Source organism: Humulus lupulus, chromosome 7 (genome assembly GCF_963169125.1).
Source record: "Humulus lupulus chromosome 7, drHumLupu1.1, whole genome shotgun sequence".
NCBI classification, from domain to species: domain Eukaryota; kingdom Viridiplantae; phylum Streptophyta; class Magnoliopsida; order Rosales; family Cannabaceae; genus Humulus; species Humulus lupulus.
Genome location: NC_084799.1, coordinates 144,321,540 through 144,393,628, shown reverse-complemented (window position 1 = coordinate 144,393,628; position 72,089 = coordinate 144,321,540). Strand labels below are relative to the sequence as shown.

The window sequence follows — 72,089 nt, the reverse complement described above, 5'->3', positions numbered from 1 at the left end:
GAGTCAGTGGGTTGAACACTGGGCTCGGCCTAAGTGAGCCGAAGACAGTGACTTATATAGAGGGTGCGGCCTAAGGGCGTCAACCATAGATATTGTGTGAAATGTTTATTAATGTTAAACTGAATGTTGGCTTGTAAATTGATATCACTATTTACGTGAGCAATATGAACTATTTGTATCTGATTGGCGATTCATGAAATATCTGACTGTTGTTTATCGTTTATGCTATGTATTATAGTTTTCTTGCTGGGCCTTGGCTCACGGGTGCTACGTGGTGCGGGTAAAGGCAAGGGCAAGGTGGACCAGTCCTGAGTTGGAGAGCTTTGAGGCCGAATGTACATAGTTAGCTGATCGGCCGCCACGGCCGAGGACTGGTATAGGACGGGAGAAGCCTAAATATCTGTTTTGCCCTTAGAGTGGCCAATAGTTGTACATATATCATGGAATTTTGTAAACTGTCCTTTAAAATTTATTTCTTTTGGGATCCCATGTGTAAAATGTTTATTTAAATGAAATGCGTCTTTTATGACCAAAATCTTTTAACCCTAGTTCAATTATGGTTTCAGTAACACGTTTCTAACTAAACGACTTGATTAGCAAGTCTTGCACTATTATAAACACACAGTGTAATGGTCTTGGCTACCCAGGGCGTTACACTACATTTATTAACTCAACATCCTTGGTGGTTGCAAGTTTGGCCAGGGCATCAACATTAGAGTTCTTTTCTAGTGGCACTTGTCGAATGGTGAATTTTTTTATGCTGTTGTTGACCCAGATTTTGGCCAACTGACACGGAGTCAAAATACGCTTGACGTGGAAGGATACGTTGAAATAAATGTAATGACAAAAATAATAAGAACACCAGATTTTAGAGTGGTTCGGCCCCAGGATCTGGTAATAACCTACGTCCACTTGGATTTTTATTGATATAAGATCAAAAGGAGTGATCAAAGAACTAGGGTTCAATGAGTTTCACCAACCTCTGAAGAACAAGACAATATCTCAAATAGAATCCCTCTAGTCTCAAATAATTCGAAAGCCAAAAGTCCCTTCCTTGAGCTATCTTTCTCTATTTATAGGCTCAAGGGGGATTACATGAATTTGTTAAAGATATTCTTTCCTAAATAATTGGATACTCAGGAGATTGTGGGAGTCAATTTCGGGATTTACAAAGATCTTTATAGAAACATCATGAAGCATGCGGAACCTGCGACCATATTGGTCGCAGGTAAGTTTCGGCTGCCTACTGCTTATAATTTGTCTTCTAGTCGATATCCTAGCAGAGTTCCTCCAAGTGTCAGCCACGTGTCCGGGAATCACTTGCCACGTCATCCATGCCAGTTTTTTGGATAACAGCTGTGTAGCATTTCTTAGGTCTTCCCCAAGTAAGCGACCATTCTTATCCCCGGGCCTAGTACTCCCCGAGTACCTGATTAACTACGAGCTGCGAGTCACTGAAAATCTTGAGGCTCTCGACCTTGAGCTCAAGTGCCACTCGGAGCCCAGCAATGAGCGCCTTGTACTATGATATTTGTTTGAGGCATCAAACCCAAATCTCATAACACTATGAACTCTATGCCCCTCGGAGGACACCAAAATGAGGCCTACTCTGGCACTATTTTCATTCGATGATCCATCTTTTTGGGGTTTTATGCCCTAATTAAAACTCAATTTCTTTGTAATCTCATTTTATTATTAATAAAAGAATAGAAATCACTTTTGACTTTATCAATCACTTTGCTCACATGTTTTATTTTAATGATTATTTGTTTAATATAAACTTCTATTAAATCCTGAGCATATAGCTAATCATATCTATAGTGACGTAATCACAATGGAATATAAATATGATTATATGTTCAAAAATAAGTTAGTCCTAAGATTAGTCAGTGCACAGGATTTACATTGACTTGCAATCTATGATATAATCTACTTACACATTGTAGTGTTATGTTCTTTCCAGAACATTATCAAAGTAGATAAGATCGAATGTATTTGTTACATCGGAATGGATCGATATTGAAAGTAGATAGGGTAAGTAAACATACAGTCATTATCTATTCTAGTCATATCATATAGTTGATCATAGGTCAATTCAATCTCAATTCTGAGTGGTTAGTATTCTAACTTATTGTATTATTTAAGTTCATTGACTTGTTTGTTACCAGCTTACCCTATGGATTAGCCCATACTTACATCTTGGGAACTTGGTAATATAATTGAGTGGGAGTGTTAATCATAGATATGAACATTTATAGCTTCTGATGTAGAAGTAAAATGATGGTTTCCTTTTAGTTTGGTTTGAGGTGCTAAATGATAGAGATCTCATTTTAGTAATTAATATTAGTTTACTGAAATATCATTTACAAGGAACTAAGTGTTTTAAGGATAAAATACAATGAGGGGTAAAATGGTATTTTATTCCCGTCTCATTGTAGACCGTCTATAGAGGATTGAGTGATAATTATGGTTGTAACAATGGATAATTAATAACATATCTATATTGCTTATAGAGTGTTCTATGAATTCAAGAGTGCAATTCTAACTCTTTAGTGGAGTCACGAAAAATTAATAAGTTAGTAAATTTATTTGTTAAATTTATGATAACTTATTGGAGCTTGATTTCATAGGCTCATGGTCGCCACTGTACTTTGGATAAAATCATCTAGATAGTCTCAATTAATTGATTTAATTATCAATTAGAATTATCAAAGTTGACCAGGTCAATTTTGGATAGTTTCATAGAGTTATTCAATTTAGAGAAAAAAAAAAATTTTAAGGCAGATTTATTTATTAAGATAAATTGGTGTCTAAATTAATAAATAAGTTTAAATCAAGGTTAAAATTATAAATAATTGATTTGATAAAGGATTTAAATAATTATTTAATTAATCAATCAATAGAAAATAATACGGGCCTTGAATTTAAGTCCAACAAGCTTATAATTAAATGGGAAATTTCATGGGCCTAAAGCCCATGATAATTTCGACCTAATGGTTGATATTACCTATCATTTTATTGATTTTTTAAATTAAAATAAGTGACATAATTGAGCCTATAAAAAGAATGCTAGGTGGTAGTTGAAAACAGATGAACAGAAGATCTAGTTTTGATGCTTTAGGGTTTTAGACTCTCTCTACAACAAAAGTCATTTTCTAAGCCTCAATATTCTCTTCTCTTCTTCTTCTCTTTGTATATATCTCATGTGTTGATAATTTCTCACTCTATTCTAGGTGATTCTAAGGATATTGTGGAAGCCTATGAAGAAATTTGAATATCGGTTCAGTTTCTTGGTGATACCCTGCGGCAGAAAGGATACAAGGGTTAGAGAAACTGAAGGAATGACTTATTTATTCCGCTACATATAATGTAAGTTTTCTTATCATTATCTCTATTTAAATTCAATTATAGAAATATGTTTTAGGTTTTCTTATATAAATTTGTTTAATATATGATTTACATGAAAATAAATAAGATACATATCTATGTATAGCTTCCACATGGGCCCAATCACCGAGGCGTCTCCAGGTCTTTCATGGTTTCCTATGCATTCAGCGATGAAATCTGCCAGCGCCTGCATCTTTATGGCAGTCCTCGGGTGATAAGTGAAGTCAAACTAACTAAGTTTGACCAACCACTTGAGGAGTATTCTAGATTACTCCGACTTTTGAAGGACCTGTCTAGGGGATTTTTCGTTAGGACCTTGATGGGATGCGCCTGGAAATATGGCCTTAGCTTATGAGAAGATACCATTAGGAAAAAGGTCAGCTTCTCTATGAGCGGGTATCTGGATTCCACTCCGAGGTCTTTTGCTTACATAGTACACGGGGTGTTGGACGTGACCTTCCTCCCATACTAAGGTAGCACTAATGGCATTCTCTGAGAAAACCATGTAAAGCTGGAGGGGCTCTCTGTCTATGGGCTTTGACAAGAATGGTGGATATTCCATGTGCACCTTTAGTAGTTGGAATGGTTGTTTGCACTCCTCCGTCCATTCAAACCTTTGACCTCCTCAAAGTATGTTGAAGAATGGGATGCACTTGTCAGTGGCCTTAGAAACAAAGCGACTCATAGCAGTGATCCTCCCAGTGAGGCTCTAAACATCCTTATACTTTCGGGGGGATGGCATATCTTCCAGGGCTTTAATCTTCTCGGGGTTTTCCTCTATCCCCCGTGCACTGACAATAAAGCCCAGGAACTCCCCGGAGGCAACCCGAAAAGTGCTTTTCTATGGATTTTGTTTCATCCCAAACCTACGAAGTACTGAAAACACTTCTCCTAGGTCCTTTATGTGGTCGGGGGATGTTCTAGTCTTGACCAGCATGTCGTCTATATAAACCTCCATGTTCTGTCCCAACTATTCCTTGAACATACGGTTCAAGATTCGTTGGTAGGTGACACCAGCATTCTTCAACCCGAAGGGCATCACTTTTTATTAGTAAACTCCTTTATTAGTTCAAAAGCTAGTGTGTTCTTGATCCGCGAAATGCATGGAAATTTGGTTATAGCCCGAGTACGCATCCAGGAAGGACAAGAGCTCGTACTCGGAGGTGGCGTTGACCATCTGATCTATTTTTGGTAGCAGGAAACAATATTTTGGGCAATCCTTGTTGAGCTTAGAGAAGTCTATGCAGGTCCTCCAGGTGCCATTTGGCTTGGGTAGGAGGACCAGATTGGATACCCACTTGGAGTATTGGGCATCCCAAATGAATCTGCAGGGGGAAAGACCAAGTAAAAAGTTGTGCAATCCCACATCGCCTGGGGAAGGTCAAGTGTGATGATTTTAAGACTATGTAGGTATGGGACTACACAGTTGAAGATGGCTTAAATGGATTGATGGGTACTACCTATGCCAACAAGATACATCTTCTTTTTGGTAGCCCATCACTTGAGAACTTAAAAGTTAAGCATGCTTGACCTGGAGTAGTCTCATGATGGGTGACCTCCTAGGAAGTTTTCCCAGGAAGCGTGCGAGTGAGGACAAAGCACGGTGGAAAGACTCGTGTTGGTTTGCAGGACCAGTCGTCATTCCAAGAAACAGTCATAGTGACGTGGGGCATTACAACAATGGAGACCCCGCACGAATGCCGGCCTGTAAGTCCATTAGCTGCTGGTCATCATCAACCCTCTTGGTCCTCGCAGCTTCCACCTTGGAACACTTGATGTAATCTTTGAGGGTCTCGAAGGGTCCTTTCTTTATGTTGGCCAAAGCATTGACCTCAAAGCTCACTTTCCGAGCAGCTATGAATTGTCTTCAGAATGAAGATGACAGCTGGTGCCATGAATGAATGGATCTGGACCTATGCTTCTTGAACCATTCATGTGCTGGTCCTGTCAAGGTTATTGGGAACACATGACACTTGGCGTCTTCGGAGATGCAATGCACCGACATCAACCTATTGAACATCGAAAGGTGGTCTGTGGGATCCATTCTGCCATCATAGGACGTGATGGCATGCATCTTAAAGCCTCGTGGTAATGGGGCTTCTACAATGTGAAGAGTACATGACTCCCTGTCCGAGTCGGAGTCATGGCTCTGATGTCGAGCCATTCTGAGCATTATTCTCTTCAAGCTTTCTAACTCAGCGCAGAGGGGGTCACGGTCTTGGTTGGCACTTTGTTCCGGGTTATCGCTCTTTCGGGTGTTGAGGTTTTCGTGGAGGTCTGACTGGTCCTTCCTCCCGGGTTCACACCCAAAATCCTTGTTACACCTACGAGCGTTCAGCCTTCTTGTAGGTCAATTTGGCCTCGGAATGCACCACTGACCTCAGGGTATGCTACTTCCGTTTCTCCATTGAACTCAATGTGTTCATTGTTAACCGAGATGATGATGTTGCGATCTCAGTTAGCGGAGGTGTTTTGCCTGTTGGCCCCTTGGCCGATATTCCTGTGGTGATGCTGAGGTGCTAGGGGGACAACACCTCCGGGCTTCGCGCGATCTGTGTTGGTGCGCCTGGACAAAATACCCTGGGCTCCACGGGCGCTGATGGCCTAGCGATGTCCTCGGGCACCCAGGCCTTTATCCTTACCAGCTGGCCTCGGGGCCTGGTTGTCTTCGGGGTTCCGACAAGCCTTCTTTTTCTTGGGACTAGGGTTGTCGTCGATCTTACCCTTGTGACGATCTTGTGGCACAGGTGAGGCTCCAACTCCAGCTGGGTGCATGGGGGGAACTCCAGTTGGCAGATCTTGTGCCACATCAGTCAGGTGCTCTAGAGGCACACCAGCTGGGTTGATAGGTGGCACTCTAGCTGGGTGCACAAGTGGCACACCAGCTGGCTGCCTAGATGGTATTTCGCCAGGGGTGTCCACTCATAGCCCTTGGGCCACCAGAGCCCTCATGGTGTTAACCATATCTTGTAGGGTGACAATATTACCCTCTTGGGTGTTAACTTTCTACTGTTGAGTCGCCACCTTGTTGCTGAGCGCCACCACTTTTGGTGTCTGTTGGGAATAGTGCCCTTAAAGCTTGTAGTTGAAAAATATTTTAAATGAAATAAATAATTGAATTGAATTATTATATATATATAACTATGTCTGATATTATATGATAATATTAAGTGAATATCAAAAAATTCCAAACTTTATCTATGTGGTCTTAATCTCATATTGGTATGGGAGGATCGAGATTAAGATAATAAACTTAAATAGTTCGCAGTAAAATAAAGTTAGGGAATCTTTAGATTAATTATTGCACGTATGGTCCGCTAGTATTATGAATACATGTGACCTAGATCCGGATTACTAGTGTAGTAGGAAACTTTAGTGGAGGTACTTTGCATGCTGAGAGTATGTAGAACTGGACCAGTTGTGATTTGTTAATACTTGTTTAAACACTATTTCATAGTATTAATCAAACACATCAAACGATGATCATACACACGATGATCTTAATCCTGAGGTTTCTATGAACTCCTATATATGTCATCTGATCTTTTGATTCATGCGTTAAGGTTTGTCAGAATGATCAGGCTAAGAACAATTATTTTGGGGACTCAATGATATATATGGCTGGGGACATAGTTTGATAGATATGGAATATGTACCTTCTTATAGATTGAATAATGGTTCCTTATTGGGTTGACTTTTAGAACTGAAAAGGATATGAGTGCTCACGTCGCAAACTTGTTGTGACATAACCTTCACTAGTAAAGTCAATGGTACTCTAGGAACAAGATATACCTATAAGGGTAAAACAATAATTTTATTCCCTTTTAATTATGAACCATTAATAGAGGATTAACGTTGTATGAAATGATTATATCAATAAACACTTTATTCTTAATAAAGTACTCAGTAATTATATGTCTATAATTATAAAGAGTTCAATCTCATATTTTTAGTGGAGTAATCACGAGATTAATAAATATGATTATTTAATCAAAGAGCTTTTATTAGTAATATAATATTTATTGGAGCTGGATATTATAGGTCCATAGGTGTAACGTCCTACTTTCTTAGAGTCGTTACTAAGTGAGTTAAAAACGTGCCATTAGCTCGCTAATCGAGATTTTAGGTTAAAAGTGTAGGTAAACTGTAGTAAAATTCGTTTAAAGGCATTTGATATGAAAATGTGGTCATTCATTGAAAACGTAAAGAGTTATACATTTGGGATTCCAAAATACTATTCAGAAAATACTTTACATCTCAAAATACATTTAAGGTCGACATAAGCGATCAACTAAATACATTACATCATCCCAAAATAACTCTGGCTGTGGCGGCCAGGCAGGCCGAACATGTACCCGTCGCTCCATGCTCTCCATACTCATGGTTGGTCAACCTTTCCCTTGCCCTTACCTGCTCCATACAACACCCGTGAGCCGAAGCCCAACAAGAAAACTCAACACAAAATAGCTAACATATGTATATCTATCAGCAACATATAACAAAGCAGCCAATAGGCTAAACGCATACTGGCCATGCCGTCCCAGGTGCTTTACCAGGCGGCCTTCACCGAGAGGATGTCTCCAGCATCCTAGGAGGGTCTCGCCCTAACGGTCTGCACTCTGCGTGCTCAATGCCGATCCCGACCTCTTGCCATACTCGTCTTCCTGCCGTTCTCAGCCTTCGTCGTTCCCGGCCTTTGTCGTTCACTCACAAATATGCATTACATAGCATAATATCAATAGATATTCAAACATATACTAAACATAAACAATAGGGCTATGCCGTGCAATTCTATCAATAGGGCCACACCCTGCAATACAAACAATAGGGCCACGCCCTGCTCTATGGGTACAAAAGTTTTCTTACATATGTCCCAAGCTATCTGAGCACTGCAATCCCTAGCACAGTCCTCTAACCCGAGCCTAGTTGAAAACCTAGTCACAACATATTGATAATAGCCATCCATCAAGTTCTAATCCAATAAATAACTTCAGAATATAATTCTAGCCTCCGGGACCTTAGATTCTACCAAACCGGGTGGTAAAATCCTTCCCGAGCCTTAACATTAGGGTTTCCGAGCTAAAAACCTTCAAACAGCCAATATCTCGCATTTGAGCCGCGACCCAGCCCCTTAAGGGCCACGGTGCACTCAAATTAGAGGCAAAATGCCTCTTTGCTGAGGGATACGGGTCGCAGCGCTCCAAACCCTGAGTCGCGGCACGCCTAAGCTAATAGGGGCTTTCCAGCCTCTTCGACACACACGGGCCGCTGCGACTGAAGAACAGGGCCGCGGCCCGAGCCCCTAAACCCAGAAAATTAAGCTATTTCCTGCATTTTCCTCAAGCCTAAACCCCAATTACATACTTCAAACATCAATTAAACTCATAATTAAGCTTGTATTCCTTATTCACACACCCTAGACAACATAACAAGTCCATAAACAACCCCATATACTCAGCAAACATCCAAGATCATACTTAGAACCCATTTTCATGCAAGCTTATAACTCTAACATAATTCAATAAAATTTAACAGTTTCAATGGCTGAAATTCCTTACCTTGCTGATATCTTTACCCTTGAACTAATTCAAACCACAACCAATTTCCAATTCCTCTGAGAACTAAGCCTAGAATCCTCCAATTGATCCAAACCTTCAAACACCAGGGAAGAGAAAGGAAAAACCGAAGGAGGGCGAGAGAGAGTTGATGTTTATCCTTCACTTAAGTCTGGTGGTTTCTCAAACCATCTGAATGTGTATTCAACCTTAGCAAAAATCTAAAATGCCCCTTAAGTTATCTAAGTCCTCAAGTATCATCAAGGGCAATTTCGTCATTTTCCAAATCCCGCTAATTCCTCAAGTGTTCCTATAAATCCTCATTTAATTCCGACATGTCCAAATAATTACTAAATTACTACTTGTTACTCAATAAATCCCGAACACATATTAGATTCCCAAAATACCCCTAGGCTTCTCCCGAGCCCGGTATTTGACTCCGTTGTGACTTTCTAGCTAAACTGCACCCTAGGATCGTCTCGGATCGTGCATCACAAATATATCACCACTCACTCATGGTATAAATCACAATATACACAAATATTGCATTTATGCCCTCAACGGGCTAAAAATTACAATTATGCCCCTAATAGCCAAATGGGGCCCACATGCATATTTAATTCACCTAAACATGCATTTCTAATCACATAATCATTAAATTCATTTATCAAAATAATTAAATCAATTATTGCCCCCAAGCACGCTAATCAAGGCCATGAGCTTTATTAGCAAATTTGGGATGCTACAACTATCCCCTCTGTACAGAAATTTCATCCTCAAAATTACATAAATAACTCGGGATACCGATCCCGCATATCTGTCTCAAGTTTCCAAGTTGCCTCTTCCACTTTGATGTTCCTCCACAGCAATTTTACTAAGGCGATGGTCTTACTCCGCAAGACTTTATCCTTTCGGACAAGAATCTGAACCGACTTCTCTTCATACTATAAATCTTGATCCAGCTCCAAGTTCTCATAACTCAGCACGTGCGTAGAATCTTATACATACTTCTGGAGCATGGATAAACACATTGTGAACCCCTGATAGAGCTGGAGGCATTGCCAATCTATAGGCTACCTCTCCAACCCGTTTCCAAAATCTCAAAGGGGCCAACAAACCTAGGGCTCAACTTGCCCCATACACCAAACCGTTTCACCCCTCTCAAGGGACAAACTCTGAGAAACACGTGGTCACCGACTTGAAACTCTACGCTCCTGGATATCAAGTCTAAGTAACTCTTCTGCCGACTTTGGGAGGCGAGCATTCAAGCTCTAATCTTTCCAATCGCCTCATTGGTCCTTTGAACGACCTCAGGACCTAGATATCTCATCTCACCCGTCTCATCCTAATGGATGGGTGATCTACACTTCCTCCCATATAAAATCTCATACGGAGCCACTCTGATGGTCGCTTGATAACTGTTATTGTACAAAAACTCAATCAAAGGAAGATACTTACTCCAAGATCCCCCAAAATCCAGCACACAGGCTCGTAACATATCCTCCAGTATCTGAATCGCCCTCTCAGACTGTCCATCTGTCTGATGATGATAAGCGGTACTAAACTGCAATTGTGTGCCCATAGCCTTCTGCAGGCTCTCCCAAAACTTGGAGGTGAAGGTGGGGTCCCTATCGGATACTACCGACCTTGGAGCCCCATGTAGTGATACGATTTCCTTCACATACAATTCAGCATACTGCTCCACAGTACAAGTCATCCTCACAGGCATAAAGTGGGCAGATTTGGTATACCTATCTACAATCACCCACACGGAATCATGTTGTCCCACGGTCTTTGGTAATCCAACCACGAAGTCCATGGTGATATCCTCCCATTTCCACTCTGGAATCCCTAAAGGCTGCAACAACCCTGCTAGCCTCTGAAGTTCAGCCTTTACCTGCTGACAAGTTAAGCATTTTGCTACATAATCCACCACATCCCTCTTCATTCCCGGCCACCAATATAGAGTTCTCAAATCATGGTACATCTTCGTCGTACCCAGATGTAAAGAATAGGGAGTGGTATGATACTCATCCAAATATCTCGCCTAATACCAGAATCCATCAGAACACAAATCAGGCCTTTGTACTTCAGTAATCCCATCTTCGAAATAGAAAAGTCTTTAGCCACTCCGGCTAAGTCGCTCTATTTGTGCTCTCTCAACTGGGGATCCTCCCCCTGTGCCTCCTTAATCCTCTCAAGGAGCGTAGACTGAAGAGTGATGTTGGCTAACCGACCAACCACCAACTGTATACCTGCTCTAGTCATCTCTTAAACTAACTTATCTGATATCTACCTCAACCTGAACAACTGTCTTGGGCCCTTCCGACTCAGCACGTCGGCCACTACATTGGCCTTTCCATGATGATACAGAATGTCACAATCATAATCCTTTCCCAATTCCAGCCAGCATCTCTGACGCATATTCAGATCCTTCTGAGTAAAGAAGTACTTCAAACTCTTATCGTCGGTGTATATTTCACACTTCTCGCCATAAAGATAATGTCTCTAAACCTTAAGTGCAAATACCACCACCGCCAATTCCAAATCATGTGTGGGATATCTCTGCTCATACTCATTTAGCTGTCTCAACACGTAGGCTATTACCTTTCCATCCTGTATCAGAACACACCCTAAACCTTGTATGGAAGCATCACAATAGACTACAAACTTCTCATTATCTGTCGGCAGACTCAATACTCGAGTGGTGATCAATCTCCGCTTTAATTCCTTGAAACTATTCTCACACCTGTCTGTCCACACATTCCTAGTCTTCTTACGCATCAATTCGATCAATGGTGTGGCTATTCTGGAGAATCCCTCGATGAACCGTCGATAGTACCTTGCCAATCCTAAAAAGCTCCTAACTTCTAGTACACTGCTTGACCTAGGCCAATCTGTCACTGCCTCAATCTTACTTGGGTCAACCAGAATCCCCTCCTTACTAACAATATGACCCAGAAATGTTACTTGCGCTAGCCAAAACTCACACTTGCTGAACATAGCATATAACCTATGCTCCCTCAACCACTGTAATACCAAGTGTAAATGTTGCTCGTGCTCTGTCTCTGATTGAGAGTACACCAGTATGTTGTCAATGAATATGATCACATACTTGTCCAAATAGTCCTTGAAGACCATTTTCATGAAATCTATAAATGTTGTTGGGGCATTGGTTAATCCAAAGGACATAAGCAGGAATTCATAATGTCCATACCTCGTGCAGAAAGCGGTCTTTGGTATGTCCTCCTCTTTAATCCTTAACTGGTGGTAGCCTGACCAAAGATCAATCTTAGAAAACAATGTCTTCCCCTGTACCTGATCAAACAAGTCGTCGATCCTAGGTAGTGGGTACTTGTTCTTAATGGTTAACTTGTTTATCTCTCTGTAGTCAATACACATCCTTAAGAATCAATCCTTCTTCTTGACGAACAACACTGGAACACCCCATGGCGAAAAACTCGGTCTGATGAATCCCAAATCTAGTAACTCTTGCAACTGAATCTTCAGTTCCTTCAACTCTTCCGGAGCCATTCTATAAGGTGTCCTAGATACTGGCTCCACCCCTGCGCCAATTCTATGACAAACTCAATCTCCCGGTGTGGTGGAAACCATGGCAAGTCTGCAGAGAACAAATATGGAAACTCACATACCATTTTGGTTTCACTCAGCCCAACCGACACAACTCTAGAGGTATCCACAATGTTTGCTAGGAATCCTATGTAACCCTCCTGCATCAGGTCTCTAGCCTTCAGTGCCAAAATCATAGGTACTCGCGGACCTCTCACTGACCCCACCAATACAGAAGGTACCTTTCCTTCTAGTTCAAAGGTCACATTTCTACGCTTGCAGTCAACTGTCGCCCCATACTTCGATAACCAATCCATCCCTAGGATCGTATCAAAGTCATCCAGTGCTAGATCAATCAGATCCACAGACAACTCCCTACTGTATATCTCTACTGGCAATACTCTAACCCATCTCCTAGAGACTACGAGTTCTCCAGTCGGCAACAAAGTCTGAAATCCCCTAGCATACAAATCACTAAGTCTACATAGCTGATCTATCACTCTAGCATAAATAAATGAATGAGTAGCCCCCGAATCAATCAATGCAGTAAAAGAAGAACCAGCACTAGAAATCTAACCTATCACAACCGAGGGGCTAGCCTCAGCCTCAATCTGGGTCAAGGTAAATACTCTGGCAGGAGTGAGACTATTGCTCTGTTTCAGCTCTTCCTTTCTGGCATGTGGGAAATCCTTCCTCAAGTGACTGATACTCCCACAAGTAAAGCAGGCTCTGATCCTGCACTCTCCCTAATGTCATCGTCTGCATCGAGGACATACTAGGAAACTCTTCTTGTTGTCTCCCCTGCCCTGATGGCCACTGAAAGCACCATGTGCCCTCCTATCAAAGCTAGGAAGAACAAAAGAGTATGGGGCCTTTCTCTTATGCTCACTGGGTCCACTACCTCGACTAGATCTAGTGAAAGAATGAACTGTCCTCTGAGCATCACGCCTAGCAACGCCCTCTCTCCATATCTGATCCTCGGCCCCCTCAGCTATAAGGGCCTTGTCCACTACCTGTGCATAAGTGGTAGTCCCCGGATCCAAAGTTGTCTTAACATCACGGGCGATCATAACATTCAATTCTCTCACAAACCGATCTCTTCGTGCCATGTCAGCCGGCACCAAATCCAGAGCGAACTTCGGTAACCGGTAAAACTTCAGAGCATACTCTGTAAGCGTAATTCTATTTTGAGTCAAGTTGGTAAACTCATCAACCTTCACAGCTCAGCCTGCGACACTGTAATACTTCTCATTAAAAATGTTTCTAAACTCTTCCTAGATCATAACTACAACATTCCTTCTCTGCGCACAACATCCCACCAGATGCGGGCATCTTCTCTCAACATGTAGCTAGCACAGGCTACTCTCTCATTCCCTTCCACCCTCATGAAATCTAGGATGGAAGAAATCATGTTCATCCACTGCTCTGCCTAAACTTGGTCTAGTCCACCCTCGAAGGTGGGAGGATGCTGCTTCCTGAACATCTCATAGAAAGTTTCCCATTTATTCTCCACAGCAGGCTGGGCTGGCACTGGTGCCACAACCTGTGGAACCTACAACCCAATGCCTTGAGGAGGGGTCTGTTGCCTCAATTACCGAAGCTCTTCTTCTATTCGATGAAGTCTATCTTCCATCTAGGCAAATAACTGTTACCAATTTGGTGGGGCAGGTGGAGGGTCCTGACCTTGGTTGTCATCCTCGGCCCTGTTGCCGCAGAGTCTGATTGATCGCCGAGGCATTACAGCAATATGCCTGAAATCAATGACGTCATTCATCAGGTGTACGCCCTGAGTATCAGCAGTGCACCACGTGTTCACCATTCATTCAGGGAAACCTGGAACGATCCCCTAGATGAATAGCTCGAACTGATGGATTTTAGTTGCTTATCACTTGGAACCATTATGTAAACACGACATCAAAAGGCAAGAGCTAGCACTACATTAAGCTCGTCGTACATCAGAGCCCTGACATACCCCATGATCTTTACAAAGTCACCCACGCAATATAAATGTGCATATAACAGACATCACGTGTCTATTTTATTCCCGAATTCCCGGATACGCAATATAAACATGTGTGATCAGACATCCCACACTTGATTTAGGCCATGCGGCCCATCATCCATTTTTACCTACTGATTAGACCACACTTCAATGTAAGATTTAGATATTAATCATCAATGTCACAGAGATGGTGTGAAGGATGAAGAGATCACAGGATGACCCCAAGGCCTACTCAGAGATCATTCTCCTATAAATACCAAAACCCTGGGTAGTGCAAAGGGTTGGATTCTTCTTGTAAGGAAAATACTCTGTAAAAATAGCAAGAGAGAGAAACAGTAATAATATTGACTTGTGGACTAGAGGGATTTTAACCTCCAAACCACATAAAAAAGGAGTGATCATTTTTCTTCTCTTGATAATTGATCGTCGACATCCTTGAGTATTATCATTTTCTTATTACGGTTTACCATTAAGCACTAATCCATCCCAGTCATTCATATAATTCACTGTTGGAAAAAAACTGCGTCAACAGTTTGGTGCTTTCATTGAGAGGATTTAGATTAGTGCTGTCACAAAAACTTGATCATGGTGGTCACTCGTTCGAGGCATGGTAACGAGGCGGATCAACATTATGGGTAGGAGGCCCACCATACTGCCGTATCCGATGAACAAGACCCGAAGATCCAGCATTGATTGGGGAAACAGCCGATGGGCCATGACAACACTGGGAGTTCAACGCCCCTACCTCCAAATCCGAACCCAAGTTACCTAACGGCGGTGGAAATGGAAAACATGCAGTTGAGGAGTCATCTAGGCAAGGAAAATAAGAAAATCGAGGAAGTCTTGGCCCGGCTACCCCCTCTTGCAACCGACGTTAACGTCGGAAAGAGGCAAAGCAGGACTCACAAGTCTCGTCGGTATAGTCAGCCCAGGCCCAGTCGATCGGTTAGAACCTTAACCCCAAGTTCTTCGCCCATGTCGTGCCATCACCAGGAAACTATGTTTGATGATTTTCCCAGGGCCCATCAACGAGTCAACTGGTCAGTCAGAACTTCAACTCCAAGTTCGGCTCCACCATCGAATGCACCCAGGAGAGCTTATGGAAACTCGCGAAGGAGGTCCAAGGAGAGCTCACACTGACAACCTGCTCCACCCAGCCCTCCCGTGCCGCGGTCAGATCGCCCGACGCAGAGAGCTGGAGGTGGTGGGATAGAGCGACCGCGAGCTAGTTTGGTCTGGCCAGACGGGACTAGAATTGCTTCACCAGTTAGGCATCCACCTTCACCGATAAGATATCCATCTCCTCCTCGTCCTGCTCGAGATATTCCTGCATACGGAACAGCAGGAGGAATCCTCCTCCCACCGTTCCTGCTCATCACCCGCGAGCGCACAGAAATGTCCTAGATCCCCTCCCTCAACAGCAGGCTCTGAGCTTTTCCAATGAGAGATATTGGACCAAAAGCAACCGAAGTGGCCGATCTTGTGGAGACCTACGAAATCATCTAAGTTCGGCACAAAGCCCTCGGGCCACCTCGCGAACCGACCTTCAAGATCGCCTCAACTCGCAGAGGGGAGAGCTGGCTAGAAATGAAAGTCGTGCTCGCTGAGAGGATGGTCCTTCCGAAATACGTGACAACGGGAATGTCCCACCAAACCAAGCTCAAGCTTGGAGGGACAATAACCCGCCTAACGCGTACAATGGGATGAGAGTTGTTGAACAACCCTAGAACAACCTAGGGATCAAAGACCAAACCCTCGAAAGGTTAGCTCAGATGGAGGAACTAATGAAGAGGCTCCTGTCAGAGAAGGGAAAAGACGAATACGACTTAGGGGATGAGCTCGAGCTTTTTACGACCAACATCGCAGCAACGGCATACCCGTCGAGTTTCAGGAGGCCCCATCTATCCAAATTCGATGGAGACGGAGATCCGTCAGATCATTTGGGGATGTTCAATACCCTGATGATGGCCCATAATATCGGTCCCGAGCTGAGATGCCTGATATTCCCTTCAACTCTGATCGGGCTAGCTAGGTAGTGGTTCAAGTAATGTAAGAAATAGTCGATCAGCTTGTGGAAGAATTTCTCTGCCGATTTCAATAGGGCATTCCGAGCCTCTCAAGCGGTTCACTTCAAAGCGGATACCCTGGCGAACGTGAAGCAACATCCCTGGGAACCCTTAAAAGCTTATCTGAGCAGGTTCGCAAATGTTGCGGCCCGAGCTAGGGACACGAACGAACGTTTCAGACTCATGGCTATGAGAACTGGAATCCTTGTTGGGGGCAAGCTATGGAAAGAAATCCAGAGGGAAGGTGTCACCACTGTGGATGAATTCTTGAACAAGGCCCAGGAATGGATAAACTTGGAAGAAACGCGAGCATCGGTTGCGTGAACCAGCCAAATCCCTGACCAGCCCATTGGAGCGGAAACAGACATCGTAAATACGACTCAGACCGTTGCCCAGAATAACCAAGGGGGTGGAAGCAAGAGAAAGGGAAATGGCGAGGGCGGCCAGCACGATCCAAAGAAGAACAAGCCCGTGGAAAAGTTCAAACAAGTCTACGCGGTTTATACCGACCTCACAAACACTAGGGAGCACATTTTCCTAGCGAATTCTGCCTACCTTCCCTGGAAAAATCTAGAGCCCTTGAAAAATCAGAAGGCTAAGAGAGATCCTTCCAAATTCTGTCGATTCCACAACGACATCGGTCACAACACCGATAATTGTAGGCATCTGGCGGATGTGATCGAGATACTCATCTGGGCCGGACCCTTGGCTCACTATTCTCGGAATCAGGTCACTCCTAATCAGCCTGCCAGGCAAAACGTTCAATCAGCTCTGGAAGTCCTAGCAAATCCGACCAGAGCCCAGGCGGGTCAGGACCTCCCTCCTCCAATAATAGGAGGAGAGATAACCACCATTTCTGGAGGCCCCCATCTGGCATGCTCGAGCAGAGGTTCTCAGAAAATATACATCAACAAATTGAAGTCTCATAACATAATCGAATTTGTCCCAGAACAGCCCATACCCAAACAACAGCGATTGGAGAGACAGTCGATCAGTTTCACCAAAGAAGATGCTAGTCATGTCCAGTTCCCACATAAAGATCCTCTAGTTATAACTGCCCAGTTCGCCAATCGGAGAGTCGGGAGGATACTATTTGATAATGGGAGTTTGAAGAACTTTTTGTTTTGATACACGCTAGAAAAAATGGGGTTGTTGGTGACCAAACAGAAGGCCACCTCCATCATGCTGTATGGGTTCTCTGGCGAAGGGTCGGCAGCGATAGGTACGATTGAGTTAGTAATAACCTTGGGAGAGGGACCCCGAACTGTCTCCAAGCTCCTCGAGTTTGTGGTCATCGACTGTCCCACCGCATACAACACAATTTTAGGTCGGCCTACGTTGATGGCATTTGAAGCCATAACTTCTATCTGCCACCTTGCAGTCAAATTCCCCTCCTCTACAGGGATATGTACAGTCCGAGGTGATCAGCTCGCTGCCAGGGAATGCTATAGCATTTCTATGAAGGGAAAATCACAACTCGGGCAGCAGACGATGGCCATTCATGGTAGAAGCGAGGAACCCCAGGAAGTGAGAGCTAGCCCTGGGATAAAGGAATCTCAGCCAGCTGACGGCGTAGGTACCACCCTGAATGACGATATTGACCCTAGAATTGGCGAAGATAGGTCCGAGCTCCAGGCTTTCTAAGAGCTCAAAGAGATAAATATCGATCCTAAAGACCCTTCGAGGGTGGTTAGGCTCGGGAAAAACCTTTGTGATGAGAGAAAGGCGGAGCTGCTGAAATTCCTGCAAGAAAATCTAGACGTTTTCGCCTGGTCTCACGAAGACATGGTGGGGATCAGCCCGAGCATCATCATGCATACCCTCAACTTGGACAAAAACATGCCTGCGAAGTCGCAGAAACAGAGGCATCTGGGCACGACTCGAGCTGCGGCCCTGGAAGAGGAAGTTGCTCGACTTTTAAAATGCATTTTTATCCACGAGGCAAAATACCCAATCTGGGTCGCCAATCCTATTCTGTTCCCAAAACCTAACGGAAAATGGCGGACCTGTATCGACTTTTCTGACCTGAATAAACCATGTCCCAAGGATTGCTTCCCCTTACCAAGAATTTACCAGTTGGTGGATGCCACAGCAGGACACGAGCTCATGTCCTTCATGGATGCGTCCTCTGGTTACAACCAGATCGCTATGAATCCCGCGAACCAGGAGCATACCAGCTTCATGACCCCAACCAATGTTTATTGTTACAAAGTCATGCCCTTCAGGCTGAAGAACGCCGAAGCTACATATCAGAGATTGGTCAACAGAATGTTCGTTAATCAGATCAAGAAAAACATGGAAGTGTATGTTGACAACATGTTGGTCAAGTCAAAAACTGTCGATGACCATGTTCCCGATCTGAGGGAATGTTTTGAGATCCTAAGGAAGTATGGTATGAGGTTGAATCCCCAAAAATGTACCTTCGGGGTGGCATCAGGAAAATTTCTGGATTTCATAGTCAACACCAGAGGAATAGAGGCGAACCCAGAAACAATTAGATCGTTACTCGAAATGCCATCGCCCCAGTCGTGAAAAGACATCTAGAGTTTGACAGGAAGGGTGGCAGCCCTTAATCGGTTCATTTCCAAATCTACCGACAAGTTTTTGCCATTCTATAACCTGCTCCGGGGAAATAAAAAGTTTGAGTGGAACGAAGAGTGTGAGCGGGCCTTCCTCGATCTAAAAGCACATTTAGCCGAGCTGCCCGTGTTGTCCAAGCCAAAGGTGGGAGAGCCTCTTTTTCTTTACTTAGTTGTTACAGAAGATGTGGCTAGCACCGTGCTGGTCCAGGAAGAGGACCGGGCTCAAAAGCCAGTCTATTACATTAGCAAAAGGCTCATCGGAGCTGAATCTCGATATCTGTTGATGGAGAAAATGGCTTTCTTCCTTATCACGGCCTCCAAAAAGCTTAGGTCGTATTTCCAGTCCTATTCAATCCACGTCATAACCGATCAACCTTTAAGATAGGTACTACAGAAACCTGAGGCATCGGGACGTCTTTTGAAATGGGCCATCGAGCTCAGCCAATTCGAAATTCTATACGTACCACGGACTGTAATCAAAAGCCAAGCCCTGGCTGATTTCATGGCTGAATGCATTGGATTCCAAGAAGAACCGGGGGAAGAGTCGGTGCAGGCGTTGTGGAGGATCTTTGTGGATGGTTCATCTAATGAGAACGGGTCCGGAGCTGGAATCATTTTGATATCCCCGGAGGGACATCGTTTCCACTCCGTGTTACAATTCGGATTCGAGGCATCCAACAACGAGGCCGAGTACAAAGCTCTATTGGCTGAGCTTAGGGTGGCCAAGGAGCTAAAGGCCAGGGCCATCTAATGATACAGCGATTCCCAGCTCGTGGTAAACCAAGTGTTAGGGAAATATCAAGCGCGGGGAACCAAGATGGCAGCCTACCAGGCCAAGGTAAAGAAGGAGCTGTCCGAATTTGAGTACAGCCAAATCGAACAGATCCCACGTGAGTAGAACGCCAATGCTAACGCTCTGGCAAAACTCACCACCTCCAGGGAAGCCGAGACCTTAAGCCTGATACTGGTGGAATTCTTGGAAAGACCAAGCGTGATAGAGGATACAAGGGAGATCGAGATGATCGATGCCAGGCCAACCTGGATGATGCCCATAGTCGAGTACCTTACAACAGGGAAGTTACCCAACGAGCAAAATAACGCAAGGAAGATACTCTATCAAGCTCTGAGGTATACAGTCAGAGACGAAACGTTGTACCGGCGTGGCCTGTCTCTGCCTCTTCTGCTATGTGTTCTACCAGAGGAGGCTAAAACTATTTTGTAGGAGGTGCATGAAGGTTTTTGTGGAGATCACGTTGGGGGGGGGGGGGGGGCAGGAACTTGACCTTAAAGATATTAAGGCAAGGATATTATTTGCCCACCCTATCAAAGGACTCAATTTCTTACATCCGAAAGTGTGACAAGTGCCAACGGTTCGCCACGATCGCCTGAGCTCCACCAGTCGAGCTGAAGATGATCTCGTCCCTGTGGTCGTTTGTGGTCTGGGGGATTGACTTAGTTGGAGCCCTACCCACGGGAAAAGGAGGAGTTCGCTATGCAGTAGTGGCCATTGACTACTTCACGAAGTGGGCAGAAGCAGAGCCCTTAGCAACAATAACGTCAAAGAGAGTCCTCGATTTTGTGGTTAAGAATATTGTCTGCTGGTTCGAGCTGCCAAGGAAGATCGTGTCGGATAATGGAACCCAGTTCGATAGCGACCTCTTCACCGAATTTTGCGAAAGACACGGCATAATTAAGAGTTTTTCCTCTGTGGCCTACCCCCAGGCTAATGGGCAGGTCAAAGCTGTGAACAAGACGCTCAAGGCAAGCCTTAAAAAGAGGTTGGACGAGGCCAAGGGAATTTGGACCGAGCAGCTCCCGCAGGTTTTGTGGCCGTACCGAACCTCGCACCGAACTTTGATGGGGCACACCCCTTTTTCCCTGACTTTCGGGAGTGAGGTCATCCTTCATGTCGAAACAAAGATAGCCCCGCATGGGATCCAGGCCTTCAGCCAGGAGCAAAATGACAAATTTCTCAGCACGTCCCTTGACCTAATTGATGAAAAGCGAGAAGATTCACAACTACGGCTCGCGCATTATCACCAAAAGATCACTCGGTATTTTAATTCAAAGGTTAAGAGGCGTGCCTTTGGATTAGGAGACCTAGTACTCCGGAGGGTGTTTCTGGCGGGCTAGGACCCCAAAGATGGTGCCTTAGGCCCGAGCTGGGAAGGGCCCTATCAAATCATCGAAATCATACAGGAGGGTACTTTCAAATTGGCCTGGCTTAATGGAGAAATGGTGCCATAGACCTGGAATGTTGTGCATTTCAGAAAGTATTATCAGTGATAAAATCACTCCTGTATGTAAGGCTTGCATATAAAAGCCAATTAACTATAAAAAAAAATGTTTTATGGTTTCATTTATGTCTATGTACACTTTTGTTTGTATGATTAGTTCAAGTAACCAAGTAAGTCCACTTCCTGGTTACTTGGGGGGCAGATCACCCGACCAGGTTCCAAAACTTAGAAGTTGGTTAAATTGATTAACCAATATTTTTTTCTAAAAAACACAAGGTGTCGATAAAACTAACGCGAACTAAGATTTTAAAATTAAGTATCCTGGACACGACCAGGTTCCAAAACTTAGAAGTTGGTTAAATTGATTAACCAGTGTTTTTTCTAAAAAAACACGAGGTGTCGATAAAACTAACGCGAACTAAGTGTTTAAAATTAAGTATCCCGGACACGACCAGGTTCCAAAACGTAGAAGTTGGTTGAATTGATTAACCAGTGTTTTTTCTAAAAAAACACGAGGTGTCGATAAAACTAACGCGAACTAAGTTTTTAAAATTAAGTATCCTGGACACGACCAGGTTCCAAAACTTAGAAGTTGGTTAAATTGATTAACCAGTGTTTATTCTAAAAAACATGATGTGTCAATAAAACTAATGTGAACTAAGTTTTCAAAATTAAGTATCCTGGACACGACCAGGTTCCAAAACTTAGAAGTTGGTTAAATTGATTAACCAGTGTTTTTTCTAAAAAACACGAGGTGTCGATAAAACTAACGCGAACTAAGTTTTTAAAATTAAGTATCCTGGACACGACCAGGTTCCAAAACTTAGAAGTTGGTTAAATTGATTAACCAGTGTTTTTTATAAAAAACACGAGGTGTCGATAAAACTAACGCGAACTAAGTTTTTAAAATTAAGTATCCTGGACAAGAACAGGTTCCAAAACTTAGAAGTTGGTTAAATTGATTAACCAGTGTTTGTTCTAAAAAACACGAGGTGTCAATCAAACTAATGCGAACTAAGTTTTCAAAATTAAGTATCCCGGACATGACCAGGTTCCAAAACTTAGAAGTTGGTTAAATTGATTAACTAGTGTTTTTTTCTAAAAAACACGAGGTGTCGATAAAACTAATGCGAACTAAGTTTTTAAAATTAAGTATCCTGGACATGACCAGGTTCCAAAACTTAGAAGTTGGTTAAATTGATTAACCAGTGTTTTTTCTAAAAAAAAACACGAGGTGTCGATAAAACTAACGCGAACTAAGTTTTTAAAATTAAGTATCCTGGACACGACCAGGTTCCAAAACTTAGAAGTTGGTTAAATTGATTAACTAGTGTTTGTTCTAAAAAACACGAGGTGTCGATAAAACTAGCGTGAACTAAGTTTTTAAAATTAAGTATCCTGGACACGACCAGGTTCCAAAACTTAGAAGTTGGTTAAATTGATTAACCAGTGTTTTTTCTAAAAAAACACGAGGTGTCGATAAAACTAACGCGAACTAAGTTTTTAAAATTAAGTATCCTGGACACGACCAGGTTCCAAAACTTAGAAGTTGGTTAAATTGATTAACCAGTGTTTTTTCTAAAAGACATGAGCTGTCGATACAACTAATGCGAACTAAGTTTTTAAAATTAAGTATCCTGGACATGACCAGGTTCCAAAACTTAGAAGTTGGTTAAATTGATTAACCAGTGTTTTTTCTAAAAAACACGAGGTGTCAATAAAACTAACGCGAACTAAGTTTTTAAAATTAAGTATCCTGGACACGACCAGGTTCCAAAACTTAGAAGTTGGTTAAATTGATTAACCAGGTTTTTTCTAAAAAACACGAGGTGTCGATAAAACTAACGCAGACTAAGTTTTCAAAATTAAGTATCCTGGACACGACCAGGCTCCAAAACTTAGAAGTTGGTTAAATTGATTAACCAGTGTTTTTTAGAAAACACGAGGTGTCGATAAAACTAACACGAACTAAGTTTTTAAAATTAAGTATCCTGGGCACGACCAAGTTCCAAAACTTAGAAGTTGGTTAAATTGATTAACTAGTGTTTTTTCTAAAAAAAAACACGAGGTGTCGATAAAACTAACGTGAACTAAGTTTTTAAAATTAAGTATCCTGGACACGACCAGGTTCCAAAACTTAGAAGTTGGTTAAATTGATTAACCAGTGTTTTTTCTAAAAAACACGAGGTGTTGATAAAACTAACGTGAACTAAGTTTTTAAAATTAAGTATCTTGGACACGACTAGGTTCCAAAACTTAGAAGTTGGTTGAATTGATTAACCAGTGTTTTTTCTAAAAAACACGAGGTGTCGATAAAACTAACGCGAACTAAGTTTCTACTGAACACGTCATAAAATATGAGAAAAAGATTGAAGAACAAGTAAAACTTTAAATAACTAAAATTAATATATATATAAATTGTCTCGAGGGGAATAACCTCGTGCTCGGTATTTACAAACAAAAGTAAATAAAAGTAAAAATACAAAAAATTCTAGGCTCCCCCAGGCCGCTCTGAGGACGTCACCTCCTCAGTCTCATGCTCGCCCACAACAGAAGTCTCCTCGATCTCAGTCGGCGCCTGCAGTCAAACTTTGAACTTCTCAAGGTAGTGCCCCCATGCGTCGGAGGCCATGAAGGAGAAGTTGTCGTCCTGGTTGAAGGCCCAGCAGTGGTACAACATACTCTCCATGGAGGACTTCGATGCCTTCTCCTCCTCTAGAATGGATGCCTCGACCTCCAGCAGTTTTTCCTTGGCCCCCTCGAGCTTGGCCTGAAGGACTACCGAGGCCGCCTTCGCCGCCTGCTCGCCTTCTCAAGCAGTGGTTAAGGCAGCCTTCGCTGCCTGTTCACTCGCCTGGGCCACTGCCAAAGCAGCCTTGGCGTTCTGTTTGCTCTGCTGAGAGGCGGCGAGAGCAGCTTGGGCCGCAGTCAGCTCGGCCTTGAGTTCTGCATTCCTAGCCCTGGCCCCGAGATATGCTGCGGTGTTGAGCCAAGACCGCCTACAAAAAGCAAAGAAACAGTTAGGCACATACTAGAAAAATAAAAAAACATATAATACAATTACGGTCAAGGAAAATGCTTATTGTGAGGTTCATCCCCAAGGCAGAATCCATGACATTCTTCGGGCTTCTCTCCTCAATCACCCTCAGGTCGTTGGGCTTGGCCTTGTAAAAATGCTCCACCGAGTAGTTCGTCGTGTCATAGACGGTCCCCCAAAAAGTGTCTGGAATCAGCTCCAGATCCTGGGGGTTGACGGGGATGCGAACAGTGGCGACAGGGACCATTGGAGCTTGGGGACCAACCGGTGCTACCGGTTCCCGAGCAGGAGGTGGAGGAAAGCGAGGAAGGGGCGCAGTCGAACCTCTTTTCTCCGGGGCTGCGGCGGGCGGAGCTCCTGAGCCCAAGCCTTTCCCCTTAGCCGGGGATTGGGAGGCAATCGTAGCCGGGGGAGGCGTTTTCTTTGAAGTAGGCTGAAGCCCCTTGACAAGGGGACCCTCGCTGGATCTCCCTTCTTGGAACATCAAGCGGATGTCAGGTTCCCCTCTCTATGCCATCTCCTAGCCTGAAAAAAGAATGGGAAATGCGTTAAGAATGCATATACGTTCTTCAACAAATAAATAAATAATAATAATAATAAATGCATACGAAGTAGCAAAAATCCTACCCTCCGAGCTAGAGGAAGAGTCTATTTCCACGACCTCCGGCCTCGGAGCGGCTACAAGGGAAGGAAAGTCTAAATCCACCACTTCTTGGATTAGGGGAGGTTCCAGGTTAGGCTCTACCTCGGGACTGGATTCCTCCACGTATTGCCTAAGTCCAGGAGCGACTATCCCCTCGAGAAGGGAGGGCCACGACCTAAGGTTGGTCCCATACTCCTCAAAAAAGGCCGACCTAAAAGACAAAGTGTTGTCCACTACTACAGTACCCCTAGGGCGGCCCATGTCATGCGCATTACTAATTGATGTATGCATTGGAGCAAGGTTATGTTACGGTCTGGGTCATTTTGGTGGCGATGCACGAGCTGGTTTGGGTTAAACCTAACTAGCCTAAGGTTTGCGACTGCCCTATCTAGGTCCCGAAAGGGGTATGGGTTACCTTGGCTGGAGGGGCCGGTTGCTGCCCCTGACTGAGCTTGGTCCAAATCTGGGTCCCGAGTAGCCTCTGGAGCTCGTCTCTTCCGCACGAGCAGCACCTCGACCTCCTCTTCCTGCTCGTCGCCACCATCGGCCGCGGCATCGCCCTAGAGAATAGGCGCCAACACGCGGGCTACTGGATGATTGGCCTGCGTCCTCCTTAGGGCCAGAATTTGGCCTGTAGAGATTAACTTACATGCCAACATTGTGTCATCAGACACGAGCTTGCGGTAATCCTTCTCACTGGGCAGGAGACCCGCTAGGGTATCGTACTGACCCCCAAGGGTCACAGATCTGGTCGTCCTCGTGAAAATGGCTATATAATGATGCTCCAATCAATATACACACGGAAAGATAGAAAGAAAAGGTAATAATAATTACGCGAGCTGGAGATAGAAAGGAAGCTTACGAGGACGGTTGAAGTAATGGTACTTGCAGTTGCCAAACCCATTCGACATAAATAATTGATCTTTGAAGTCGTTGGGATGGCTAGGAAGTTTGATAACTGCAGCTGAGTTTGGGAAGCAGGTCAGGTAGTAGAACCCATCACCTCGTCCCCTTTGATCTGGGCTGGCCTTGAGGGAGAAGAAGTAGAGGATGTCTTCTGGGGTATGGACCTCCCACTTGTGCTTCAGAAAAAGATACCTCAGCCCCGCCAACAGACGATAGGAATTCGGAGGAAGTTGAAATGGTGCCAACTTCATGTAATTGTGAAAGTCGGCAAAGTACTGATCTAGGGGGAGGAAGGCCCCGGCCCTGAGATGCTCATCGCTCCAGGCCGCGAAGTCTTCATCGAGGGGTGTGTAGCTCCTCTCACCCTCAAAGGGAGGTCGGGCAATAAGGACGTCGGTCCCAACCTCGATGTTATGGGACAACATTATCTTATTGACCCTCCCTTGGGTTGTGATCTTCGAGGATATCCTCTCCGCCTCAAAGAAAGCATCAGGTCCCACTTCGATCTCCTTCTCCACTGTGGGACCGAACTAGGGGATAGGAGACTCCACCGCGACCTCCTTCCCTCTGCTGGATGCTGGGACGACGAGTCGACCGCACTTTTCTTAGACACACTCCTTTTGGGCCCCATCTGATCGCCTAGCAAACAAGAACGATGAAATACTTAGTAAGTGACCTTAAAGCTATGAAAGGATAAACATAGCGAGAAGAATATGGATTTTTCATGCACGAGCTGAGGTAATCTCAGCCCGTGGTGTGAAGACATGCGCTGCTGTGGCTACGCGCCCAAGTTTCCAACGGATCCCTAATATTCAGGGATCCTTGTGTCAGGAAGGTCAGATTATTACTTGCCTTGGGGGAGAGGTTTTGAGAGGAAAACCACCTAGGAAGCGTGACCCCTAAGCTACCCGATTTTACACACTAAAATCCTCTCATCTTCCATATCCTGAATAGGTATTTCCTAAATTACCCAGAAATTACCTAGTTGTGAACATCACAATCCTAGACATGTTTTGGGTCTACTCAATATGCATGCTCCTAAAGCCAGTCAGATACAACCTATTGTTTACGACTATGAGATGTATGTTTGCATAACAAAGAAAAAGGGAAATCAAAACATACAACGAGTAGGAAACTTACAATATATTTTCCGAGCGAAGGTTGCTGGCAGTGTAGAAGTAGGAGTCTTGGAGGAATCCTTAAGGCTTGACTTCTGAAAGGTTTTTGTGGCAAGAGTATGGGGATTTCTGGGATTATAAGTAGAAGAAGAAGAAGAGTTTTTTAGATTTCAAAAGAGAGAAAATAAAGGAAAATTTCGAATGAAGGGTGATAAGTACTGAAAACTGCCAACCTTATTTATATGTAAGAGGCATGAGGAAACGAGGACCGTCCAATCAAATTAATGCGAGATACGAGGGTCATAACTCGAGAGATGAAATGACGGAAAAAAGGTGGTCAGGCCATTTAATACGATCCTCGAAACCCGAACAGACGCCAATCACGGCGTTCCACGTGTCCGATACTCAAGTAATGAATAGGGTTCAGTTAATCGAAAAGGAAGTTTAAAAGCCCCCACCGTGAAAGTCAAAAGTGACGTCATAGATCACGAGCAGGGGCTCGGGGGGAAAATGTATGCCCTGAGTATCAGCACTTACCTTGTTGAGGCAGCTCGGGAGAAGCGAACTAATAAAAAACGATAAGCAGTACGCCACATGTTCACCATTCATTCAGGGAAACCTGGAACGATCCCCTAGACGAATAGCTCGAATTGATGGATCGTTTAGCTTATTATCAATTGGAACCATTGTGTAAACATGACATCAAAAGGCACGAGCTAGCACTACATTAAGCTCGTGGTACATCAGAGACCTGCACATACCCCAGGATCTTTACAAAGTCAACCACGCAATATAAACGTGCATATAACAGACATCACGTGTCTGTTTTATTCCCGAATTCCTGGATACGCAATATAAATGTGTGTGATCAGACATCCCACACCTGATTTAGGCCATGTGGCCCATCATCCATTTTTACCTACTGATTATACCACACTTCAATGTAAGGTTTAGATATTATTCATCAGTGTCACAGAGATGGCGTGAAGGATGAAAAGATCACGGGATGACCCCAAGGCCTACTCAGAGATCATTCTCCTATAAATACCAAAACCCTGGGTACTGCAAAGGGCTGGATTCTTCTTGCAAGGCAAATACTCTGTAAAAATAGCAAGAGAGAGAAACAGTAATAATATTGACTCGTGGACTAGGGGGATTTTAACCTCCGAACCACTTAAAAAAGAAGTGATCATTTTTCTTCTCTTGAGAATTGATCGCCAGCATCCTTGAGTATTATCATTTTCTTATTACGGTTTACCATTAAGTACTAATCCATCCTAGTCATTCATATAATTCACTGTTGGTGAAAAATCGCGTCAACATCAGGCATAATAACAACATCCAAAACCACCTCCCAAACTCATCAACCAATCACAACCAGCAAATTCACATATCACAAATAGCATACAACAAAAAAGGGGGCCATGCCCTAGCATCATGCATATATCAACTCATCCATCATGCTCTATATAAAATATTCAGGCAAGCAGGGCACTTTGACAAACAATCAAGCATATAATTCAATAATTACCAACCAACCCTGAGTTGAACTTGTCACTGGCAGCGAGCGTACATGTTCATTCAATCTCCACAAACCATAAACCTTGGCTCGCTCTGATACCAAGTTGTAACACCCTACTTCCTTAGATTCGTTACTAAGTGAGTTAAAAACGTGCCATTAGCTCGCTAATCGAGATTTTAAGTTAAAAGTGCAGCTAAACTGTAATAAAAGTCGTTTAAAGGCATTTGATATAAAAATGTGGTCATTCATTGAAAACGTAAAGAGTTATAAATTTGGGATCCCAAAATACTGTTAAGAAAATACTTTACATCTCAAAATACATTTATGGTCAACCTAAGCGACAAATCAACCAAATACATTACATCATCCAAAAATAACCTTGGTCGTGGTGGCCAGGCAGGCCGAACATGTACCCGTTGCTCCACGCTCTCCATACTCATGGTTGGTCGACCTTTCCCTTGCCCTTACCTGCACCATACAGCACCCGTGAGTCAAAGCTCAGGAAGAAAACTCAACACAAAATAGTTAACATATCCATATCTATTAACAACATATAACAAACAAGCCAACAGGCTAAATACATAGCGGCCATGCCGTCCCAGGTGCTTAACCAGGCCCTAGGTTCGCGGTCTTCACCGAGATGATGTCTCCAACATCCTAGGAGGGTCTCGCCCTAACAACCTACACTCCACGTGCTCAACGCCGATCCCGGCCCCTTGCCGTTCTCAGCCTTTGTCGTTCCCAGCCTTCGCCGTTCACTCACAAATAGGCATTACATAGCATAATATCAATAGATATTTAAACATATAGTAAACATAAACAATAGGGCTACGCCCTGCGATTCAATAAATAGGCCCACGCCCTGCAATACAAACAATAGGGCCACGCCCTGCTCTATGGGTACAATAGTTTTCTTACCTGTGTCCCAAGCTATCTGAGCACAGCCCTCTAACCCAAGCCTCGTTGAAAACCTAGTCACAACATATTCATAATAGCCATTCATCAAGTTCTAATCCAATAAATAACTTTGAAATATAATTCTAGCCTCTGGGACCTTGGATTCTACCAAATTGGGTGGTAAAATCCTTCCCGAGCCTTAACATTAGGGTTTCTGAAAAAACCTTCAAACAGCCAATATCTCGCATTTGAGCCGAGACCCAACCCCTTAAGGGCCACGACGCGCTCAAGTCAGAGGCAAAATGCCTCTTTGCTGAGGGACACGGGTCGCAACGCTCCAAACCCTGAGTCGCGGCACGCCTAGGCTAATAGGGTCTTTCCAGCCTCTTCAACACACATGGGTCGCGGCGACTGAAGAACAGGGACGCGGCCTGAGCCCCTAAACCCAGAACATCAAGCTATTTTTTACATTTTCCTCAAGCCTAAACCCCAATCACATACTTTAAACATCAATTAAACCCATAATTAAGCTTGGATTCCTTATTCACACACCCTAGACAATAGAACAAGTCCATAAACAACCCCATATACTCAGCAAACATCCAAGATCATACTTAATACCAATTTTCATGCAAGCTTATAACTCTAACATAATTCAATAAAATTTAACAGTTTCAATGGCTGAAATTCCTTACCTTGCTGATATCTTTACCCTTGAGCTAATTCCAACCACAACCAGCTTCCAATTTCTCTGAGAACTAAGCCTAGAATCCTCCAATTGATCCAAACCTTCAAACACCAAGGAAGAGAAAGGGAGAACCGAAGGAGGGAGAGAGAGAGTTGATGTTTATCCTTCACTTAAGTCTAGTGGTTTCTCAAACCATCTGAATGTATATTCAACCTTAGCAAAAGTCTAAAATTCCCCTTAAGTTATCTAAGTCCTTAAGTATCATTAAGGGCAATTTTGTCATTTTCCAAATCCCGCTAATTCCTCAAGTGTTCCTATAAATCCTCATTTAATCCCGACATGTCCAAATAATTACTAAATTACTACCTGTTACTCAATAAATCCCGAACACATATTACATTCCCAAAATACCCCTAGGTTTCTCCCGAGCTGGGTATTTGACCCCGTTGTGACTTTCTAGCTAAACTACACCCTAGGATCGTCTCGGATCGTGCATCACATATATATCACCACTCACTCATGGTATTAATCACAATATACACTTGATATTTTGTGTTTATATGTTGTATATATAAATATATTGTATATTTATATATATATATATTGGTTGCATGATTAATAGTATTGTATGATAATGTTTCTTGATTGTTTTCTTTGTCATATAAATTGTTTATATGATTATTGAAATTTTTTGCATATTGTTGTTGTGTTGTTTCATAAAAATAAAACAACAACAGGCCTACCATGCACAAGTTTTCGCTACGTGCTCTAATTGGTTTTCCTCTGCGTCCATGGGTTGAGGGTATTCCTCCTCATAATACTCGTCATCCATGCTGTCATATTCAACATTTTTCGTCGTAGTCCTCCACCATCTCAGGGAGGTCCTGCAGTGGTGGAAGGTTGGTTTCTCCTCCCTCAACTTCGGTAGGAGGAGTTGCATCGTCTGCTACGTTTCTCCGAGTGGTCACCGTGACTATGTTCTTCAAGCTTTCTTCAAACTCTCAATGAAAGCACCAAACTCTCAGGCGACGTTGTGGGAAATGTTGATTGTTGAGGGTACAAACTCAACAACACTAATCGAGGCTCACCAAAAGTTGTCAATTGATCATCTGGTGGCCCATACTCGTAGTGACTAACACCTGGTATCAACTCCAGGTCCGAGGACCAAAATCCTGGACTTGAGAGATGGGCGAGTGAAGAAAGCATCTCAGGACGTGGCCTCACCTTGAGACATCCTCGCCTCGAGGACAGGCCTAGGGGCGTGGCCTCACATGGAGACATTCGACTAGGAGATTGGCTCGGGACGTGGCCTCACCTTGAGACATCCTCACCTCGAGGGCAGACCTCGGGGCATGGCCTCACTTGGGGACATCTACGACTTGGCCAAACTGGATTTCCTAGAAGAGTTCACACTCTGAGAACTTCATGACTTGTCGCTAATTACTCCTAATTGACACGTGTCGGGTGGTGAAAACACGGACAATTAGAGCAATTTTAAAGTGTCACGTCAAAAAATAACAAAATAGATAGAGTGACTTAAAGCAATTTTATAATGCATCACCTCCTTGGGCCATTTTTCTTTAATTATTAATTAATAATCATAAATGTCAAAAAGAAGAATTAAAAAATATTAATTAATAATCATACATTTCAAATTACATAGATATTTTTGTTTTTTTTATCATAAATTTTCAAAAGAAGAATAAAAAAATTCTCTTTAAGTTTCTTTATTTTTTTTAAAAAAAATATAATAGATATTTTTGTTTTTTTATCATAAAATTTCAAATGAAGAATAAAAAAAAAAAAAAATAGATAGAGCAAGTTTAGAGTGTCAAATTACTTTCTTGGGCTCTCAAACTTACTTAGATATTTTTGTTTTTTTAATCATAAATTTTTTAAAAGAAGAATAAAAAAAACAAATTTAAAAGAAAGATAAAAAAAATGCTAATTAATAATCATAAATTTTTAAAAGAAAAATAAAAAAAATTCTTTTTACATCTTTTTAATTTTTGTTTTTAAATTAGGTAGATGTTTTTGTTTTTTTATCCTAAATTTTTAAAAGAAGAATGAAAAAAAAATATATAAAAAAAATTAAAATAGATAAAGTGATTTAAAATCATTTTAGAGTCTGGCGTTACTTTACTTTTTTTAGGTCTCACCATTTAGATAAGTATTGATTACTTTTTTAGATAATTAATTAATCATTAATTTTTTAATTAATTATGAATAATGTCATCCGTTAATACAGAACTATATATAGTATAGGTAATTAGGTATTTTTTATAAATACAAAATCGATATGAAAATTCTTTGAAAGAGTAATTGATGATGTAGAATGAACAAAAAACTAAAGATCCCACTAGAGCTGTAAATACGGGCCGGGCTTTTGAGCACGGCACGAAACCGGCACGAGCCCGGGAGGCACGAGCACGACACGACACGAAAAAATATGGGCTTGGGCCAGGCATGGCACGAAAAAATATGGGCTCGGGCCAGGCACGGCACGACACGGGCTTAGCACGGCATGGCACGACAAGCCCGAAGGCACGACACGAAAGCACGAACAAACTAGCCCGAAAGCACGACACGATAAAAAACTCGATATTTTGACATTAATAATCATAATAAATTTTTATTTGTCAATAATTAATAAATTAAAATGATAATATATGTCTTATTTTTTTCAATGTTTATATTTTTATAATTATATTAATTTATTTTAATATTTGTTAGATAAATTTTTAGCATTTATTAGGAGGTATTAAAATTCTAATAATTATCTTTGATATAATTTTGTGTAAAATATTGTTAAAAAGTATATAAAAATATCTAAAATTATAATTTAAACAAAGAAATGTATTTGGTTTGGTGGTAAGTCCATTGATGGTGAAAGAGGAGGTGGAGGGTTCAATTCTCCATCCTCACATTTTTTGGCAAAAAAAAAGTGGGCCTAAAAGTGGGCCCAAATTTGGGCCCGAATATAGAAAGTGGGCCTAAAAGTGGGCCGGCCCGAATAAGGAAAGTGGGCCGGCCCGACTTGGGCCCGGCACGAGCATGAGCACGGCACGACATGGGCCGGGCCCATGGGCCGTGCTGGGCCTACTCTTTCAAAAATGGGCCGGCACGAGCACGGCACGAATTGAATATGGGCCGGCACGAGCACGGGCACGAATTTACCGGAGGCACGAAAAATGTGGGCCGGGCGGCCCACATTTACAGCTCTAGATCCCACCTTATCACCTGTAGACATAGCCTTACATATAGATATATTTCTACCTAGATGAGAATATGATTTATTTTTCTTTTTTTGTTCTTTGAGTGCCGATTGTTACTCATTCGCACTCTCAGAGTAAAGGAGAAAAGGATTGAGTCAAAGAGGTACCATTTCTATCTGGTATTACAAGGAAAGAATCCTTATTTTATAAATTGAAATAAAAAATTCTGCCATTAATTCTTGGGAAATCTACAAAAATACACTAAAAGTTAAAAAAAATCTGAAAAATACGGTGCATTACAAAAATACAGAATTTTTGGATAAAAACACGGAATGGCAAAATTGTAAATATGGAGTGGCAAAATCATAAATAAAAGCTGTAAAATACAATTTTTTGTGATCAACGTTTACAAACTAGTAAATATCTGTTACAAGCTTGTAAGTATCTGTTACGTGTTTGTAAATAATATTTACAAAATCAGTTATAGAATTGTAGATTTTTTTTGTTTTTTTGTAGATAAAACTTACAAACAAATACGTATCTAAATTTTTTATTTTTGTAACAATAGTTTACAAATCTAGTTTTACAACTAAGAAAGATATTTTTGTAAATAACATTTACGAAAATATTTTATATTTAAGAAATCATAAACAAAATATACATAAAAATATTATACTTTTCAATATTGTATCAAAAAATTACATGAACCATCATATTTATGCTATACAACTTAAAAATACAAATTTAAGTTATTCATTATTTATAAAACACTTTATTAAATATATATTTATATGAAAAATGCGGTTACAGAGTGGTGAAATACAATATTTTTTAAAATAAATTTTACATTTTTGTGACAACAGTTTACAAAATTAATTTCACAACCAAAAAGTTTATTTTTGTAACTAACATTTACAAAAAATATATATAAATTTATTTAACATGATTGTTACAAAGATTTACAAAATTAATTTCTTAACTTTAAAAAATATTTTTCTAACAAAGCTTAAAACTTGGACTAGATTATGATTTTTGTTTAACATTCTGTATTGAGATTTGACTAGCTATGCTTTTAATAAATATATAATATTTTTAATTACTATTTCTTTTGCTACTATTAATATATGTTACAAAAGTTCATGACATCATCAAATAAGTACAAAACCATTTCATTTTTTTACAATTGAAGGCATATCTTAAAATTTTGTCTTTATTAATATAAGATGATGTGTCTAATTAATGTTGTAAATGTATATCGAAAATATATAAATTAAATAAAACAATAAATAATTTTGAAACTTTTATATTGATTTTACTTTTCTCAATAAAAAGAATGATTTGACAAAAAATATTAAATAAATAAATGTAGAATATCATGCAATTTGACAATAAATATATTTATATATATATGTATGTATAAAATGTTAATTTGACTAAAGCAAAATGTTGACTTAAATCTACAGGTATAGTGCACAGAAGAATATCAACTAAAGATAACAAAATATTTCGTACACGGAAAAGGCCGTAATTTTGTAATTTATATCATTTTCCGTATAAAACAATTTTTTTTTAAATTATCGTATAAAATGTAATTTTCCCTTAATTCTTTTAATTAATTATTATTAATAATATGATAAATATCATTTGGACTCAGTGTTTTACAAAAATTACCGATTGGATTATATATTTTGTTAAATAACAATTTAGACTCTATATTTTACAAAATGAAACAAAAAATACCTTCGATGAGATTTTAGTGAAACGTATTTTTAAATATAACCAAAATATCCCTAATTTTAATAAGTTAAGAGTTAATTAAATAATTAAAAATAAATTTTAAAATAGATAATATATAGAATTTATTTTAAAATAGATTCTTTTTAAAAAGAAAGTAAAAAAGCATTAATTTATTCTTTTCTCTCCGTCCTCTCCTCTCCTTCCGACATCTTCTTCTTCTTCTTTGATTTTCCAGGTGACTTGCAAGAAACCACCTCCCGTTGACTACATACGCAACACCAACCACCTCTGTCGATGACACATGCAAACCCTGCAGTTTGGAAGCTCTCATCGACACCTCTGTTGACGACGCGTCGTTCCAGTTCTGGGTCTGTGTCGTCGTCGAGCCCCCAGACCGATCCCCAGCATCGTTTCCTTCCACTCAGCCGAGCGCCTGTGCTTGCCCATTGTCGTCGCCTGTGCTTGCCTCTGGGGTCATCTGTTCTTCTACATCTTCATGGGTCTTTGTCTTTCTTTTTCCTTTTCTTACTTGTTTCCTTTGTCTTTGTGTAGAAAGTGAGATCCATTTCTCTCAATTTTTGGCAATTGTATATTCTGATTATACTGATTATTCTACTTCTCTAGGGTGGGTGAATAAAACGTCAAAAGTAAAAAATTGAAGAACAGGATGACGAGACGTATAAAACGTCGGCTAGGCAAAGATCGGCTCTCAGAAAAGCGCTCAGAGCAGAGCTTGTGACGGGCTAGGAAAAACGTCGACGGAGCTCGAACGGGGCTAGGCAAACGAAAGATGAGATGGGCAACACTGATTTGGGTTTCTGAACAATGATGGAGGATGTTGATGAGCGGGTTTGATGTTCAAATCTGCCTGAGTTTTTTTCTTCTCTTTTCTCAGAATTTTTTTTTTTTTGATCTGGCGATGTTTGAATGTTTCTTAATCTGCCTGAGATTGTTCTATTCTTGGTTTTGTTTTAAAAAATTGTTTGTAAATCTGTAATGAATTTGAGTTGAATATTGTATGTAAATTTGGAATAGATTTTTTTCTTGAAGAATGTGAACAGTTTATCAAATTCTGGGGATTTAGTGTTCGATTGGTTGGTATAGTACGTGAAGAAACATTAGGGATTCGATTTAGGATTCAATTTTTTAGCTAGTGTAGTTTATTGGTTTATGAAGTTTGCTTTAACTTTTGGTTATAATGGGTTTTTTATTTTATTAAAATTTTAAATCAATTTAAAAATATGTTAACAATTATATTTATTATTAAATATATTTCTTTATATATTTAAATCATTAATTAATAAAATATGAGGATATTTTGGTCGTATTTAAAAAAAAGTTTGACCAAAAAATATTTTGTTCAATTTTGCAAAACGAATGGTGCAAATTGTCATTTAACAAAACATATAATCCAATAGGTAATATTTGAAAATCACAGGTACAAAATAGTATTTACCCTTCGTAATACCACCCTTTTAAAAATAACTATTTATGGTACATGTAATTAGATATTTTATAAATATAAAATAAGTACAAAATTTCTTTAAAGAATAGATTTTAAAAAATCAACATAATGTAAAGGGTTATTTTCAGCTGCGATTCTCATTATTTACACTTTGTAACACTTAGGTCCCACAAATTGATTTTGTATCAGTTAGGTCCCTAAATGTTATTTTTGTTTATTTTTTTTCTTTGAGAATACATAAAAGAATATAGAATAAATGGTGAATCATTCTTAAAATATTTCGACATTTAATTTATGACAATAACAAATATGACATGACAAAAAAATATTTTCATGCATTTTTTAAAATATTTAATATTTTTCAAAATTAAATTAATGTTTTATTAAAAATTATATTCTTACCTACATCGTTGTTTTATAATTAATATTAATAACTATGTTATCTCAATTATCTTGATATTATTATTTTTTATTATGTTTATTATTTTTTATTTCATACATTCTTTTTAAAACATAATAATAGTGTATATAAAGTTATTTATGTGCATATAAAACCATTAAATATTTTTAAAATGTCATGAAAATATATATTTTTTTAATATCATGTTTGGTATTATTATAAATTAAGTAGTCCAATTTTTTTAAGATTAATTCACCATTTTTTATATTTTATTTATGTATTTTGAAAGAAAAAAAGAAATAAAAATAGCATTTAGGAACCTAAATGATATGATTTGAAAAGAATAGGGACCTAACTAATACAAAATCAACTTTCAGGACCTAAGTGTTACAAAATGTAAAGAATGAGGGCTGTAGCTAAAAAAAAAACCCTAATGTGAAACCTAAAAATCTTAAGATACCACCTCAACACCTATATCTAGATTATAAGACATTTTATACAAAATTTATGAAAAAGTCATTAATTTTTTGAATAAATAGCATTTTTGCCCCCCGAACTATGACCTCTGTATGAAAGTGCCCCTCAAATGATTCGCGATGTTTTAAATTCCCCCCGAACTTTCTACATTAGTAATTTATGGGCATTCCGTTGCATTCCATTCAGTTATGCCGTTTACTTGGTGATGTGGCATAATACGTGTATAGTGGTTGAAAAATTGAAAGTAAAATTAATACACCTAAGCCTACCATTATTTTCTTTCCTCTTCCCTCTTCTTCACGATTTTTTTCTCTTCAAACCCTAGGTTTAATTATCCCTTCTGCACTTGTGTTCATCAAGCATCATAAATGGCATATTCTAGGGGAAAAAGGTATGGAGAAGTTCAAGGAAGTCCCCCTCTTTGTCGTTGTGGATGTGAGGCCATACTAGGCATAACGTGGACTGTATACAATTCCGAGAGAAGATTTTATGGCTGCCCAAGATACAAGGTTTGTTGTTTCAATTATTTTTCTTGATTATGAATGGCTTAAACTCCTCTAACTCTGTATTTTATTTACAGAGAAATGAGAGAGATGGTTGTGGCTTTATTCATTGGATAGACCCTCCTAGTGGTGAAAGACATAATTGTGATAATGAGTTGTTTAAAAGAGTAGAGGAGATCGAAGACAATCTTTTGCAACAACAGATTTTTGTTGAGAAAAGAGATGAGCAAGTTGGAAATTTTTTTATGTTGATGGAGGATGTCAAAACTGGTCTCTGTATTTTTGTTGTACTTTTATCTTTTGTTTTGTACTTGGCATTATGATAAAATGTAATTGTTGTGTTGTTGCTTTAACTGAAAAAAATGTAACTGTGTTGAAGAAATGAAGCAAAACATCATTTACGGTATATGTATTTGATTGGATCTTATGTATTTGGCAGCATATATATTTGTGATGTATTTTTATTGATTCTGAGATATCTAGTAGCATATATAGTTGCTTAATTGTAATGAAATTTGATTGAAAAAAGGTTTCCAATAGCATAATACACCAGAAAAATAATATAAAAAGTGAGCCAACATTTTCATTCAGTAAACTAGTATCTGGTGTACAAAACGTGATCCTAAATCAGATATACAACCTTGCTCAAGTACATTGGTGATTTACAACCTTGCTCAAGTACATTAGTGATCCTAAAACAAATTTACAACCTTGCTCAAATACATTGAAATGGTATTCAGTGAGCATGGGACTAATAAAAAAACAGAGACAAAAGCAGACATAGCAATTGACTTTCAGCTCCAAACTTATCCAATACACTGCTTGTCAATCAAAAAATCAGATACCGCCTTGACTAAATATGTTTGGTCCTTGTTGCAACTGTGGTGCTACCTTGCCAGGGTGGGTTGAATGGAACTTGCTACAAAATAAGATAGACGAATCAGGTAGCTTAAATGATAAAACCCAGATAACAGAAATCAGTGAGCATTATTTGAAGTTATTAGGAGATACTTGAGATGGTGGCATTATTCCTTGTAGAGCACTTAGATTTGTTGCTGAACTCACAGAAGCATTTTCTGGCTGACTGCTATTTCTAGCATAAGTACCAGGATCAGCTGGGGGGTTGTCTTTTCCCTGCCAAAACAAATCTTTTTTATCAATAAAAAAACAAGCAAACATTATCCTTCAAACCAGATGCAAATAATACAATAGTAACTTACCGAATTGAGGTTGTTTCTAACACAAGTTTTGAAGTTGTGGCCCATTGCACCACAGCCAGAACATCTCATTCTCACATATCTTCGTTTCAATTTCTTGGCTGTTGGTGGAGCAAACTCATCAAGTTCAACTCTTCTGCTTTTCTTAGGCCTAGCAGGTTGAGTCTTCCCAATTGGCTAAATCATTCCAACCTTGCCACTTCTAGGCCACTCATCTTGATTCCTAATTGGAAAAATTTGCTGAGAGTATGCCTTCATATAATATTCCTTGGTATACCATTTGGAGACATATGTCACTGGATCCTCTCTTTTATGCAAAATAGCAGCAACAGCATGGCTACATGGAATACCAGTGAGTTCCCATCTTCTACAAGAGCAGACCCAATTTGCTAAATCGGCAGAGTACATGCCCCCGTACATGTTCATCACCTGGTACATAAATTCACTCCCTTTGGTGGGAATGTGACTTCCAGCTTCTACCTTGTTCTTTTCAAGAACAGTTGCGACCCTTAGTGCAATGCTAGACTCCCACATTATAACGGAATGCCTATTTTTAGTGAGCCTTTGCATCATGTACATCCTAATACGCTCCAACATCGACAATATTGGTCTATCTCTGGCTGCCAATATTGACTTTGTACCATTGAATCCCTCACACATGTTATTTACAAGTATATCACACTTAGGTTGAGTCCTAAAGTGTGATCTACTCCAATGATGTGGACCTGCAGCCAATAACCAGTTGTATGCTTCCTCATTAATTGATTTGATCTCCAACATCACAGCTTCGAATCTCCTAATAGTTACCTCTCTTGCAGCTTTCCATAAAAGGTCTTTCAAGGTTTTATCCCTGAAAATTTTGCTGAAATTCTTCTCTAGATGCCTTGCACAATGCCTGTGCTCGGCCTCAGGTACACCCTCATCCCACAAACCCTTCAAGGCTTGCTCTAAACCTTTTTTCTTGTCTGCAATAAAGCTCCAATGGTTTGAGTTTTCAATTTTGAAGTCCACATTCAATAGGTCCAGAAACCAGCTCCATGAATCCTTATTTTCTATCTCAACAACAGCAAATGCTATAGGATACATTTGGTTATTCCCATCTATTCCAACTGCTGTTAAAAGTTGTCCTGGATGTACACCCTTTAATGTGGCAGCCATCCAATCCAATTAAAGGTCTACAACCCTCATTGAAACATGCTTTTAATCCAGCATAGCAAATATACATCTTCTTGAAACGTGGCTTACCATTCTCACCAACTTCTGTCAAAAACTCAATAGTTGAACCCTTATTGGTCCACTTAATCTCCTCTGCATAATCCCAAAGAGAAGCATACTGCTCTTCATAGCTCCCTTCAATTGCTCTAGTTGCCATCAGCCGAGCTCTATAAGCTTTGTCCCGTGTAATCTCAATGACATTGTCCTTACTAACCTTGTGCATGAAAGAAGAGATTCCCCACTTGTCATTCATCTTGAACTCATTCATGTACTTCCGACTCAACCATCTAGAAGTTGCAAATCTATTTGTATTCTTTCTAGTACATTTGTGTTCATCATTATAAGTTTTGATGACAAATGTGGTGGTGTCATCAATCTTCGATGCAAAACAAACCCATGAACAGCCAACACCTTTACATTGAGCCCTAATCCTATGAGGGTCATTCTTCTTTAAAAAAATGTCCTTTCCATTTTGGATTGCATACTCCTTAATTGCTTGCTTAAAAACTGCCCCATTTGGAAATGATAACCCGAGCTTGAACACTGGTTTTTCCATGTCAATTGAAGCCCTAAACTGAGGAAGCTCTGGCAGCTTGGTTTTTTTGTACATTTTTTTTGGTTTGTGGATCCCCTCAATCTCCTCATCATTCTCATCTTCATCCTCACTTGAACTATCTTGTGGAACAAAGTTACTGTCAGAATCTTGTATACCCACATCTCCTATGTCAATGTATATAGGCTTTTTCCCTAATCCTTTCAAGTGGTTTTCAGCTGTCTCCCCCACATCTAAGTCATCTTCACTTTGTGCATACTTTGGATCTACATCATAATCGTTGTCTTCACTTGAGTATTCATTTTCAATCGCATTTTTCTCATCCAAAACAGGCCCAAATTTGGTCACATCCTCATCCAAAATAGGCCCATGTTCAGTCTTATCCTCATCCAAAACAGGCCCAGATTCAGTGACATCCTCATCCAAATCAGGCCCACTTACATCTCCCAAACCAGGCTTACTTCCACATGCATCTTCATTCAATATAGCCCCATCAGATTGTGTTGTTATTTCCTCACCTAAATTTGTTTCAACATCTCCAATCACATTAACCCGAGTATCATTTTCAGCACCTAAAACAGTTTCAACATAATCATTCACCCCATTTCTAGCATCATTTTGAGCACCTAAATCAATTTCAACATCCTCATTCACACCAGTTACTACTGAAGCTTGAGTTTCAGTCACTTCTTGTTGACAAAAAAAATATTCCACAACATTGCATCTCTTCACACAATCCCCAATCTTCTCAAGTAAAACTACATCACTAGTTACACATTCCATTAACACACTACCTTCCCACTTAAAATAAAAAGCAATCTCCTCTGGATTTGTGAAACCTAAATCTCTAGCAATCCCATATAGCTCAAACATACTCATGTTATCCACATCTTGGAAATGTATTAAATTAGTAACCCCACCAAGGTAGGTTGGAATATTACCTACATGCTACCTTTAGAGTGAAGATTCCTGAATTTGGGTCTGCAAAATACAACAACATTTAATGTGACAATTTTAGATAAATAAAAGACATTTAATGTGACAATTACTGAATAACTAAAGTTTGGGTGGTCCCAAAATATGCTTTCAAACCTACTTTTAGTACTTGTTATCAAGCAAACTAAAACACACACACGCACCAATACACAACAGACCCCACGCACCCCACACACCCCAATCGACATAACAAACCACTACGGAAAACTCCAAAAACACTATCTAAGATTCCTTTGACCAAACCCATTTTGTACAACAAAAAAAACCTCATTTTGTGAGGACAAAGCTTTGCAATATTCATTATTTCCTCTCCATCCCAAAAACTGACCCAATACAAAATCAAAAAGAATAAAAAGTAAACATTAAATACTCACCGTAAAAGGGAATCTCGTTCTCATTCCTACACTCCTTTGGGTGTCATTTTTTTTTTCTTAACGCTCTGGTTTTCTTCTTCCCCATCACCGTCGACAGAGGCTTCAGATTCAATCCTTCAACTTCAGATTCAATCCTTTGGCTTCAGATTCACTCTTTCGGATTCATTTTTCTTCACTCTCCAAAAAAAAGCCCTAAAATTGCCCCCAAACTAATCAGATCAATCCACGAAAACCCCTTAGAGTCTTACTACCTTCCTTCGTTGTTCTCATGGTAGTTTCAATGGCAGTAATGACGTGTAATGCCAAATAATCCTCTATATTACCACATCAGCCCATATATTGCCATATCATGCAGCATATCTTATGTGTTATGACACATCATCATAAATTGTAAAAAAACTAACAGAATGCCCATAAATTACTAACGTTAAAAGTTTGGGGGGAATTTAAAATATCGCGAATCATTCGGGGGCACTTTCATATAGAGGTCATAGTCCGGGGGGCAAAAATGCTATTTATTCTAATTTTTCTTAAAAAAAATAATTAGTATTTTTGTCCCCCGAACTTATAACACTACCACATTGTGCTCTGTAAAATATACAGATGGTTAAAAACTCCTCCTGAACTTTTTAATTTACAGAAACATAGTCCTTATGTTAGCTTTCATTCTATTTTTCTGTTTAAACGCTGATGTGGCATTGCCACGACAATCCCATGTGTAGAATAATTAACATTTTTGCCCTTGAACTTTGATTACTACCTAATTATACATTTTTTTTATTAAAAAAACAATCTAAAATAAAAAAAAAACCTATTTTTTTATTAATTTTTATAAAAATAATTCAAATCTTAAGAAATTCAATAAAATTCATTCAAACTCTAATTAAATCTTTAAAATTAACTCTAAATATTAAAAAAAATCAAATATGAATAAAATAAACAAATTAAATATAAATAAAATCTTAATTAATTCAATAAACTCATATTAGCAACCTATTTATTTTTGTTATAAATTAAAATGAAACAATTCCTTCATGTTGGGTATTGAGTTGCACGACTCCAATGGTTTCATTTGTTATAATTTTTTTTTTTTGTAAAAGAAAGAAGATATACATAATTTTATTTGAATTTGAATGTATATTTTTGTTGATATTTAGGTTTTAGTTTCATTTAACTTTGAATTTTTATATATTAAATTATTTTAACTTTGCACTAATACTAAGATCTTTTCAAAGATTTAACTTTTTCTTAATGTTAATGTTTTAATTTTAATTTTATTTTGATTTTAATTTTTGAATTATTTTTAAAAAATCATTAGTTTTGAATTAATTTTTAAAGAATTAATACAAAAAATATAATTTTTTATTTTTAATTAATTTTTCTAATAAAAATAATATGATTTGATAATAGCCAAAATTCAGGGTAAAAATATTAATTATTCTACATGTCCCAATACTGTTTCAGAATTTCCAATGCAACTTCAGCTTTTAAACCACAAAATGAAATGGAATCTAATGGAAGAATTATGTTTGTGTAAATAATATAATTTATAGAGAGATTTTATCCAGTGAACACGATTTGATAGTGTCATACTAAACTTTGAGTGAATTACTGGTGTGGTTGGTTCGATTCAATGTTAATTATTGATTAAGAAAGAGTATAATGTCAGTAGATTTTGAGCAAGGAAAAAGCTAAATAATTGAAAAATATTACTTCTCAAAAACAAAGTAAAAAGGCCAATTATGCCATCATCCCACATAACAAAATGATTGTTCAGATTTCCCTAAGAAAAAACACCTCTAAAGTTTCGAACATTATTTCTTCTCTGTGGCCTCTTTACATATTCGCCATCTTCTCACCAGTCTCCTCCTCCGTCTCCTCGGCCATCAACAGTGGTTGCAGAATCCCCATCTCATTGCCCGGAAAGTCCAAATCAAAGTTGGTCAAAAGATGATCAATCTCGAACGCCGGCGCCTGCTGAACCCTCGGAAGCCCACTGTACTCGTTCTTAACCAAATCGATGCCAACCAAACTACTGTCTATGTCATGAGGAACCGGACTAGAAGCATTTTTTGCGTTGGTATCGCCATCGTTCCCTATCGCTGCCCCGGCGTGCTCTAGCAGCCACGCGATGGTCTGGCCTTCAGTTTTGTGACCCAGCTCACGAGTGAGCTGAAACACACGCGCCGCGCATGCCGCCGGGAGGCGGATCCTGCAGTCTCGGCCGTCGATCTTCGTGTGGCGGTCTTTCCCGGCTTTCACTGAAGAAGGGTCGAGATGCTTTTTTGTTGAGGCGTTTTGTCGAACAGGTTTCTGACGTTCTTTCATTCCCGAATTGTGATCCATTTTCTTCGAGGAACCCATTACAGTGACGCAAAACTATAATCAGTAAGCCTATGCGTATACATATACATAAAAATTCATATATATATATGCATATAGTTGTTTTTTTATTCAAATATGTGCATGCGTTTTGCCTAGTGTCAAAGAGAGAAGGAGAAATGTTTGTTTGTATGTATGGCAAGTAAGTCAACAAAAAGAAGACGAGTCAAAGTTTTGTTGTAATTTATTTTTGGGATTCTTTACTATGTAAAGATTTTAAATGCTTGACTATTCCTGAAAAAAAAAAATACTTGACTACACGTAACGCCCATGAGCTTTTATGAAATTTAATTATTTTCTTCAAGTGTTTTAATGACTAGTTTGAGAAAACGACAATGCATGAGTTGTGGTAAATAATTAGTGGATTCTATTTCAGTTTTGTTGGACTTTCCTATGCAAATTAATATGGTCTCCTACAATTTCATCATCAATTATTGATACTATCATATTATACCTCATATTATACTCGTGTTATGATTTACATAAAATAATTAATATTTTTGTCTCTTAAATTTTGACAACTACCAATTTGTAACACTTTTAATTATAATAATTTTAAAATTAATTTTTCTATTAATTCTTAAAAATATTTAAGAAAAATTATTATAAAAATTCTATAAAATACTAAAATTATTTAAAATTCCTTTAAAATACATTTAAGTTTAAAATTAATTAAAAAAAAACTAAATTGTTACAATTAAAAATAAACATATTCCCTTCTTTTTTATTAATTTTTCTAATTACTTTCTATTCTCTCATTTTTGCCCCCAAAATCATTTTAAAAATTAAATATATATAAAATATACTAATTTTAAAAGAAATATATAAAACTTAATTAATTAACAATATTTGGCAAAATAAAAGAATAGAAATTAATTAGAAAAATATATTAGTAAAAAATAAAGAAGAAGAAGATAATATGTTTTTTTTTTATTTGTAACAATTTAGTTTTTCTTTTAAAAAAATATTTTCAAACTTAAACGTATTTAAAATTAATTTTAAATAATTTTAGTCTTTTATTGAATTTTTTTAATAATTTTTCTTTAATTTTTTAAGAACTAATAGAAAAATAAATTTTTATAATTAAATGGGGCACAATTTGGTAGTTGTCAAAGTTTGAGGGGCACAAATCTTAATTATTTTATGCAAATTGTAACAAGTGGCACGATCTGATAGTATCAATAATTTATGAGGAAATTTTAACTAATCGTATATTTTAAGGGGCACAATATAATAATGTCAAAAGTTCAGGGACAAAAATACTATTTATTCTTTTTTGTTAAGGGCTTTAACATTATTGTATGCCCCTAAGTTTGTTTATGGTTATTTGATGAATTGGTCTCTCGAATTTTTTTGTTTGTAATTAAATTATTAAATTTTAAAAACAATAATATAGTGTTTATTATTATGATTTTTTTTTATAAAATACTTATTTTTAAGGGATAAATTGATATTACCTTATATATTATATAATACAATCTAATTATAGAGAAATTTAAAATTTTAGTAATTTGCCTAAAACTATCCATCAGAATTGCCACTGTCTTAATTCAAGGACTTGCTTTATATTCAATCTAATATGCAAAGTGTGGATATCAGCACTCATGCATAATAGATTGGATTAAAATTCTAAAACCCACACTGTTATACCCAAAAATTGGAGAATGCATCCTAGGAGGCTAAGGAGAATGCATTCTAGGAGAGCTAAGGGGAGTGGTCTTAGGAGACCCCAAGGAGGATGTGGTCCTAGGAGACCTCAAGGGAGTGGTCTTAGGAGACCCCAAGGAGAAAGTGGTCTTAGGAGACCCCAAGGAAGATGTGGTCCTAAGAGACCCCAAGGGTGTGTAGGAGGCAAGCCTCCCAAGGTTTCCTAAGTGTTGGCTCGAACGTGTCCAAGGTAAGTAGCTAAGGAGGAGGAGTCTCATGCAAGAGGAAGGAGACTTAGATTTTGATAAGGAGAGCCTATACAATGTTCGATCGGACATGTTTGGGAGATGCTAGAGGAGAATTCCTTGATCTTGTCCAAGGTGAGATGTTATGGAGGAGGTTGCCTCAATGTTGTCCAAGGTGAGGTGCCAAGGAGGTTGCCTCAATGTTGTCCAAGGTGAGATGTCATGGAGGAGGTTTCCTCAATGTTGTCCAAGGTGAGGTGCCAAGGAGGTTGCCTCGGACCACCTTGGTCCGAGGAGAAGCCAAGGAGATTGGTTCAAGGAGGAACATGGCATGCTAGAGGAGAGTGCCATGTTAGAGGAGAGAAGTGCATGTCCTACCACCATGCACGTTCAACCCACGAAAACATGTCCTACCACCATGCATGTCCTACCACCATGCACGTCCGACCAACACTTGCATGAGTGGTCAGTAGGAGGTGGATCAACTAGCTAGAGGAGACTAAGTCAAGATTCCCAGAGACAGCTTCAACAACATACGCGGGAATCTCTCATTCTTCCCACAAATGGGGGGTTTGTTACATTTCGAATTTTGAATGTTTAAATGTAATAAATATAATAAAATATCCCTATCATAAAGGGATATCAGTTGAGGATCCCAGGCCTATAAATAGAGAGCTTATGGGATGAGAGAGGGGTCTTTGAGCTGCTTCTTTCTAGAGAGAGAAAATTGGGACTGTCTATTCTAGAGAGAGAAAGTGCTGAAATAAGAGAGAATTCTTGTCTTTTTGCAATCTGTACTGAAGAAACTCAGTTGGATCAGTCCATCTGATCTTGAGTACGGATCTATAAATCACAACTCTAAGTGGATTAGGCTATTACCGACAATCGGGGCTGAACCACTATAAAAATCTTCTGTGTTATTTACTTTTCTTGTTTATACCGTCTGTTGTCGTTTTTATTTCTCTTGAAGGCTTGTCGTTATTGACGTTCTCACATCGTTGGCTAAAAACGCAGTCAACACACACTTATATAGATTAGATACACTTTTGTTAACATGCTAAAGTGAAAAATGGAGGAGAGTAGAAATGAAGAAGATGCAATGGAGAGAAGTGACTCTTTGGAATTCTTTAGTTTTTTTTTTTTTTTTTGGAAAACAAGTTGTTGGATCCCCTTTACCGGCACTATTCTCTCTTACATATAGGAGGACGACTTTTCTAGTGAGTTATAATAAGGGAAATTTCACTCTTTATGTTTAATAGTTTCTACTATTACCAAAAAATACCACCACTATTAACTCTTTCATTTTGATGCTAAACATTGTCCATCTACCCAAAATACCCCTTCCATTTTTTCACCCAAAATTTTTAACATCTCATTTCTCTCTCTACACTCTCAATTTCTCTCTCTCTCTCTCTCACTCCCTCACAAGAAACCCCAAAATCCCACCAAACCCAACCCCCGTTGATCATCTTAGGCGACCCACCTCCCCCATCTCACTTAACTCTGTTGACCTCCATCTACCCGAGACCCATGGCAACACATTCATTTCGAACCCGAGACCCACAATGACATATTCCTTTTGAACCTGAGACCGACGGTGTCGATTTCCTCCCACAACGACAATCAAATATTAGATCTTAAACCCAACTCCATTTTTAAGTGAAATGCATGTTGAATCTGTGGTTTTTTTTTTTTTTTTTGGTTTGAACCAGTGGCTCGATAGGCTTGATGGTAGCTCAATAGTAAGCTTGATAGGGTAGTATGAATGTGTCGATATGAGCTTGATAGGCTTGATGGGGTGTATGGTTAAGCTCGATAGTAGCTCGATGGGGTATATGGTTAGGCTCGATAGGACAGTAATTGGTTAGGCTCGATGGGGTCTATGGTTAGGCTCGATAAGCTCGATAGGAGCTCGATAGGGTATATGGTTATGCTCAATAGGACAGTAATTGGTTAGGCTCGATGGGGTCTATGATTAGACTGGACAGGATCGATAGGATATTGATATGAGCTCGATAGAACATTAATTGGTTTGGCTTGATGGGGTTTATGGTTAAGCTCGATAGGCTCAATAGGAGCTCGATGGTTCTGATTAAGGCGGGTTATGATTTTTCTCGAACTTAGCTCAATATGAGCTCGATAGTAATACTCGATAAGCTTGACATGGCTCGATGGTGGCACGATGGCAGTGTTTACTTCAATTTTGCTATGAATTTTTTTGACAATTTTTGCCCGATTCTGTTTAACTTTCTATTTTCTAACTAACTATTTTCATGTGTTGATGAAGATGTCGAAGTTGATTGTTCTGTTTGAAGAACACTTTCCTGGACGAGTCACATATAGGGTTGGTAGGAATTTGGATGATAATAAGAAAAGGTTTGTGGAGCTCGAGCTGATAGAAATGGCTAAGGAATCTCCTTTCAAGCAGTTCTTCTTGGCTTCCGAGTTTCATTTCGCAGGAGTTTTGGTGCAACAACTGATGTTGAGGAAAATATCAAGTTGAAAAGAAGATGAGGTGCATTTATTTTCAAGCTCGAAGTCTTGTAGATTCGGTGTGGGAGAGTTTGCTCTGGTGACGAGGTTGAATTTCAATTCTGCACCATCATAAGCAGAGTTGGATGAGTGTCTAACCAGTGACTGCTTGATAAAGGAGTATTTCAATGATGTTGAGAAAGTAAAGCTCCTACAGTTGGTGAATGCTTTCAAAACTTGTATTGTGGTCGAAGGTGTGTACAAGTTGAGTCTCTGTTTGTTGGTTGAGGGGGTTCTAAATGCCATAGAGGGAAAGTTGAATATATGGCGAGATTTACTGAAGATGGTTGAGAACATGGACTACTTCTTCAACTATCCATGGGGTAAGTTCTCTTACAAAAGGCTTTTAAATTCTTGTAAGAAGGACATGCAGCGCCAGAAAGCTAACTATGAAAAGATGAAGGATGTCAAGGTGCAACATGGGTTGAAGTACAATTTTTATGGTTATGCCCCATCGTTACATTATTGATCATATAAGGCCATTTAGCAGCTTACGACAGAGTTTTTTGTGAGCTCAATAAATATGGTCCCGAAAATGCTTAGTTGGTCGCACCGAAAGAATAAGGATTTCACCAAGGCTGTCCTGTCACCGATGTTATCAAAGGGCACTGTAAGTTATATTTGAATGAAGTTAATCAGTTATTTGAATTAAATCAATGTTTTATGTTGTTTGTAGTTGATCGTCATTCCGTTGTTGAAGCCCCACCATCAGAGGTCGATTACTACAACTCCTTGACTCCGGGAGATGTTCCCCTGTATTTCGGGCTTGGCCAGGATCTCGAGGAGTTTGATGGGGAGGAGGAGGCGGCCATGGATTTTGAGAAAGTGGTCGAGATAGCTTCTCAGGTTGCCTAGGCATCAAAGATTTTGATGATGTTGTCCTTAAGGCGGAGGAGGTTGCAGGTCCCACCCCTCTCGCTGCCCCAATTGGACTTGTCCACATCGGTTCTATGTGAATTTTAGCCAATTCTTTCTTACCACAAGGAAAGTAATTTACTTAAAAAAGTGAATTTCGTCTCATTGGGCTCTATATCTAGGATAAGCATTCGATTGTTCTAGCAGAACTAAATCCCCTTTCATTTCCCAGCCCCAGCCACAACCCCCATTCTAGCTGATATCAAAGAGTTGATGCAATAGTTGGAGAGAGTCGAGGGTTGACAGGAGACCCTCCTGGAGAACCAGTCAGTGATCATGGACGCAGTCATTCAGATCCTTACATTTATTAAGGAGAGACCAAGGGACTCCGGGGCAGATTCAGACTCAGAGTCACTGGATATTCAAGATGACTTTGAACTTAATCCATCCATGCTGCGACTCCAGGAGTCGCTATTGTCAACCTGTGGAAGTGCAAGAGGTTTCAGTTTAAGAGGAGAAGACGCAAGCCAGAATGGTTTGAGGACTACACTAATCCAACGAGGAAGAGACCTCACACTGATGCAGCTACAGATACAGAGGAGGCATTGGTTCTCAAACCTCTCAAGAAGCTAGATGCCAAATAGTACAGGACACTCTACAAGTGGTTGCTTGGAACCATCCTTAACAAGACTCCAAGGGATGTGAAGACAGGGTATCATGATCCAACTTTTTTTCTAACATGGAAAACACCCCGTTCGTGGCTCGATGATGGGGTAAGCTATTTATTTAAAATGTTAGCAAATTCTATCATGTTTTACCATTGTTTTAAGTTTTATTTTTACTGGCGCGATATGGCTTGATAGGGGCTCGATATGAGCTCGATAGGGTTTGTATGAACTTGATAGGAGCTTGACGGGGCTCGATATGAGCTCGATGCATGCTTTTCAAACTACATTTCAGCCATTTATGATGATTTTTGCTAACTTTTCTTCTGTTTTCTCTTTGTAGCATATTGATTCGGCACAGAACATGCTTTGTAGGCGTCACTAGTTATTTCCCAAGACATATCGCCAAAGTTCTATTGTGATGAACGTGATGGTCTCACAAGTGATACCTGCCAGATATGATCAGTACAAGAGCAATACTAACAAAGAAAGGTACCTTTGGGATGCTGACGCCATGTCCATGGTGACCAACCTCGAGCAATAGTTTCTAGCGTCTTGGTCAGGAGCTTAGGATGTATATTGGTGCCAGAACTATCAACACTCTCATTGGTTTGACATTGAGGCTTCTATTTCGAGTTGGAAATTCACCATATATGATTCATACATCTCGGTGATTAGTGACATACAGATGGAGGGAATTATGCAGCGATGGTGCATGTTGTTTCCTTCTTTATTGCTGTAGAGTAAACTGTTCAAGGATAGCTTGATATTGAAGATTCCTTCATCAAGAAAGAAGCCACATCAGTTCATATGGCACCGCCTACAGTGACACGAGCTCACTCAGTCCAAGAGAAGGTAAATAACATCATCTTTATACTATATCAGTTTCTAAGGAAATTTATAGTACTATACATTTAAATCCATCTTGTTTTTTACAGTGGATATTGTGGTGTGTATGCTATCAAGCATATTGAGCATCTCATTTCTAGCCTTCCATTGGACACCATTCGCGATGAAAATATAGAGTTGTTCAGGAACAAGTGGACGATAGACTTGTGGTATCAGAATCTGCGACCTTGATTGGCTTCCACACCATTAGATACTTGTATATTTTTTTATTAGACATATTTTATAAGAGCGATTATGATAGGCTCTTCATATTTTATGATCACAGTATATATACAGGTGTTGTCCATATTTTCCACCTTGGACATGTGGCACGACCAAACGGGTTTCATAGGCTCTCGGGAGAGGCCCGGGCCCAACGAATAATGAGCAACCACACCCTATCGATCCAAACCATGTCGAGCCCAATAACTAGCGAGTAACACACGCATAGTAAGGGGGCTGGAAAAGAGATGTAGACCGGAACCACCTTCCTAAGTGCACCCAATCTCTATCCTCCAGCATTTAGATTATGGTGGCGGACGGTCCATTCCAGGAGACGGATCCCATCAAGTGGGATCCATATGAAGTCTCCGGGTCCATCTTCAACATTCTAATTCGCCATCAGGATGTCCTTCAATCCATCATTGCTAGCTGATGTCTATCCGAGGAAATGAACCCGGGTCTTGGTCAATGAACTTGGACATTGGTAAAGGAACCCGGACCATACGTCCGGGTGCAACAAGCCCAGTTCTTCCCACAGCGGATGTGTCCTCGAGAAATCTGGCAGTTGGTCTCCGTAACTAACCTGTAGAATGGGGTACGCACGGAACGTACGATGTTCCTAGGAAATGATACTGCCACTACTTTGACAGATCTTGTCCCCAGGATCCCCCTGGCAGCCCACACGGATCAGTTCACACTAACAGACAAAGGGCAGATGTAGGACTTTACTAAGCTTAAACCAGCCCAGTGGGCCTAGATTAACTACCTTTTTACATGTTACACTCTTGTATAATAGCTCTCTTAGAGAGCACTTATGATTATACCCTTATTGGGCCCGTATTATTCCGACCCAAGTCACATGACTGCCTATAAATAGGGTCATTCGTGCACTGTAGCGAGGATCCAATTTTCTCTTGTATGCCAAAATGCTACTAAACTTGTAGAAAACCTCCATTGTTAAACTCTCTAAAGCTCAGTATGTTGGATTAGCTTATACGGGATCTTTATTTATTTTCATGTATATCTAATATTAAACAAATTAATACGAGATAGCCTAAAACATGTTTCTAAAATTGAATTCAAAGAGCAACAAAGAATAGAATACTTACAGTATACGTAGCGGAATGAAAGAGTCCTTCCTTCAATTTCTCTAACTCTTGTATCCTCTCTGTCGCAGAGTATTATCAAGAAACTAAACCGATCTTCTATTTTCTTCACAGCCTTCCAATGTATCCTTAGAATCACCTAGACTAGTGTGGGCAATTCTTAACACATGAGATAGATACAGAGAAGAAGAAGAGAAAATAATCAAAGAGGCTTAGAAAAGGACTTGTGTTTAGAGAGAATCTAAAACTATCAGAAAACTAGTGATTAAACTTATATTTTGACTTCTCTCTAAGCACTCCTTTTATAGACTCAATTAGGCCATTTAATTTAATTAAAAAATCAATAAAATAATAGTCAATTTGAAGCCCTAGGTCGAAATTATCATGGCCTTTAGACCCGTGAAATTTCTCATTTGATTATAAGCCCATTGGACTTAAAAACAAGGCTTGTATTATTTTCTATTGATTTAATTAATTAAATAATTATTTAAATCCTTTATCAAATTAATTATTTATAATTTGAACCTTTGATTTAAATTTATTTATTAATTTAGATATCAATTTATCTTAATTAATAAATCTGCCATAATTTCTCTTTTTTTTCTCAAAATTACATAACTCTGTGAAACTATCCAAAATTGACCTGGTCAACTTTGATAATTCTAATTGATAATTAAATCAATTAATTGAGACTATCTAGATGATTTTATCCAAGGTACAATGGGGACCATGGGCTTATGAAATCAAGCTCCAATAAGTTATCATAAATCTAACAAATAAATTTACTAACTTATTAATTCATTGTGACTCCACTATAGACTCGGAATTGCACTCTTGAATTCATAGAACGCTCTATAACAAATATAGATACACTATTAATTATCCATTGTTACAACCATAATTGTCACTCAATCCTCTATAGATAGCCTACAATGAGATAGGACTAAAATACCATTTTACCCCTCATTGTATTTTATCCTTAAAACACTTAGTTCCTTGTAAATGATATTTCAGTAAACTAATTTAATTACTGAAATGAGATCTCTATCATTTAATACCTTGAACCAAACTAAAAGGAAACCATCGTTTCACTTCTTCATCAGAAGCTATAGATGTTCATATCTATGATTAACACTCTCACTCAATTATACTACCGAGTTCCAAGATGTAAGTATGGGCTAGTCCGTAGGGTAAGCTGGTAACGAACAAGTCAAAGAACTCAAATAATACAATTAGTTAGAATACTAAACACTCAGAATTGAGCTTGAATTGACCTATGGTAAACTATATGATATGACTAGAATAGATAATAACGGTATGTTTACTTATCTTATCAACTGTCAATATCGATCCTGTCCGATGTAACAAATACATCCGATCTTATCTACTTTGCTAATGTTCTGGAAAGAACATAACACTGTAATGTGTAAGTAGATCATATCGTAGATTAGCAAGTCAGTGTAAATCTGGTGCACGGACTAATCATAGGACTAACTTATTTTGAACATATAATCATATTTATATTCCACTGTGATTACATCACTATAAATAAGATGAGCTATATGCTCGGGATTTAATAGAAGTTTATATTAAACAAATAATCGTGAAAATAAAACATGTGAGCAAAGTGATTAACCAAGTCAAAAAATGATTTCTATTCTTTTATTGATAATAAAATGAGATTACAAAGAATTTGGGTTTTAATTAGGGAAAAAAAACCCCAACAAACTCCCACTTGCACTAATTGAAACTAATGCCTTAATTCTACTAATCCCATTTCCTTGATATGCTTATCAAATGTAGCTTCTGGTAGTGTCTTTGTAAACGGATCCGCAAGATTGTCTTCAGTTGCAATCTTCATAACCTTCACATCTCCCCTGGCCACATATTCTCGAATAATGTGATACTTCCTTTCTATATGCTTACTCCTCTTGTGACTTCGAGGTTCTTTCGAGTTGGCTATCGCTCCTGTATTGTCACAAAACAACACAAGTGGTTTATCCATTTCTAGAATAACACCAAGATCTGAATAGAACTTCTTTAGCCATACTATTTCCTTAGCTGCTTCTGACGCAACTATGTACTCAACCTCCATGGTGGAATCTAAGATTGCAGACTGCTTTACGCTTCTCCAAATCACAGCTTCACCCCCAAGAGTAAACACCATTCCAGAAGTAGACTTTCTGTCATCGACATCAATCTGAAAATCTGAATCGGTGTAGCCTACAGGGTTCAGAACACCACCCTTGTAGACTAACATATAATCCCTAGTCCGTCTCAAATACTTTAGGATATGCTTAACTGCTATCCAATGTTCCGGTCCTAGGTTTGACTGATACCTGCTCACTACTCCCACTGCATAGCAGATATCTGGTCTAGTACACAACATGGCATACATCAGACTTCCAACTGTAGATGCGTAAGGAACTTTTCTCATTGCATCTTCCTCTTCAAGAGTCTGGGGAGACTGCTTCTTTGAAAGATGAATTCCATGGTAGGACGGTAGACGCCCTTTCTTGGAATTTGTCATTGAGAAACGTTCAAGCACTTTATCTATGTAAGCTGCTTGAGATAGAGCTAAGAGTCTGTTCTTTCTATCCTTGATGATCTGGATACCTAGAACATAACTTGCTTCACCCAAATCCTTCATATAGAATTGGGTGCTAAGCCAATTCTTTACATCTGATAATTTCTTAATATTGTTTCCAATGAGTAAGATATTGTAACACCCTGGTTACCCCAGAACAGTTACGGTGAACCGAAAATTTGACTCGCTACCCGAGTCCTTTGGTTAAAAACGTGCATCTAAGTGTTATTAACAGGCTAAGGTGGAAAACCAATAAAAAGGAAATGATATATTTTATTTAATACATAAAATTGTTCATGGGCCCACCAAAAAACGTTTTACAAGTTATTTACAGCTAAAAATGGTCATTAATGTTTCAAATTTACAAACCCGCTGACCTAAGCGACAAAAATAGGGTAAACCCCCTAGTTCCTCTGAGAACTCCTTGGCCGTGGTGGTCAAGAGGCCGCATATGTACACATCACCACCTAAGCTCTCCACTCAAGGCTAGATGAGCTTTTCTTTCCCTTTACCTGCACCACATAGCACCCATGAGCCAAGGCCCAGCAAGAAAACACAATATAGCATGATATAATATCAACAATGATCATAATAATCATTCAGGACTTTCAGTCCAAAACAGGTAAGTGACAGACGCAAAAGTCACTAAGTTGGGTACAGCTTCCTTTAGCCATGTGACGATAGGGTCATCGGGGCTTAACAGATAAGTGAACCTTTCACTAGCTTAAACAGGATAGGTGCATGATGACTACATAACCGTCCTCAAGACCCTAGAGTTGTAACTATGGAACACTGTTCCCTAGCCACGTGACAAGCAGTCACCTAGGCCTTAGGCCTTGGCTCTGAGTAACTAGCTTAGACTAGTCAAGCGCTTATAAGTTTCATCAACCTTAGGGTCGGTCCAGCATTAATGCCTTAGAGTCATTCAATGCTGATATCGATTAAATCTAATCTTCATTCGGCCCTGCGTTCAGGACGCTTATGCCGTTTCTGACTCTTAGGTCAGTGTCCCTGACTAGTCAGTGCCATATACAAGTAAACAATATTCGCTAGCATTTAATATGCAATCAATGTCGACATTTATCAACCAACATGCCTCAACAACAATCATGCATGTCACATACACAGGGTGTAGTTTTCTTACCTCTGATTCGAGCGAGAATGAATAAAAGAACGACCCTTGAGAACGATCTGACTTTTAGTCCTTTAGCGGTCACCTAGTCATAACAAAATATGGGACACCATCAATAAAATGATTAACAAAGGTTCCCAAACCAAGATCTAGCCTCTGGGACATCAATCCCCATTAATCCGGGTAGTAAGAACAATCCCGAGGCCTAAAACCAAGTTCCCGGGGCCAAAACACTCAAACGGGCTCAAACTTGTCCAAGGGCTGCGACCCTAACACCTTGGGCCGCGGCCCCCAGCCACTCCAGAAGCAAGGGCCGCGGTGCCCAGCAAGGCCAAACTTGCTCCACCTGCTTCTTCGAGCTAGGGTCGCGGCGCCCAAGAACAGGGCCGCGACCCCCAACCTAGAGCCATCCCCAAACTCGTTCTCCTTCATCCCAAACCCTCCAAAAACATACCTAAACACTTCCAAATCATCAAATCAAAGTTCCTAAGCTTCCCAATGATTCAAAACCATCAAATCCCAAGGCTCAAACGAACCAAAAACTCAACGATTCACAAAATCCAATTCTAAGCTTAGAAACTCTAAAAACTCAAAACTTAAAATACCTTTAATTGGGTTGTTTCTCATCAAATCCTTTGGTCAAGAAGCTTCTAATCTTTCCTAGGATCGCTATGCCTTGATCCTCGCTTGATTCCGACTCCTAGAACTCGAGATATCTTCGAAAATGCTTCGAACGGTAAAATGAACTAACGGGAGGAGAACGAGAGGTTTTCTAACGCACGGTTCTATCTGACAAGCTACTTCAAGCTTAAGTATCCTCAAATAAAACCTAGTGCTCGGGGTCCCAAAAACACCCCCGGGGACATTATAGTCAAAATTCCCAGAATTTCCTCCTGATCTCAAAAACTCCAAATTTATCATCAAATAACATTCTCATAACTCAATATCCCAATAAAAGACCCTTGTTATGACAAAACCGCTAATTCATAATATAAGACCGTCTCATGCCAAATAGCTCGAATATATCTCCATAATAATAGAATCTCATTCACAAATCACAATATGCACCCAAATACACAAATATGCCCTCAATTGGCCAAATTACCAAAATATCATAATAATCAAATGTGGACCCACATGCATGCATATAACATCATATTATAATATAATTCACATAAACATGCATATAATCATTTAATGGCATAATTAAACAGTTATAGCCCTCCCGGCCTACTAATCCAGCCATTAAACCACATTAGGGATTTTGGGCATTACAACTATCCCCTTCTTACATAAATTTCGTCCTCGAAATTTACCTGAACAGCTTGGGATACTGACTCTGCATATTTGACTCCAGCTCCCAGGTCGCTTCCTCGACCTTGCTGTTCCTCCACAATACCTTAACAAAATGTATCGTCTTATTCCTGAGGACCTTATCTTTTCTGTCGAGTATCTGAACTGGCTGCTCCTCAAAGGAGAGATCTGGCTCAAGCTCCAGATCTTCATAACTCAAAATATGATTCACATCAGATACATACCTCTGAAAAGCTGAAACATGAAATACATTATACACGACCGACAACGCCGGAGGCAAAGCCAATATGTAAGCCACCTGACCAATCCTCTCCAGGATCTCAAATGGACCTACAAATCTAGGGCTCAGCTTGCCCTTCTTCCCAAACCTTCTCACCCCTTTCCATGGCAAGACTCTAAGGAAGACATAGTCTCCCACTTGGAACTCCACGTTCCTACGCTTGGGATCTACATAGCTCTTTTGCCTACTCTGAGAAGCGAGCATCCGAGCTCTAATCTTCTCAATGGCCTCACTGGTCCTCTGAACTGCCTCCGGACCCAAGTATCTCCTTTCACCCGTCTCATCCCAATGAATGGGAGATCTACACTTCCTACCATACAACATCTCATAAGGTGCAACTCCAATGGTAGATTGATAACTGTTATTGTAGGAGAATTCTATCAAAGGTAGATACTTACTCCAAGATCCACCAAAGTCCAGCACACATGCTCGCAGCATCTCTTCCAATATCTAGATTGTCCTCTCAGATTGCCCATCTGTCTGAGGATGATAAGCAGTACTGAACTTCAACTGTGTTCCCATGGCCTTCTGTAAACTCCCCCAGAACTTGGAAGTAAAAGTAGGGTCCCGATCTGACACGATCGACCTGGGCGCTCCATGAAGGCGCACGATCTCTCTCACATAAAGATATGCATACTGGTCAACTGTATATGTAGTCCTCACTGGCAAGAAGTGAGATGACTTGGTGTAGCGATCCACTATCACCCAAATAGAATCATGCTGACCAATAGTCCTGGGTAAGCCCACCATGAAATCCATCGTGGTGTCCTTCCACTTCCACTCTGGGATATCCAGAGGCTGCAATAACCCTGCCGGCCTCTGATGCTCAGCCTTGACCTGTTGACATGTCAAGCACTTAGCCACATACTCTACTACATCTCTCTTCATCCCTGGCCACCAATACAATGATCTCACATCCTGATACATCTTCGTGATGCCTGGATGCAAAGAGTAAGGTGTAGTATGAGATTCATCCAGAATCTCTCGCCTCAAAGCAGTGTCTAACGGAACACATATCCGCCCTTTGTATATCAACAAACCTAGCTCAGACACTGTATAATCTCTGGATGCTCCAGCCAAAACATCCTCTCTGATCTTGATCAGCTGTGGATCACTCAGCTGACCCTCCTTAATTCTCTCCAATAGCGTAGACTGCAGCGTAATATTAGCCAACTGGCCCACCAGCAACTTTATACTAGCTCTGGTCATATCATTTGCTAACTCTCTGGCTATCAGCCTCATACCATAAATCTGACCCGGACCCTTTCGGCTTAAAGCATCAGCTACCACGTTGGCCTTTCCTGGATGATACAAAATCTCATAATCATAATCTTTTACTAACTCAAGCCAACGCCTTTGTCTCATATTCAGGTCCTTTTGGGTCAAGAAGTATTTGGGGCTCTTGTGGTCTATAGAGATCTCACACTTCTCTCCATAAAGATAATGCCTCCATATATTTAAAGCAAAGACCACAGCCGCCAACTCTAAATCATGAGTGGGATACCTCTTTTCATACTCCTTCAACTGACGAGAAGCATAAGCAATTACCTTCTCTGACTGCATTAGAACACATCCCAAACCCTGATGAGAAGCATCACAATAAATCACAAACTTCTCCTGATCTGTCGGAAGACTCAGAATCAGAGTTGTAATCAATCTCTGCTTCAGTTCCTGGAAGTTGTTTTCACATTTATCTTACCACACAAATTTCTGGCTCTTTCGTGTCAGCTCAGTCAATGTAGTAGAAATCTTTGAGAACCCTTCCACGAAACGCCTATAATAACCTGCCAATCCAAGGAAACTTCTAACCTCAGAAGCATTCTTTGGCCTTGGCCAATCTTTGACCGCTTCAATCTTTGTTGGATCTACCTTAATCCCCTCCTTACTGACAATGTGCCCAAGAAAGGATACCTGAGATAACCAGAACTCACATTTCTTAAATTTGGCAAACAGTTTGTGTTCCCTCAGTCTCTGTAGAACCAACCTCAGATGCTGCTCATGCTCTGACTTAGACTAAGAATATACCAGAATATCATCGATGAAGACGATCACAAACTGGTCCAAATAATCCTTGAACACTATGTTCATCAGATCCATAAAAGCAGCAGGTGAATTAGTCAATCCAAATGACATAACTAAGAACTCATAATGCCCATACCTGTTACGAAAAGCAGTCTTCAGTATATCTCCCTCCTTGACCCTCAACTGATGATAACCAGAATGAAGGTCGATCTTTGAGAATACCTTCTTACCTTGCAACTGATCAAACAAATCATCTATCCTTGGCAAAGGATACTTTTTCTTAATTGTCAACTTATTCAGTTCTCTGTAATCGATACACATCCTCAGAGAACCATCCTTCTTTTTCACAAACAGAACTGGCGCACCCCAAGGTGAGAAACTAGGTCTGATAAAACCTAAATCCAACAGCTCTTGCAACTGTACCTTTAATTCTTTCAACTTAGCTGGGGCCATTCTGTAAGGTGTTCTAGACACTGGCTCCGTCCCTGGTGCCAGTTCTATAACGAACTCAATTTCTCTGTGTGGTGGCAACCCTGGCAAATCTTCTGGAAACACATCCAGAAACTCACAAACTAACCTGGTCTCTTCTGGTCCCTCTGGCACGAACTAAGTGGTATCAACCACACTGGCTAAGAACCCAATGCAACCCCCTTGCAATAAATCCCTAGCCCTCAATATAGAAATCATAGGTATGCGAGGTCCATGCATAGTACCAACAAACACAAAATGATCCTCACCTTCAGGCTCAAAGGTGACCATCTTCCTTCTGCAATCAATGGTTGCCCCATACTTTGCTAACCAATCCATGCCTAATATCATGTCGAAGTCAGTCATAAATAACTCTATCAAATCCACTGACAACTCCCTGCCCTCCACTGTCACTGGCAAAGATCTGACCCATCTCTTGGATACCACTAACTCTCCCATGGGTAACAAAGTTCCAAACCCCACAGCATAAAAATCACAAGGTCTACACAATCTATCAATAATACTACTAGCAACAAAAGAATGTATAGCACCAGAATCAATCAATACATTATAAGGGGTTCCAGCACTAAGAAGCTGACCTGTAACAACTGAGGGAGAAACCTTAGCCTCTGCTTGTGTCAATGCGAACACTCGAGCTGGGGCCGAGTTTTCTGCTTTCCTGGGTTCTTCTTTTCTTGCCTTAGGGCAATCCTTTTTAAGATGACCCACTACTCCACATGAGAAGCAGGCCCTTGCCCTACACTCTCCCAAATGATGCCTCTTGCATCTAGGGCATTCAGGATAAGACTTCCAGGCTTTACTACCACCTAGATGACCCATTGAAATACCACGGGGCCGCCTATCAGGACCTGGAACTGGGAAGGTGTCAGGAACCATCCTCTTCTTCTCACTGGGGCCTCCACCCCTACTAGAACCCACAAATGAAGGACCTGTCCTCCTGAAATCCTTCCTGGCTGCACTGTCACGCCAGATCTTGTTCTCTGCACTTTCAGCTGTGAGTGCCTTCTCAACCACCTATGCATAGGTAGTAACCCCAGCCACAGTGGTAATACGCACATCACATGCTAATCTGGGCTATAGCCTCTGCAGAAATCTCTCTCTTCTGGTCCCATCAGTGGGTACCAATTCCATGGAAAATTTCACCAAACGATCAAACTTTAAGGCATACTCAGTGACTGAAAAATTTCCCTGAAGTAGCCTAATGAACTCCTCAGCTTTAGCTGCCCTGATAGCATCATTATAATATTTCTCATTAAACAGAGTTTGAAACTCTTCCCAACTCAAGGCATTAATATTTCTGGTCTGGGTAATAACCTCCCACCAGATCCGGGCATCCTCCCAAAACATATAAGTGGCACAGGCCACCCTCTCGTTGCCAGTTACCCTCATGAAATCAAGGATAGTGGTAATCATACTCATCCATTTCTCTACCTTGGCAGGATCCGCACTGCCCTAAAAAACTGAAGGTTGCTACTTCCTGAACCTTTCATAAAGAGGCTCCCATTTATTTCCAACCTCAGGCAGCTGCCCAGTTGCTGGCACCGACACAGGAGGTGCCTCTGATACACTAGCCACTGCAGGCGCTTTGTAACGACCCAAATTCGCTAATAAGGCTTAAGGGCCTTGATTAGTGTGCCTGAAGGGAATAATGGGAATTATGTGTGGTTTTAATGATTAAGATGCATGATTATGATTTAAAGCATGTTATACAATTATTTGAATATCTGAGATGCATGAATATGTGTATTAGTATGCATGTAGGCCCTGACTAGGTTAGAAGGGCATTGTAACGCCCTACTACCTTAGAGCCGTTACCAAGTGAGTTTTAAGACAAAATAGTGTGCAATGAACTCGCTAACCGAGGTTTTGAAACGAAAGTGTGGCTAATAAAAAAAGTTAAGGCTGTAATCTTTGAAAATGCGTCGTTTCAATACAACTTCTAGTAATTAACATTTGGGATCCCAAAACGAGGTTTGAAAACTATTTACATCTTAAAATAAGTTTACAATTGATCAGTTATAAAAATCATAGATTATTACAGCCATTTTCGAATAAACCCCCAACCAAAGCAGTCGGGCAGGCCAAACATGTACGCGTCGCTTCACGCTCTCCGTACTCATGGTTGGTTGACTCAGCCATTGCCCTTACCTGCAACACAGAGCACCCGTGAGCCGAAGCCCAGCAAGAAAACTCATGCAGAACATAACATATGCAAATAATAATATCACTGGCATAATTCACTGATAAATAGGAAAACCATCATAATAAACAAGTACGGCCGCGCCGCCCTCGAGGCCTTACCAAAGCCTGGGGTTTCGGTTCTCACCGCGAGGATAACTCATGTATCCCTTGGGTCCCACCCTGAATATAAGCATCCCATGTGCTGTGTGTTACTTTCGGCCCCACGGCCGTACCCGGCCTACGCCGCACTCGGCCCTTGCCGTTCATTTCATCATAATCACACATAGCATAAATCAAGCAACATTCAAACAAATGCTAATTCAATTAAATCTGCACCCTAACATGTAATGCAGTATAGGGCCACGCCCGGCAATCATCTCATCATGCAACATGCAATATAGGGCCGTGCCCCGCAATCACACTATGGGCCCATGCCCTATCCTACGGGTGTTATAGTTTTCTTACCTGACAATTCGATAGTTAAAATCACCTGACTCCTTGAGCACGATCCCACTCGAGCCTTAGCGCACACCTAGGCACAAACATAGGTCAAAGTCAACACCGAACCCCAAGTCTGAAAACCTAGCCTCGGGACCAATCCCGAGCCCCCCCCCGGGAAGTCCTAGATCCACAAAACAAGGTGGCGGAGTCGAACCCCGAACCCTAGGTCAAAATCCCTCACAAATAGCCCAAAAACCCCATTCTGATCGCAGGGTAGCGCTACAGCGCTCAAAAGAGACTAGCGCTACAAGCAGAATCAGCACCTCCCCAGAAAGAAGGCCTAGCGCTACAGCGCCCAAAGACTAGCGCTGTAGCGCTAGTTGCAGGCAGCCAAAACCAAAAATCACCTCTTGCGATTTTCTTCTCTCATTTCAACTCCAAACTTGTCCAAGTATTTCCCAAGCCCAAAAAAAAACTTATACACACCTCACACTCATCCCAAGCATCCCAAGAACTCAATCCCAAGCTCAAGCAACCCAACAACTCATAATCTACCATGAACAACCCTAAGCCATAAATTCATGTAAACCACAAAGATAGAGTCTTAGAAATCATACCATTAATGCAATTTCGACCTTGATTCAACCCTAGGCCTCCTTAGCTTGATCATCATCAAAGCTTGACCTGCTTTTCCCCAAAAGTCCCATCCATTTAGCTCAAAAACACAGCTCAAAACCAGTAAAGCCCTAAAACTGAAATCCTCAAGAACTTACCTCAAGTTTCAGATGTTCTTGCTAATCCTTGCCAGGTCCTCTAGTGTAACCTTAAGATTCTTGATGCTCAGCCTATCCTAGCTCCCCACTGAGCTTGACCTCAAGAAAAATGAAGAGAAGAGGTGCTAGAACCCCCAAACCGATCCCTTAGAAAACCCAACAATTTTCTCTCTTTTCTTTCTTTCCTTTTTCCTATCTTTTTCAGCCCCTTTACTCTATTATACAAAATCCACTAAGTGTATAAAGCCTCATTTATTCTATCTTCAAAAGCCAATTGACCAAAATGCCCTCCCTATTAATTCTAAACCCTTTTTCCCAAGTAGGGCCATTTTAGTCATTTACCCAATTCCCGATAATCCTCAAGTGTCTCTAATATTTTCCCGTTGCTTCCCAATACCTGATAAATCACCAAATAATTATCCCCCATCATCAAAAATAAATCTCAATCTATTTCTCTGAATTCCTGTTCATACCCCCAGGCTCGCCCCGAGCCGGGTATAAATTCCCGCTAAGACTTTCCGCTAGCCTGCTCACTGGGATCGCCTCGAGTCACAAATCACTGATACACCCACATACCACTGTGGTCTCAACAATCATCACATATCAATGCAGTTATGCCCAACATGGCCAAAATTACAGTTATGCCCTTCTAACACGATCCGAGCCTACATGCATACTAACATACATAGTCATGCATCTCAGATAAACAAATGGTCATATAACATGCTTTAAATCATAACCATGCATTTAAATCATTAAAATCACACATAAATTCCATCATGCCCTCCTGGCACGCTAATCAAGGCCCTCAAGCCTTAATAGCAGATTTGGGTCGTTACAGGCATAATCGTAATTTAGGCCATTATGGGCATAACTGCTTTGATATATGTGATAATTGTCGAGACCACATTATAATGTGGATATATCTGCGATCCGTGACTCGAGACGATCCTAGTGAGTAAAGTAGCGAAAAAGTCATGGCGGGGATTTATACCTGGCTCGGGGTGAGCTTAGGGGTATAAATGGGAATATAGTAAATATACTGGGGTCTATTTTGATATTGAGGAATATTTTTGGTGATTAGTTAGGTATCGGGAGTTAAGCGGGAAATATTAGAGACACTCGAGGAGTTAGCGGGAATTGGGTAAAATGACTAGAATGCCCTTAAGTGGATTAAAGGGTTTAGATTTAATAGGGAGGGCATAATAGTCATTTGGCTTACAAGAGTTATGTATTACCGAGGCTTTATGTTAGTGGGAATTGTAGAAAGTTATAGAAGTCTGAAAGAGAGAAAAGAAGGAAAAAGAAAGAAAGGAGAAAAAGAAGGGAAAAACAGAGCTGCACTTTCTTGGGTCGGTTTGTGGTTCTCTCACCACCTTTCTTGAGGATTTCTGGAGCAAAGCTCAGAGGAGAGCTGGGATAGGCTGAACATCAAGGATCCTAATCTAGGATTGAGAAATTGGCAGATGTTTAGCAAGGATTCATCAGCACTTGAGGTAAGACTTTAGAGTTCTTCAGTTTCTGTTTCTGGTTTTTGAGCTATGGTGTTTAAGTTGAATTGGATGGAACTTTAGGGAATTTAGGCCTAAGGCTGAGGAGGAGCAAGCCAAGGAAGTTTAGAGGCACCTTGAGGTCGAAATTCCACTAGAGGTATAAATTCTAAACTCCAACTCTGTTGTTCAACTAGTTTCTGTTGAGTTTTAGTGTTTAGGAGTGGCTATGGTGAATTTTGAGTTTGGGGATGCATGTGCTTGAGTTCTAGGTATTTAGGGTGCTTGGGATGAGTGAAGTATGGTCATAAGGTTGTTTTTGGGTTTGGGAAGGATTTTGAGGAGTTTTGGCTGAGGTTGGTTCGAGAAAATCGCAGAAGGGAAAAAACTGGTGTTGGCCAGTCTGTGACTAGCGCTACAGCGCTAGCCTTTGGGCGCTGTAGTGCTAGGCCAAGTTTGCTGATGGGGTTTTGCTTCTGTTTGTAGCGCTGTAGCGCCCTCCCATGAGCGTTGTAGCGCTACCCTGTCTTCTGAAGGGGATTTTAGGGTTGTTTGCAAGGGCTTTTGACCTAGGGTTTGGGGTTTGATTCCACCACCTTGTTTGGTGGAACTAGGACTTCTCGGGGGCTCGGGATTGGCCCCGAGGCTAGGTTTTGGACTTGAGGATTGATGATGACTTTGGCCCATGATTTTGTTTAGGTGAGCGCTAGGGCTCGAGGGGGATCGTGCTGAAGGAGTCGAGGGATCAAAGCTAGTGAATTGAAAGGTAAGAAAAGTGCACCCGGTTATATGTTTGTGATGGGGCTAAGTGCTCCCGATAGTTGTATTGTGTCAATGATGGTATTACGCCATGGGACATGTAAAAGTGGCCTAAGAGTGCCGTACATAGTATTTGAGCACAGGGCACGACTTGGCCACTGGTAGCCGAGGACAGCTTAATATTCACTAAGCTCGGTTTAAGCGGGCTGGAGTCAGTGGGATAATGGAGGGAGCAGCCTGAGAGCGCTAGCCCTAGTTATCATTGGTGCAGTGGTGTATGATATGAATTGATATGTTTAGCATGTTGAATACTTGATTATACTGAATGACTATATGGTTAAGATTATGTGATGCAATGTGAGATGTTGATTTGTCTGTTGATTGCTTATGCTCTGTTGTTGTGTTTTCTTGCTGGGCCTTGGCTCACGGGTGCTACATGGTGCAGGTAAAGGCAAAGGTAGGTTGGACCAAGCCTGAGATGGAGAGCTTCGAGGTGCAATGTACATAGCCAGCTGTTCGATCGCCATGGTCGAGGAGTGGATCAGGACAGGGATTGCCTAACTATTTGTTTTGCCTTAGTATGCCTTGTTATCGTATCTGAACCTTATAACTTTTGTAAACAATCTTTAAACTTGTATCTTTTTGGGATCCCGTGTAAAGGATAATGTTTCTTAACGAAAATGTGACTTTTGAGACCAAAACATTTTAAACCCTAGTTCCTTACAGTTTCAATGACACGCTTTCAGTTAAACGACTTGATTAGCAAGTCTGGCACTTTATAAACACACAGTGTAGCGGTCTTGGCTATCCAGGGTGTTACAACTTGGTATCAGAGCGTCCTAGGTTTATGGGTCCTGAAGACTGGCTGGATATGTACATTCGCCGCGAGAGACAAGCTCAACTCAAGGTTTGGTAATTGTGTATATATGATTATGTTCTTAAATGATTTGAGTGATATATGGTTGTGGACATCTGTTTGATGAATAGGGAGCATGAGATACTGATAGGGCCTGGCCCTTGACTATTGCATGATATTATTGAGGCGTGCTTATTAGCACTGCTGTGCATGTGAATGAATATCTGGATAAACTATTATACTTTGATTGTTGTGAATGATTGGAGTTCCTGTAATGGATATGAAAGGATTATTACCCTGTCATCATAGCCTAATTTTTGAGTTGTTGATTGCAGATTGACTTGAATAGTTATGCGTTCAACAAAATCCACGCGACTAGCCGGAAGGTCTGGGGCTAGAGATGATGATCGGGGCCCGACCCCTCCGCCAGTCCCTGAGAACTGGCAGCAGTTAATGGCTGACATGCAGGCTCGGCTTCAGAGCCAAGATGAATAGATTCGAATTCTGCAGCAGGCTCCATCTGTGAGTGTTGCCCCTGTTGTGCCACCGGCAATGGTACCTGTGGTATAGCCAGTTGATGTTGGGAACAAGTGGGAACCGTTGTATGAGCGGTTCTGAAAGCAACAGCCCCCGATCTTTGAGGGTGGACCAGATCCACTGAAGGCTGAGCAGTGGATGACTATGATCACTACTATACTTGATTTTATGAGGGTGGAAGGACATGACAGGGTGGCCTGTGCCACTTATATGCTGAGGGAGGATGCCCGAATCTAGTGGGAGGTGGCATCATAGACTAGAGATGTTGCTGCATTGACTTGGGAAGGGTTTAAGGACCTGTTTAATCAGAAGTATTATAATGTTGCCATCAGGGCAGCGAAAGTGAATGAGTTCGTGGGGCTGGTTCAGGGCAGTATGACAGTTACATAATATGCCTTGAAGTTTGATAGACTCACGAAGTTCGTACCAGACCTTGTGCCTACTGATGCAGCTAGGCAGGGCAGATTTACTAGAGGGCTGAATGCTATGATAGCCCGAGATGTAAGAATTACCACGGTTCCTGGAGAGACTACTTATGCCCAGGCTGTGGAGAAGGCTCTTACCGTTGAGGAAGCGGAGAATAAGATATGGAGGGAGAGTGCTGTGAGAAGGGAGGGTCGCAGGGCGGTGCCTCCATATTCTGGTTCTGGTAGGGGCGGTGGCCCCAGTGATTAGAAGAGAAAGACTCCTGATGCTCCGATCGCTCCTGGTCCTGATAGGAGAGGTCGGGGTACTCAGGGTGGCCGTCAGGGAGGCGGTGATTCATGGAGGACTTATCCGGAGTGCACGAGGTGCAAGAGACGCCATCCGAGCGAATGTCGTCAGGAAATATTTCCCGATAGTGAAGAAGGGGGAGACAGGAAAGGTGGACAGCTTGACTCCAGCTCGAGTGTTCACCCTGATGCAGGCGGAGGCCGAGGCTAGTCCCTCGGTAGTGACAGGTCAGCTTTTTAGTGCTGGCGTTTCTTTTACTGTGCTAATTGATTCTGGTGCTACGCATTCATTTGTATCTGATAAGGTGATTGATAGACTGTGTAGACCTAGTGAGTATAGTGCTTCAGGGTTTGGGACTATATTGCCTACAGGAGAACTGGTAGTATCTAGGAGGTGGATTAGAGCACTACCAGTGATAGTTGATGGTGGGGAGTTATCAGTAGACTTGATTGAGTTGAGTATGGAGGATTTTGATATGATTTTAGGTATGGATTGGCTGGTTAGGTATGGAGCTACCATCGACTGTAGGAAGAAGATGGTAACTTTTGAGCCAGAGGGCAAGGATCCCTTTGTTTTTGTGGGAGCGGTGCATGGACCCCGCGTACCCAGGATATCTGCATTGAGAGCCAAAGACTTGTTACAGGGTGGCTGTATAGGTTTTCTGGCTAGTGTGGTGGATACCACCAGAGTTTCACCAGTAGGACCAGAGGAGACTAGATTGGTTTGCGAGTTCTTGGATGTGTTTCCTGAGGATTTGCCAGGGTTGCCGCCACGTAGAGAAATTCAGTTTGTTATTGAGTTGGCGCCAGGGACAGAGCCAGTGTCGAGGGCACCATATAGAATGGCACCGGCGGAATTGAAAGAGTTAAAGATACAGCTGCAAGAGCTTCTGGATTTGGGGTTCATCAGACCTAGTTACTCACCATGGGGTGCTCCAGTTTTGTTTGTAAAGAAGAAGGACGGGACTTTGAGAATGTGTATTGACTATCGAGAATTGAATAAGTTAACTATTAAGAATAAGTACCCCCTACCAAGGATTGATGACTTGTTCGATCAGCTACAGGGTAAGACAGTGTTCTCAAAGATTGATCTTTGATCTGGTTATCACCAGTTGAGGATCAAGGATGAGGACATACCTAAGACGGCCTTCCGAACGCAGTATGGGCACTATGAGTTCTTGGTCATGTCTTTTGGTTTGACCAACGCCCCAGCAGCCTTTATGGATCTAATGAACAGGGTGTTCAAGGATTTTCTGGATCAGTTCGTTATTGTCTTCATCGACGACATCTTGGTGTATTCCAGTTCAGAGGCAGAGCACGGGTTTCATCTTCGACAGGTTCTTCAGAGGTTGAGGGAGCATCAGTTGTATGCTAAGTTTAAGAAGTGTGAGTTTTGGTTACCTGAAGTGACATTCCTTAGACATATCATGGGTGCAGATGGGATTAAGGTAGATCCATCTAAGATAGAGGCAGTTAGAGATTGGCCGAGGCCAAGGAATGCCTCGGAGGTGCGGAGTTTTCTTGGTCTGGCAGGTTATTACAGACGGTTTGTAGAGGGCTTTTCGAAGATAGCAGCACCGATGACAGAATTGACGAGGAAGAATCTGAAGTTTATCTGGTCAGACAAGTGTGAAGACAGTTTCCAGGAGTTGAAGCGACAGCTTATTACAGCGCCAGTGTTGAGTCTTCCTTCGGGGGAAGGGAAGTTTGTTGTTTATTGTGATGCATCGAGGTTGGGCTTAGGCTGTGTGTTGATGCAGAATGAGAAGGTTATAGCATATGCATCATGACAGCTGAAGGAGTATGAGCAGCGGTATCCTACTCATGACTTAGAGTTAGCAGCGGTGGTATTCGCACTGAAGATTTGGTGGCATTATTTATATGGGGAGAAGTGTGAGGTGTACACTGACCATAAGAGCCTGAAGTATTTCTTTACACAGAAGGACCTGAATATGAGACAGAGACGTTGGCTGGAGCTGGTAAAGGATTATGATTGTGATATTCTTTACCATCCGGGGAAAGCCAATGTGGTGGCGGATGCATTGAGCCGCAGAGGTCTACGTCAGTTGTATAGTTCTGTTCAGATTTCAAGGGAGTTAGCTGACGAGATGGTTAGAGCAGGGATAGAGTTGGTGGTGGGCCAGTTGGCTAATATTACTCTGCAGTCGACCCTGCTAGAGCGGATCAGAGAAGGGCAGTTGGTAGACGCTCAGTTACAGAGGGTTAGAGAGGATGTCTTAGCGGGAATAGCTAAGGACTATTATGTTTCTGAGGTGGGATTACTTCGGTGTCAGGGACGGATTTGTGTTCCAACTGATGAGGGGATCAGACGAGAGATATTAGATGAGTCTCATACGACACCGTACTCACTTCATCCGGGTAACACGAAGATGTATCAGGATCTGCAAACGTTGTATTGGTGGTTCGGGATGAAGAAGGATGTGGTAGAGTACGTTGCCAGTTGCTTAACCTGTCAGCAGGTGAAAGCTGAGCATCAGCGACCAGCAGTGTTGCTTCAGCCTTTGTGTATTCCTGAATGGAAATGGGAGGATATTACCATGGATTTTGTGGGAGGTTTACTTAGGACAGTAGGACTTCATGACTCGGTGTGGGTGATAGTAGATAGATACACCAAGTCAGCCCATTTTCTTCTAGTGAGGTCGACATATACCGTGGATCAGTATGCTGAGTTGTATGTGAGGGAGATCGTACGTCTCCATGGGGTTCCTAAGTCTATAGTGTCAGACCGGGATCCTATTTTCACTTCCAAGTTTTGGGGTGGTTTGCAGAAAGCTCTGGGGACTCAGTTGAAGTTCAGTACAACCTTTCATCCTCAGACTGATGGACAGTCCGAGAGAACGATCCAGGTATTGGAGGATATGCTCAGAGCATGTGTGATTGATTTTGAGGGTTCATGGAGTAAGTACCTTCCGTTGATTGAGTTCTAGTATAACAATAGTTATCAGTCAACGATTGGAGTGGCTCCCTATGAGATGTTATATGAGAGGAAGTGTAGATCACCCATTCTTTGGGATGAGATGGGTGAGAGGAGATATTTGGGGCCAGATATGGTTCAGAAGACAAGTGAGGCCATAGAGAAGATTCGGGCTGGGATGCTCGCATCTCAAAGTAGACAGAAAAGCTACGCTGATCCTAAGCGTAGGGATGTGGAGTTCCAAGTTGGGGACCACGTCTTTCTCCGAGTTTCACCATTGTGAGGGGTGAGGAGGTTTGGAAAGAAGGGCAAGCTAAGCCCTAGGTTCATTGGACCATTCGAGATCCTGGAAAGGGTTGGTCAGGTGGCTTATAGGTTAGCCTTGCCACCATCGTTGTCTAGAGTTCATAATGTGTTCCATGTCTCCATGCTTCGGAAGTATGTCTAAAATTGACCTGGTCAACTTTGATAATTCTAATTGATGATTAAATCAATTAATTGAGACTATCTAGATGATTTTATCCAAGGTACAATAGGGACCATGGGCCTATGAAATCAAGCTCCAATAAGTTATCATAAATCTAACAAATAAATTTACTAACTTATTAATTCCTCGTGACTCCACTATAGACTTGGAATTGCACTCTTGAATTCATAGAACGTTCTATAACAAATA

The 72,089-nt window shown here is 40.6% G+C and overlaps 3 protein-coding genes and 1 long non-coding RNA gene across 4 annotated transcripts; 2 read left to right on the top strand and 2 right to left on the bottom strand.

Annotated features, from left to right (window-relative positions):
• The first annotated feature begins 35,223 nt into the window (after positions 1-35,223).
• LOC133788683 (uncharacterized) lies at positions 35,224-36,214 on the top strand. The gene is made up of 2 exons (XR_009873340.1): positions 35,224-35,662; positions 35,787-36,214. It is a non-coding gene; the product is annotated as an uncharacterized LOC133788683 (long non-coding RNA).
• Positions 36,215-37,872: 1,658 nt separating this feature from the next.
• LOC133792256 (uncharacterized) lies at positions 37,873-38,330 on the top strand. The gene is made up of 2 exons (XM_062230165.1): positions 37,873-38,013; positions 38,085-38,330. Exons 1-2 carry the CDS (start codon positions 37,873-37,875, stop codon positions 38,328-38,330), a joined length of 387 nt encoding a protein of 128 aa, XP_062086149.1.
• A 530-nt stretch (positions 38,331-38,860) lies between these two features.
• On the bottom strand, positions 38,861-40,310 carry LOC133792255 (uncharacterized). The gene is made up of 4 exons (XM_062230163.1): positions 39,502-40,310; positions 39,228-39,375; positions 39,019-39,141; positions 38,861-38,926 (listed from the first exon to the last, which is right to left on the bottom strand). The coding sequence occupies exons 1-4, from the start codon at positions 40,308-40,310 to the stop codon at positions 38,861-38,863; spliced, it is 1,146 nt and encodes a 381-aa protein (XP_062086147.1).
• Positions 40,311-44,198: 3,888 nt separating this feature from the next.
• On the bottom strand, positions 44,199-44,726 carry LOC133792254 (transcription factor TCP8-like). Its single transcript, XM_062230162.1, has one exon. It carries the CDS (start codon positions 44,724-44,726, stop codon positions 44,199-44,201), a length of 528 nt encoding a protein of 175 aa, XP_062086146.1.
• Positions 44,727-72,089: the final 27,363 nt, after the last annotated feature.

Bases quoted from the DNA above. Each gene is read 5' to 3' on its own strand.
- LOC133792254 (XM_062230162.1), bottom strand. From the start codon at position 44,726: ATGGGTTCCTCGAAGAAAATGGATCACAATTCGGGAATGAAAGAACGT.
- LOC133792256 (XM_062230165.1), top strand. From the start codon at position 37,873: ATGGCATATTCTAGGGGAAAAAGGTATGGAGAAGTTCAAGGAAGTCCC. The intron at 38,014-38,084 runs GTTTGTTGTTTC...TTTTATTTACAG, and splicing joins ATGGCTGCCCAAGATACAAG to AGAAATGAGAGAGATGGTTG.
- LOC133792255 (XM_062230163.1), bottom strand. From the start codon at position 40,310: ATGTATCCTATAGCATTTGCTGTTGTTGAGATAGAAAATAAGGATTCA. The intron at 39,376-39,501 runs GTATACCAAGGA...TCAACCTGCTAG, and splicing joins GTGACATATGTCTCCAAATG to GCCTAAGAAAAGCAGAAGAG. The intron at 39,142-39,227 runs GTAAGTTACTAT...TTGTTTTGGCAG, and splicing joins TTAGAAACAACCTCAATTCG to GGAAAAGACAACCCCCCAGC.